This window comes from Panthera onca, chromosome B4 (genome assembly GCF_046562875.1).
Source record: "Panthera onca isolate mPanOnc1 chromosome B4, mPanOnc1 haplotype 2, whole genome shotgun sequence".
In the NCBI taxonomy this organism is placed as follows: Eukaryota; Metazoa; Chordata; class Mammalia; order Carnivora; family Felidae; genus Panthera; species Panthera onca.
In genome coordinates this window covers 43951904-44023184 of record NC_138345.1, presented here as the reverse complement: position 1 = coordinate 44023184, position 71281 = coordinate 43951904, and the positions used below count along the sequence as shown (strand labels likewise).

The following is a 71281-nucleotide window of genomic DNA, read 5'->3' as shown; positions in this document are numbered from 1 at the left end:
GATTCATACTGAAATTTTACAGATGGAATCATATGATACCTGGGACTTTAAACTCATCTGGACTAAAGAATTAATATCTGTTGAACCTGAGTGATGAGAGAACAAGGCAATTTACCAAACTATTGTCTCTGCACAGCTTAACATTTAAATTGTTTTCCACAACAGAAAGTTAAAGAATACAAAAACACGTTCCTCTCCATTGGTCACTGGGTACAGAGAACATGTCTGAAGGACTGATCTACTGAGCAAATCATAGTAAATAATAGGATCATGACGTGAATCTGACCAATACACGTGGTGGGTGGGAAAGACATTCAGAAAGCAGAGGTGAGTGTCCTAGAACATCTTGAAGGGTCACCCTTGATCATTTTCTTCTAAAGCAAATTACAGCGGTGAACCTATGCAAAGAAATTTAGCATTAGGCAGAACAGTTTACGAAAGAGAAGACATAGCAAAAGGGCCCAATTAAAAGTGGGCCCCATTAAAATATATTTAGTGGGGCGCCTGGGTGGCTCAGTTAGTTAGGCGACCGATTTCGGCTCAGGTCATGATCTCACAGTTTGTGAGTTCAAGCCCCGTGTTGGGCTCTGTGCTGACAGCTCAGAGCCTGGAGCCTGCTTCGGATTCTGTTCTCCCCTCTCTCTACCCCTCCCCTGCTCACTCTCTGTATCTCTCTGTCTCTCAATAATAATAAATAAATGTTAAAAATTTTTTTTGAAATATATTTATTGTGTATTTTCCAAGTGCCACTTTTCATGTAGTAAAACATTTAACACCCACAACTGCTCTATGAAGTAGATGCTGTAGTTATCCGCATTTGTCAAATGGCACCCTAAATGCAGGGAGCATGTTTATTTTGCCCAAAGTTTTACAGCCAGCAGGTGTAGGAGCTGGGATTTGAACACAAGCAGCCTGCCTTTGGAACCTATCTACATAACCTCAACTCTACCAGTCAGTGGCCATCACAGTAGAGGGTGGGTCCAGCTGGCAGATCCTTCAATACTTGAACACTCCTCTCTGACTATGTGATTACTATTCCAGAGCCTTGGATCAGGGTGTCTAATTGCACGTACATACTTTTTTTTCCCAAAAAATTTTTTTAATGTTTATTTATTTTTGAGAGAGGAGAGAGAGAGAGAAAGAGCACGAGCAAGGGAGGGGCAGAGAAGGAGACACAGAATCCAAAGCAGGCTCCAGGCTCCGAGCTGTCAGCACAGAGCCCGACGCCAGGGCTCGAACCCACGAACTAGGAGATCATGACCTGAGGCGAAGTCTGACACTCAACTGACTGAGCCACTCAGGTGCCCCGCATGTACATACTTGATGTTAAATCACAGAGCCTCCATGGTCACTTTCCGGGATGGATAAATGATGCACAAGAAACACCTCCAGCATATTGCATACATGACTGTGATTTCATAATTTTAGAGGAAGCAAATTAATTCACTTAAAACTGACAAAATTAAAATACAAGTTTTACAGAGAAGGAGGGAGGCAAACCACAAGAGACTCTTAAATACAGAGAACAAACTGAGGCTAGATGGCGGGGTGGTGGGGGAGAGGGGAAAATGGGTGATGGGCATTGAGGAGGGCAGTTGTTGGGATGAGCACTGGGTGTTGTATGTAAGCCAATTCGACAATAAATTATATTCATTAAAAAAATAAAACAGGGGCGCCTGGGTGGCTCAGTCGGTTAAGCGTCCGACTTCAGCTCAGGTCATCATCTTGCTGTTTGTGAGTTCGAGCCCCGCGTCAGCCTCTGTGCTGACAGTTCAGAGCCTGGAGCCTGCTTTGGATTCTGTGTCTCTCCATCTCTCGGCCCCTCCTCTGCTCCTGCACTATGTCCCCCTGTCTCTCAATAATGAATAAAAAAAATGTTAAAAAATCTATTAAAAAAATTAGTCATTAGAAATAAACATAAATAAATAAACAGTAAATAAAATAGAAGTTTTATTAAAGAAGCTGCATTACAATAATGCTAGAAGGATGGAGAGACAGCGAGTCAGCTGTGAAGGTCCGAACCCATGATCACACTACCAAATAGACCAGAAATGGTGGAGCTGAACTGCTATCACCCCCAGAGAGCGGGTTATACCTTCAGAATCTTTTGCCTGGACAGAGAAAGCCATTTTCCCATTATGTTCATAGTCCCTGGGGTTCTTAGAACTCATACGCCTAGAGATTAGTTATATAGGTGCCTCTGTTTAGTCCCAAGCTTGCCTGCTATACAATAGATGCTCTTTGAATATTTAGCTGTCCTGTATTCCCCTGCCTATCCTTGGCCATTGGCCCGGTAGGAGTCTACTTTAGGCGCATGATACTGACTACACATCTTTGGATCTTGTTAAATTATGCTAAAACAGTCAAGGGACTAGCTACAGCAGAAACAACAGGAGTAAGGTAACAGGAAAGGCTTTGGCAGAGGCTAGTCTCCCTAGTTAGGCATTCCAGAAGTCCTGAGCTTCTTAGACAACTCAGCAATACTTAGGTGAGGACCCAAGACTCGCTTTCAAAGTTTTGAAGGCCTACGCAGGTGAATGAACCGGAAAAATCTTAGGCCCAGAGACCACAAATGTGATTTTCAAACTGCTCATTGTTATCCTTTTGTCAGGTCAGATTCTCGCCACTGTAATGACAGGAAAGATCACTATTATCACATGTTCAGATTGGAAAATCCCCCTAATTTAGATCCCAAATGGACTGACTCTGTCTCATCTCACCAAATTTCAATTCATCACTGTATTTGTTAAACAAACATTGTATGCTAGATTATTTCGGTTCTAGGCTAGGATGTTTCCAGTTCTGCGGTATTTGCTCCACAAACATAAATCATTAGGTCAATTAATTGTTCTCTTTTTTTTTCATATATACTGCTTATTTAATAGGCATATCTATCAAATTTTAGATTTTTCTTTTTTTAATAGAATCTTCTTAAGTTTATTTATTCTTGAAAGAGAGAGCATGCACAGTGGGGGAGGGGCAGAGAAAGAGAGGGAGACACAGAATCTGAAGCAGGCCCCAGGCTCTGAGCTGTCAGCACAGAGCCCGATGTGGGGCTTGAACCGGTGAACTGTGGAGATCTTGACCGGAGTGGAAGTCGGATGCTTAACTGACTGAGCCACCAGGCACCCCTCAAATTTCTTTCCCATTGAGCTTCAAGTGAAATTATCTGCTTAGGTTAAATTCAAGAGTGTCAACTCTTTTTTTTAAATTTTTTTTTTAATGTTTCTTTATTTTTGAGACAGAGAGAGACAGAGCATGAATGGGGGAGGGTCAGAGAAAGAAGGAGACACAGAATCCAAAACAGGCTCCAGGCTCTGAGCTGTCAGAACAGAGCCCGATGCAGGGCTCGAACCCATGAACCGTGAGATAATGACCTGAGCCAAAGTCGGACGCTTAACCGACTGAGCCACCCAGGCACCGCAAGAGTGTCAACTCTTACTATTTACTTCTCAATTCATAGAAAGAAAATTTTACAAGAGGGAATTCCTTCTAAAGAGATGCTGTTACTTTTTAATAAATATTTACTGCTTGGTTAATGGCATAATATGCAACACTTCATACGTAAAAATTAAATAGTCAAGTGGCAAAATGTATGAATGAAAGACAGACGTGATCTCTGTCTTCATGAAGACTATATTCTTCCAAACAAAAGAAATTACAAAATTTAAGTAAAAAAGCAAATTAAAAAAAAGAAATACAAGTTCCAAATAGTGTCATAAATGAAATAAAAAAAGGGCTTGGGATTCAGAGAAGCAGTGGAGGGAACAATCACTAATTGGGTGATCAGAGATTGCAGCATTAAGCTAAGACAAAGTGTAAGAATGAGCACAACATACAGAGAGCTGAGGGGCAGTTTAGCAAACCATACCAGCATGTGAAGAGCCCTGAGGCAGGAAATTGCTTAGCATAGTTCCAGAAACAGATGCAAGACCAGTGTGGTTCAAGATGAATTAGTGAGAGGCAATTGACATACGATGCATGTGGTTAGAGAGATAAGCAGAGGGCTACTCTTGTATATATGCAATCTCTTTAGATCTGGACATTATAAACGTTACTTAGGTATATATTTTATGGCTTCAGAGGATTTTTTTTATTAAAAATTTTTTTTTTACATTTATTTATTTTTTGAGAGACATAGAGAGACAGAGCACAAGTTGGGGAGGGGCAGAGAGAGAAGGAGACACAGAATCAGCAGCAGGCTCCAGGGTCTGAGCCGGCAGCGCAGAGCCCGATGCGGATCTCGAACTCACAAACTGTGAGATCATGACCTGAGCCGAAGTCGGACGCCCAACCGACTGAGCCACCCAGGCGCCCCTTTATGTTTTAATTTTTATTTTGCTTCCCTTTTTTCTTTTCTTTCTTTCTTTCTTTCTTTCTTTCTGACAAAAACACTGGACATATTTTAATTACTGAGAGCTCTTTTACAGGTTTCTTTTTTTAAAAAATATAATTTATTGTCAAATTGGCTAACATACAGTGTGTAAAGTGTGCTCTTGGTTTCGGGGGTAGATTCCCATGGTTCGTCACTTACATACAACACCCAGTGCTCCCATTTCCCCCTCCCCCCCATAAACCCTCAGTTTGTTATCAGTATTTAAGAGTCTCTTAGGGTTTGCCTCCCTCTCTCTCTGTTTGTAACTATTTTTTTACCCTTCCCTTCCCCCCATGGTCTTCTGGTAAGTTTCTTAAGATCCACATAGGAGTGAAAACGTATGTTATCTGTCTTTCTCTTGACTACGGAAAGAGCCTTTTATTTTATTTTTTTTCTATTTTAAGGCAATACCAAGATGTGGTTTTGGTCCTCGTATCCTTATACAAGAGCTTAATCTCTAAACAAAGGAGTAGAGCACATTTGGGAAAAAGATGCTGAAAATGTTTATTTCTTTTTCTTTGCCCTTCTTTCTCTGTCTCACCCTCTGCTAGCCACCTTAGCCTAAGGGTGTTCCTCATTATTAACCTCTAAGCCTGCATAGGTGGAAGAAATGAGAGCAAAATCAGTTTGGGAAACATTTCTGAGAATTTATCACTGGTACCTGCTTTTTGAATTGCCACAATAGGCCACGAATAAAACTTTGCCTCTTACAGAGGGAAATATTTTCAGAGGTGCAAAAGTCAGAGAGGAAACAAAGCATTTTAATTTTTATAAATCTTTGGTCTTCCGCTTTTTTTCCCTACCTTTTAAGAGCTTAAACAAAACAAATGAGGGAACAGATTTATGTTACATTGTTTCCTCTTATCTAGACCTCTATTTCCTTCAGCAACTGAGTTCTTAGATATACATCACTGTTAATTTTTTCCAGAAGAAACGTTTCCATGCGTTTGAGATAAGAATGTTAGCATTTATCTAGATTCTGAAAGAGACACCAGAATTGGAATAGCAATTAAAAATGTGTAATGCATCTCCCCTTTGGGAAAAGATTTTTTAAAAAAAAGAAAGTTGACAGTAAATAAACAAGATGATCTCTCCTATTTCTTTTGATGCTCATATAAGATTATGTGGTCTTTGGTTACAGATAGGCCACACACTCTTCTATTAGTGACAAATGGGAAAATGATAGCTACAACCTTTGGCGATTGACTGACGGCCCTGAGTTACTAAGTGGATCTGGCCCGCCACCTTGTGGCCACAAGTGTAATAAACATAATTGTTTCAGAAACGTGGCCCCCTTAGCTGTGACAGAGCTGGGCACCGGGATGCCTTGCAACTTAGTCCCTCAGTCTTTCAGTCAGATGAAAATAGCATCAAAGGCACTGCTGACAGAAGAGGGGTGGCTTATTTCCTTAAAGATTTGCAAGAAGCGTCAGGCTATATACTCCCTACTTGTCTGTAGCAGAAATCGAATTCACGGACTAGGGTGGTCTTAGGGTCTGCAGCGCAGTAAGACTTGATGGAGAAGGAAATGTGGATCTGGCAAGAATTATCCCATGCCTGCCACACAGAAGGAAAAATTAAGCAAATTCAAGAGAGACGATCCTCGTTCCAGACCTGATACGGATGTGTTGTTCAACAGCAGCAGCCAAATGAATTGTTCACAACCCTGGTTACACACAAATCCCTTGAAGGGATGGTAAAAAGTAAAGATGCTTAAGCCCTTCCCCTGTCCTTCCCAGGAGTGACACTGAAGTGGGACTCGGGTATTAGTGGTTTTTAAAAACTCCTCATTTATGTGCAGCCAGGAATGAACATACTGTATCCCTTCACCCCATTCGGTAGGATGGATGGTGATTTTACTTCAACGTGGTAACAAAGCCCCAGGTTATTTTGCTCAGTGATGTACAAACAAATCCCCCTACGTGACGGCAGATTACAACACTCCAATAGTATCTAAGTTTTAAAAGATGATTAGGAGGGGTGCCTGGGTGGCTAGTTCGGTTGAGCACCTGACTCTTGATTTTGGCTCAGGTCATGATCTCATGGTTTGGGAGATCGAGCTCTGTGTTGGGATTCTCTCTCTCTGCTCCTCCCCCCTCTCAACATAAAGATATAAAAAATAATATTAAAAGACTAGGAGAAACCTAAAATAGAAGTTTTAAAAATTCCCTTGGACAGGTTCCAATAAATCTGATCTAAAAAAAAAAATAAAAAAATAACAAAAAAACAAAAAGACATCCCAAATGAGTCTCGTGGTCTTCATTTTCCTTTTAGGGTCTAGATACATTACTATACTAATTGTGAATTCCTCTCATACTCTGGCAAGGATGACACTTTACCTAGTGTTTCTCGAGATTCCAGCTGCATACATAAAACCTGGCTTAAAATGCAGTTTTCGGTATTTGCCCCTCAGAAAGTCACACTGGTAAGTTTGGAGTAATGAGTAGTAATCTCCCAATTCAACACGTAGCCCAGACAAATCTGATGCAGGTAGTTTCACGCATCTCAGAGAAGCATTGTTTAGCCATATTGCAACTTGCTAATTCACGGAGGGTTGGGCGTGTGCTTTGTGTAAGGGATGGTCTCATATTTGATTTCTGCTACAGTAGTTTCCAAAGTGCGGCCCTTGGACCCGTTGCATCAGCATCCTCTGAGAACTTCTTACAGAAATGCAAATTCTAGCCCCTCTCTAGACTTACAGAATCAGAAACTCGTGATGGGGCCCCCAAGAGTATTTTAACGAACCTTCTAGGTGATTCTGATGCGCTCTTAAACTTGAGAACCACTAGTCAAACCATTCCATCCTCCTTGATGACTTTTTGGTGTAGCTTCTCCTTAGAATTTTTTTCTCATCCTCCTAACACATCTTTAGGAAGGAAGCATGCCCTATGCCTATATATCAATAAAAGGGAAAATGCACGGTATTTGAAAATACAAGCTCTGGATGGGAATCCCTCCTCTTGTCAATTACTAGGACTAAAACCATGCATAAATCGTTTTACTCTCTTGAGATGTCCCCATTAGACATTAGAAATTAAGTGGATCCGTCCTGCCACCTTGTGGTCGGAAGTGTAATTAACATCGCTTGAAGCTGTACTTCTGGATCAACCACAGCTGCAGCCGACGCGACTCCTAATTGATAGATGACAAAACAGAGACACAGAAGATTCAGAAAGGTGAGCATGCTTGCCTGTCCCAGACCCATGGGACACAAACCCTTTGACAGTGTTTCCTTATCTGCAAAATGTGGAATGCGGACTCCGTGAGTTTGTTGCAAGGGTTAAATAAGGCCCCGGGATTGTAAAAGATTTGTCAAAGGCGAACATTATGTGTGTGTTTATCAGTGGAGAAAAATCAATAGCTAAATAAACAGAGGGCGAAGCCAGAGACTCCATCCAGGTGAGTCGGTGATTTGATGGCTCAGGACTCGGGCGTCGCAGGGGGCCCGGAGTGGAACAGGTGCAGCTCTGCCAGTCAAAGGGGGAGGGTAGAGACCCTGCCCGGACAGGAGCACAGAGACGCCGTTCCTGTCTTTCGCCGGGAAGGGCCTAGAGCAACCGATAGTTACAAAGAACGGCCTTCAATTTTTCAGATGAGCCTTGCTCATGAGAATCTTGCAGCTATTTTCAGGAGTTGTGCAAAAAAAAAAAAAAAAAAAATCTCTGCCTGCTGCTCTCTCTGCTGAATGTCATGCTCTACCAAAGCGGAGGAGTGCTAAGACAGTAGACAGGCCGGCCCTGCCTGCGGGACGTGTGACATCTGTGTCCCCGGGGGCTGCGGTTGAGTGCATTGGATCCCGGCGAGACATGCTTGCAGATGTGGCTCAGCAGAAAACGCCAAGCGTCTTCTCTAAGAGGAAATGCAGATCAGCACAAACTTCTGCCTTCGCTACTGCAGACGCTTTTTTTTCCCCCTTTTTCCTCCTGTTGGGTGTTCCCCAATATACCTCTCTTGCCAAATAACTGCATTTTTAATGTTAGGCTTCAAGCAGAAGACAATGCATAAAAACTGAAGATAGAACCCCGATTACTATTTCGACTGTTCACGTTTGTTCCAGGGACAGGTTATGAAGAACAAGAGGGATCAGGGTAGCTACTTCTGTATCCTGTAAGGAAACATTGTCTCTCTCTCGATAATCCAACTAGGTCCGCTTCTCTGGGGAACCTTGGCTACTATACAGGGACAAATACTCTAGATAAATCTTCAGAAGGTCTTGACATCGTGGGACCCTTGGTGAGTGTGAGGAACTAAAGCCATGGAAGCTACAGCATAGGCTGCGAGGGGCAGAGTGACATGAGCTGGAGCTGGAGTGAGAAGCAAGGAGGAAGTAAGGAGGAAGTAACTTACCGAGGTACCCTTGGTTCTGGTTGGCTCTGAAGATGTAATTTTGCTTCCAAGGAAGCCTTACCCGCTAGCTAGAGAATTCTGCGATGTGTATTTAATATTGAGGATATGAAAAAAAGCCCAATCTGCTTCAGTCTGTATTGCTGAAGTCTGCCACCATTCCAGGTACAACAAAAAGGCACTCCGAGCCAGGTACTGAGATCCAAAGATGAATTCAACCTAATCCAGGTCTTAAGGAGGGAGAGGAACCATTAAAGAAAAAGTGACGGGATTTGGGGAACGTTATAGAATTGTGTGATTCTGAGAGGCAGGCATCATTGGTTCTAATTTTCTAATGAGGAAATTGAAATTCACAGAGGTTAAAGTCACTAGCATATTTCTGCAGATTTGCAGGTAGGGCAGGAAAATCTAATCTTTATTTTGCATGGCCATGTTCCCAAGACACCTGTCACTAGGGAAGAAGAGGAAATGGATTCTGGGGGACCACAGCTGTCTCGGCCACATCTCTCAAAACTCAACTCTTGGGGCACCTGGGTGGCTCAGTAGGTTAAGCGTCCGATTCCTGGTTTCGGTTCAGGTCATGATCTCGAACCCCTGCGTAGAGCTCAGCGCCAACAATGTAGGGCTACTTTGGATCCTGCCTCCCTCTCCCTCGGCCTTTCTCTCTCTTTCTCTCAAAATAAATAAACACTGTTTTTTAAAAAAACTCAACTCTTAAGATTATATATACTTTTAAAATTCTTTCAAACTTAAGATTCTTTCTAACACTTTACTCTTTAGTTACTTGTGCTAGTCCCTGTGGTAGGTTTAAATATATAGTTGCATTTAAAAAAAAATTACACAGGGGCGCCTGGGTGGCTCAGTCGGTTGAGCGTCCGACTTTGCCTCAGGTCATGATCTCGGGGTCCGTGAGTTCCATCCAGCCCCACGTGGGGGTCTGTGCTGGCAGCTCAGAGCCTGGAGCCTGTTTCAGATTCTGTGTCTTCCTCTCTCTCTGACCCTCCCCCATTCATGCTCTGTCTCTCTCTGTCTCAAAAATAAATAAACATTAAAAAGGAATTTTTTTAAAGAAAAAAAATTATACAAATATGCACACAAAGTATAAATGACTTTCCAAAACAGGTTGGAAATTATTAACACAGGGAACACTGAAATCACTTAACCTCTGTCTCAAATTCCTTATAAACAAAAGAAAGGATCAAGACAAAGATTCAAAGTACTAATCTTAATACCTACCCACCACTAAGTCCATGGCTTTTTTAGTCAAGGTAGAAAAAAAGAAAGTGGGGTATTAACTTTATGTTCATGAAAATAACTCAATCTTTATTATGCTACTAATAAAATGGACTCTGGGAATTTAAGAATGTTAATGCTTTTTTATTACTATGTAGTTATTAAACACATTCATTAATTCTTAATTACATCACAATGATACATTTTAAATTTATCTTATAGTATGTCTCCCATATAATTTTACTGAAAATCATGTCATTAATGAGATAAAAGGATTCCTAGTTTGACTGGTTAAACAATTAATGCCAGAAGTGTCTACATTAAATGGAACAGCTCAGATGGGTATGCTTTAAGAGTTAATAGGTAAATCTTCATTTTCTTGGTATAAGCATCCATATGCTTATGTATTCATTCTTTCATTTAACAATCATTAACTCCTAGTCAGTTGTTGGTTACCAGGTACAAAAGCCAAGTACAAAGGTATGATTCCAGCCCTTGAGGGACCAAAAATACAACCTGGGAAGCAAGATATGTTTAAAACAAAATACAGGCAAAACTAATACAATAAAATATATGGATGTTTTAACAAAAGTACAGCAATAAAGGATACAGTAACTGCACCAAGAATCACAGTGGAGGACACCCGGGTGGCTTAGCCGGTTGAGGGTCTGACTTCGGCTCAGGTCACGATCTCAGGGTTTTTTGAGTTCGAGTCCCGCATCAGGCTCGCTACTGTCTGCCCAGAGCCTGCTTTGGATGGTTTGTGCCCCACGCTCTCTGCCCCTCCCCCACTTGTGGGTGCTCTCTCTCAAAAATAAACAAACCTTAAAAAAAAATACTTATGCTGCCAAATTTTCCAAGAGAATGTTGAAGGTATTACTAGGAGCTGGTTCAGAGAGGAGTATACATTGTGTTTTCTTCAATAGTAATAAAATTTTGAGCCAGGCAGATGGTCACCTAGGATAAAGACTGAATTTTCCAATTCCATTTGCAAGTAGGTGTGACCAGGCTGCTAAGCTACTGGGCCCTGGCCAGTAGAATTAAGTGGATCTTCCTTAATATCTTCAGGGAACCTTCCTTGATAGCTGACCTGCATGTTATGGCCTCTTCTGGATATTGACTTCCACCCGATTGCAGAGATGTTGCTTCTGACTTTAATGATGAGTAGCACACCCAACTAATACGGAACACAGGGTTTAGGAAAGCCTGGGCCTCAGGAGACAGCACCAGTATCCCAAACCTGGACTTTTTTCACAAGAGAATGGAAGAATATCTTGTTTACACCGTTAGTTTAGTTTTAGGATTACTTGTCTTTGTACCTAATCTAATCTTCACATAGGTACTACTCCTGGACAGAGCTCAGGAGGCAGATAGGACAGGAGGAATGTAAGGAGAGAGCCTGAGGTGTAAAATTACCTGGTGTGTTTGTAAAAATGCAAGCAGAAACAATTCAGTTATAGGACAGGGGACCATCACAGAAAGAAACTGAAATGCTTTATAGCTTCAGTCTTTAATCTGTTCAAACTTCACATGAAATTACTCTAATCTCTAGCTTGAATCTACTTTATTATAGCTACTTGAATCTAGCTATATAGCTCCACATTAGCTATTGGATCTTGGAAAAATTAACCTTTCTTCCTCCTATCGGGCAGTCCAGTTGAATTAAAATATTCACCCTAGAGTTTTCTTTCTTTCATAGATTCAGTGGGAAAACCTGAAGTATGTGGCACTGTGATTCATGCATAATTACTGGCTGCTAAAGGTTTGTTCTCTTTCCCTCCTCCTCTCCTTCAACTCTCCTTCTTGGTCACTTACATTTAAGAAGTGTGGGTGCTGCAGGGACGTTCCATTTGGGGATTATAAAGTTAACTAAAAGAAAACCAAGACAAAAGACACGTCACGTGCCACCCCCCGGAACTAGTTGTGCGGGGCAGCGGGTCGCACTCGGAAGGGAGGAAGCGCTTCTGGTGCACCCCACAGCACTTCCGGCTGCCAGACCCGGGAGCCAAGAGCCTCCTTGGAAGACCGACGTTTAAAATTCTGCGTTAGGTGGCCCAAAAACTAATGAATGGGAGTTTGTTAACTTGTGTAGACCGTGATGGATTTTTGTCTGGACATTTCATAATTGTGTAGCAAAAAAATAAATATTCATACACACACACACACACACACACACACACACACACACACACAATGATATTGGTTCCAGCCTGATAAAGCTGAAAAACGGTCTAGCTATTCTGTCCCACGTCTTGATTTTAGTGGCTACCGAGGAGAAGGAGACCAACATTACTGAGGATAAATGGTCAGTATACCATTTACAAATAAAACAATGAAAACCTACACTGTTCTCCCAGCTAGCCTGCTATTGTCACTTTCAATGAAACTTACTCCTCATAGGCAATAATGCCACTGAATGGTTTGCCAAGGATTGAACAGTCACCACAACCTAAGATCCAATTGTTACTCTGAGAGGAAAGGGAATCAGAATTTCATTTGAACAGGAGACAAACTGGCCTGTGTCACAGAGCTAGTGAAGTGACAGCAGGGAGACTGGAGCCCTATTTCCTGCCTCGAGATCCAGTAAGCTCCAAGGGGTTCCCAGAGTTCCCCAAGGGGCCCTTTTCTAATCTGCGCTTTTAGGGATAATTCAGTTCTTAACAGAATTACCTAGTCCTTGAACCGAAACCCTCTGTCCTATCAGAGCCTTTCGCTATTTTTGGGCACAAACTATGTCAGGCACGGTTCTGACCGGTCTGTGTAAATCAGCGAACGACACGAAGTTTCTGCCTTTGTGGAACTTACTCTCTGGTGAGAAGACTTGAGAAGGCGTGAGAAGGTGATCCGTGGTAAGCGGAAAAGACAGGTGTGGTAGGAACGAGTGGGAAAGCAGTGAGCGGGTGCAGGTTGTTGAAACACCGAAGAGGGTGTGCAGGGTGGTTCTGAGACGCAGCAAAGCAACGACTTGGGAGGGCGGTAGCCAAGCCGGCACCTAAAATAGGGCTTCGTGTTACTCTTGGTCTTTAAATACCAAGCAAGAGGCAATCAGCGCGCTTCCTCTGAACCATGTGAGGGAACTTTGAACCTACTCGGAAGTGCAAAAATAAGCAAATGCATTTCATCCCTCCGCCCAAGAGCTCAACATCACTTCATGCAAGTTTTAGGTGCTTACGTACCTCTCAAGCAAAATCCTAAAGGTCCGAAACGAACAGCCTTACCATGTCAAAAAGCAGAACTGTCAAAACAAACGGTCCAACACATCGTTGGACATACACCAGAACGACTGAGGCCTTTCGTTAGCCACTGTTGAAATATATGCACACCTACACGATGGCATATTGAAATGTCACCTACTGCTAGCGGGGATCACCTCCTGCTACTTCGAACTATGAAAAGAATCTGCACGTCTATATTTATAAAGTACCCAAGGGCCCGTAGTGTAAGAATAATCATTTTAAAAGGTGGGCAAAAAAATGGTCCTGGGACCTAACAGGGTAATTAGGCTGACAGGAACCACAGTCTCTCACAGCTTTTGAGACAGGGACGCCTATGTTTGTGTTTCTGGGGTTTGTTTTTTTTTTTTTTTTTTTTTTGAAGCATGTATCCAAAGAGCTGAGAAAGTTCCAGAGCGCTGAGTCAGCCACAAGGGAGCGTGCTACAGGCTAGAGGTGACCAAACTGCAGACCTAATACAGTAATCTCCAGGTAAGACAGCAAGGCGGGTGAGGAGGTGGGTAGCACACAAGGGCTAGGCACAGCTGAGTTACTCAGGGTTACACTGAAGTGACAACCAGGGGCTCAGAGCCACCTGAGGCCAGTTTTGGAAAATAATTTGTGGTTTCATGCAGGAGAAGGGGGAAAAAAAAAAAAAGAGGAAGGCTTGGAGCCTGCGCAGAACTGTCAGAGTAATAAATATTCAAAAGAAAACACGAATAGTGTATTAAGTTTCGTAGCATCGAGGCGCCTGGGTGGCTCAGTCGGTTGAGCGTCCGGCTCCGGCTCAGGTCCTGATCTTGAGGTTCGCGTGTTCAAGCCCCACCCTGGGCTCTCTGCTGTTAGCTCCAAGCCCACTTCAGATCCTCTGTCTCCCTCTCTCTCTCTGCCCCTCCCCCACTCGCACTCTCTCTCCCGCTCTCAAAAATAAACACTAAAAAAAATAATAAATTTTATTGAAAAACAAAAAAAAAAACAAAAACAAGTTTCGCGAACACTGGATGGCATCAACTGCTCGACTGGTTTATTTTCCAGAAGTGAAGAATCTGTTCACTACAGCAAAGGGAAAAAAAAACAATTCTGCCCTACGGGGGGGAAAAAATGCTATGAAGCAGTGCAGTCCGCTACTCAGAAGTGGTGTTTTTTGTTTTTTTTTTTCTAGTTGCTACCCACACAGGGTAAGAGCTATACTGGGTCATGCTGTACCTGGATGGCACAGACATTATCTGGTGATGGGGGGAATAAACCTCCATTTTTTTTTTCTTTCTTTTTCTTTTTTTTTTTTTTTTACTTTGTATAAGGAGAATTGACTGTATATTTTGTCCACTGGGAAACCTGCAACAGTGAAGTAAGAAACCATTAATAAATCAGGACGATGCACGTAAATCAGGGCTATCCTTGCGAAACCCACGGCGCGGCTCACCGGACATGCTAGGATTTGAGATCTTCCAAAATACAGGGCAAAAGCAAAGGACTCCCTTATCTCTGATGCTAACGCCATCCTGGTCTCCAAGGGAAGAATGGGCTTTTTGACACACCATTCAACGTTGGTCTCCAGAAAAAAAGCATCAGGGTAAGTCAATCTTACCTGGGACAGGAGGCCAAGGGTAATGAGAAGACATTTCCTGAACTGTTTTCAGTTCAAGACCGACAGGACAGCCTGAGGGCCCAGAGCAGCTTTAAAGCTTTGCTGGCAGGGAAACACTGGAGGCACGCTTGAGAGATACTCTTCGGGAAACAGCATCACACCCAATCACGGCACTGCAACGCCTCTGAACCTAGCTACGATTCAACTTTACGGAACTATAAAATCAGAGGGTTGGTCTAAAATGGTATGTAATGGGGGCGCCTGGGTGGCTCAGTCAGTTAAGCGTCCGATTTCAGCTCAGGTCACGATCTCGCGGTTCGGGAGTTCGAGCCCCATGTGGGGCTCTGTGCTGACAGCTTGGAGCCTGGAGCCTGTTTCGGATTTTGTGTCTCCCTCTCTCTCTGACCCTCACCTGCTTGCACTCTCTCTCAAAAATAAACATTAAAAAAAAATTTTTTTTTTTAATGGTATGTAATGTCCCAAATTTCTTCCACCAGGCACATCCAGGTAAACAGACTGAACTAAAAGGCCACCTCCGGAAGAACCTCCAAACTTAACTACTACTTTGGTTTAGCAATGGCCCGAGTCTCCTGCAGTACAGGAACTATTCCCAATGGACTATTCCCAATGCGTATGGGGAACTGGGGTCTGACACGTATTTCCTTGCTTTTAAGCATTCACTTTAGGGGCGCCTGGGTGGCTCAGTCGGTTAAGTGTCTGACTTTGGCTCAGGTCATGATCTCACGGTTTGTTCCAGCACCCCGTCAGGCTCTGTGCTGACAGCACGAGTTCTGCTTCTCTCTCTCTCCAATCCTCCCTCGCTCATGCTCTATTTCTCTATCTCAAAAATAAACGTTAAAAAAATGTTTTTGAACACTCACCTAATCTCATTCCTAGATAGTGGGTTCAGTCTATTAATTTCAAAATACAGGTTGTGTGTTAAATCAAGTATTAGCCGCCATTTGACTTGATCACAAACACCACCCTGATATTTTTCTGTCAGTAGTGACAGGTGTCCATTTTTAAGGCTCCGATGTCAAAATCAAAATTCCTTAGAGCTTTCCTTAATTCCCTACATAACTGTGCTTGCTGGGTTGGCCTTCTTCGTTGCCTGTCAATCCAGACTTAACTTTCTCAATCAGTACACCAGGTATGGCTTGGGGGTGGGTGGGATCCTGCCATGGATCTTTTGTAACCACCTACTTCCATTTCCTTTCTGGTGGTTGCAGTATAGCCCATAAAAGTCTACAGGTGTAGGGGCGCCTGGGTGGCTCAGTCGGTTACGCATCCGACTTCGGCTCAGGTCACGATCTCAAGGTTTATGAGTTCAAGCCCCGCGTCGGGCTGTGTGCTGACAGCTCAGAGCCTGGAGCCTGCTTGATTCTGGGTTTCCTTCTCTCTCTCTCTCTCTGCCCCTCTCCCACTCGGTCACTATCTCAAAAATAAACATTAAAAAAAATTTTTTTTTTAAGTCAACAGAGGTAGACACGACTTGGAGACAGAGAGAGAACGGGTTTGGTTGGGACTTAGAACAAAACGAGGTACAGAGAGCAAGCCTCTCCATCAGTGTGCCGCAGAATCACGAGGGGCTGATTAACAACACAGACGCCTACGCAGAGCTTCTGAGTCAGCGAAATCTGGGACAAGGCCTAGACATCTGCATTTTTAACAAGCACACCCCGACCGCCTCTATTCTCACGCAGGCGGCATGCCAGCATCAGCTTTGGGAAACACGTAAAGCACTAACACCGCAGTTATCTGCAGGGGAGAAAATCATGCACACGGTCACCAATGCAGCCTGCATCGCTGCCCCACCACAACTGCCGTGGAACAGTAACTCACGGTCCCTGGAAAGCTGAGCAAACCTGTCTATGCATGGCCCTATGTGAGCACTCATTTTTTTTTTAATGTTTTTAACGTTTATTCATTTTGAGACAGAAAGAGAGAAAGCGAGTGGAGGAGGGGCAGAGAGAGAGCGAAACCCAGAATCTGCAACAGGCTCTAGGCTCTGAGCTGTCAGCGCAGAGCGTGATGTGGGGCTCGAACCCACGAACCGGGAGATCATGAGCTGAGCGGAAGTCAGAAGCTCAACCGACGGACCCATGCAAGCGCCCCTGGGAGCATTCGTTTCCAGCAGCCGCCCTCACTCAGACTTTCCTGCTCACAGACCACACGCCATCTATTCTAATACACACTCAATAAAAGCAACATTTCTGAACTCGTGGTTGGTTTTCAAGGTATGCAATTATTTTATTTCCTTGGCCTGACAGCATAAACTTCATTACACAAGAATCTGCAGCTGACAGAACTGATACAGATTTCACCCACAGGAAGGACCCTTTGCATTAGCAGAGATGAACTGAAATGTCATGACTGGGTGCCACTCCTGCTCCCCACCCCCACCCATATAATCCCCAAAGTGAAAATACTCAGAATCAATAGAATCCCCATGAATTACTAAATCATCCCCTCAAACTTTCCTAACTAGCAGCTGCAGTCAATGAAAACCAAAGTAAGGAAGCAGCTGGCCATCACTTAGCGTTTCGGTGTGCATGGGACTAAAGGGACAGCAACAAGGGAGCAAGAATCCTGGCTGAGTGGGAGGTGTGGCCCATCGGTCTCACCTCATACCTGCCCCTTCCATCCTAAAGACAACTCTGTCCCCTATACGTGGAGCCAAGTTTGGGAGACGCTGAAGAAGTGGTTCTAGCCCGTAACTGGAAATGGTTGTGGCTCATTAATGTCCAAGGTAGGTATGGGATAAGGGGCACCAGAGAGAGAGCAGGTTAGACAGAGATGCCCAACTTCGTCAATTCCAGTTTAATGCTATCGAAACCATATTCATAACCATAACGTCCCTCATGGCTGGCCCCCGTTTTCCAGTGGTGAGAACGTGCCATCTAAATGTCTGCCCCATGTCTATCAGCACCCTGTGGGATAACGACTGGGATGGGGGAGGTGTGGAGACGGGAGATCAGGGTCACAATGTTTTAACTACAACGGGTCTCTTTTGGTCCCTAGGAATGGTCTACTACCAGAAGTCCTAAAACATCCGCAGCCCCTTTCTCTACCTATCTTGTGCAAGTGTCAAAAATAGAACCTCTGCCCAAAGAGGAGGGAGAGCAGGAAGTCACTGGTGGTCCCCAATCATCTCTGGCCCCAACTTGCCCGCCTCCTGCCTCTTCTGCGAGGTGACACGAAAGTTTATTCCGAAATGTGAAAATTAAATCATCTCCGTTCTTCTATCCAAGCCAAGCCAACAGCTCTGTCCTGACATGCTTTCCCCCTGGGCCGAGGAAGCAGCGAAAAAATATCAATTGGGCATGTGAAAATACGATGACGGTGTGCGCAGTGTAGTGTTTCCAGAGGTCTTCCCCTTCTGTCTCCTCCACCGTGGGAGCCCTCCCTCTCCTTCCCCAAGTCCCACACACGCCCCTCCCCCTACCCCCGAGTCCGCGTGCTCCCATCTGCCGGCTTCCGCCACTCACTTCCCATAGACACTCTCGTCACTGTAGGCCACGTACAGAAAATAGTCTTCCTCATGGTTGTCCTGAGGGAAGAGACAAGAGGACTGTTGGAAAACATCATGTTCGTTACTTAGGATTCTGAGCCTCACCCACCCTGGTAAGGGAGGTACGGGAGGCGTCGTCAGACTCCACGAAAAGAAGAATAAAGAACAAACAAAAGTGACTGGAATTCGGCTTCTGAGTTCACAAAAAGCCTTCAGGGAGAGCATCGACACGTAGAAGTATCGGGAGAAGAACACGACCCTTAAGAAAGCTTACTCTAGCAAGGGAAACACAGATACAAAAATATACATACACCAGAATATACGCTAACGGGGAATATATGCTCCGGGATAAAAATGAGATTAAGAGATTGTTGGAGAAGTTGACACAACTCGCTAACCGAGCACAGAAAGAAGGCAGTACCACATGAAATCATTTAAGGAATACAGGTACATAACTGGGTGATACAGCAGGACAAAGTGTTTTTCTACAGGTTTCTCATTAGATTCTGACACTTTACCAATTCAAGCAAACAGAATCACATAAATTGTTCCCTCCAACCGAGTTTGTCTGTTAAGACGAATGAATTGATTTAAAGGCTTGGCCTTAGAATTTTGAATTTCACTTGGAATTTGCAATCAGAAACCATTGCTTGTGGTTTCAATCGAGACGATCCAAGACGACCACACCAGAATAAGGCAAAACTGAGAATTCAAAGACAATGAATCTAGTAGGCTGCTCAATCCCTAAAGGACAAGTGACATCGAATCTCCCAGTGCCTTACACCGCTGTGTGTAAGGCGATACAGGTAAGTAACACCTCTTGCCCCACTTCCCAGGTGTGTTATCAGCAGACACTGGAACAAAGGCTAGAAAACAGCAGACTGCACAGTATTGTTGTGACCGGGACGCTTACCTCATACAGCTGGCCCATGGTGGCGCTGGTGGGAGGGATAGTGTTGTTGACAAAGAAGAATAAGGCGTCCTCAGGCCTCAGGTGGATCCTCTTCCGGATTAAGAAGTAGAACTGGCCAACTAGATAAAGGAAGAAGGAAAGAAGGCAATTAGGGAAAATAAGGGATTATGAGAAGAGTAATTCCCAGGGGAAAAAAAAAAAAAAATTCTGCATCGGTTCCCTTTAAGTACCAGCTTTAGATCAAATCTCAGCAGAACCAAATACTGTCCTACAGCTTTAGAAATAGAAAGCGCAACTCGAAGGAGCCTCCATATTCCCTGACAGGTCACAGAGAAGCTTATTCAACCCTTCCCCTCTTTACTCAATTCCAGATGCTTTACTTGATTTCAGACGTAATGTCAGCATCTTCCTTCAAAGCCGGAGGATGACTTTCAGGGAATGCTATGTACATCTAGACTGAAATAGTCTATCATTGTCTAAACGGAATCTGGAACACACTTCCATCCCAGTTGCACCCTATGACAAACCAGTGCTGGGGGAGAGGTCTACTGGACTCCAGTAATCTCAGTATGATCACTCATCCCAAAGTTGGGGTAACAAGTGGGGTTCAATGCTGTACCTTCTATTAAACATACCGAAAAAGTTCTAGAAGGCTGGCAAACGCACCTACAAAATCTTCCCAGTGTTTCCCGGATTCACTGGTTCTTCCATTAAGGATCATTAGGGTGAAGAATTAATACATTCTTTGTAATCCCAAACAGTGTCTACAAAACGTATTGCCAAAAACCGTAGCTGGAAGAGACCAAGTCTTCAGCTGAGACTCTCTAAAATGTGATCTTCCCTCTGATTTTCCTTTTGGAATAAATGGAATAGCACAAGAACAAAGCTGGCTATAAGTGGTTTAAGTGAGAGGCATCTGGTCTTTGCTTTCAATGTCGTGCCTTCTGCTGTGTCTAAATCACACAAGACACGTGACGGGACATGCGTAAGGGAACCAGCAATGACTCCTGTTTGAGTTCCCCAACTATCTGGAGAATCCCACCCGCCTTCTTCAACTCTACCCTCTCTCAACCCCACAATCTCAGGCATGCAGGCGGGACCAAAAAGGCCATGGGAAAGGAGCATGTGGAGAGGGAAAAGGCATTACCGGTGAGGTCAGAGGGCACTAGGTACTTCCTCTTGTCCAGATCGGGCACCCTGGCCTTAGGAGCCTTCTCCACAATCACCTGGTGGGGAGGAGAGAAGAAAGAACAGAATCTAGTCTTTTTTCTTCCACATCCTACAGTTCTCCTATTTGAAGTGAGTTTGTCTAGACCCATTAAAACGTTCCCATTTCTTATTCCCCCTTACCTCTTACAAAAACCTGTGGGGGCGTGGGCTTCCTCAGTGAGGTTATAGTTCATTTTACTACATTAAGAAGAGAATAGAGGCACGTGATGGAAAGTAAAGAGAACCTTGATTTTAAGTGATTACACATTACCTGTCAGGCGCAGGATCTATACTTCCTGGTATTTAATAAGAGCAGTGAGAGGACTGCTCATTCCTCAGATGGCCCTGAGTAACTATTAGTTTTATTCTTTCCTATGAATGCCATTTATTCAAGGTATAGGTAATGTGCTTTAAGTGTTATACTTTGTCAAAATTTTCAAGAAGGACTGCCAAAAACCACGTTCGAGGCATGGTTTTATTCTATCAAAGAAGTACTAAATAGTTCTTATAGTAAGATATCCTGTAATATGAAGTCACTACAATAACCCATTTATCAATATTGATTGTTTATTTTATGGGATTTTTCAACGTCCACATCAAATATTTCTAGAGTACTTCAAATTTTATAAAGATCACATGGTCCTGTAATGAAGAGAAAAAAATGAAGATATATAAAAATTAAAGACTCTATGCATAAAATTTTAAATAGCAATTTAAATAATATATTTAAGTTTATGTAATTACAAGTATTTATAATTTTTTAATGCTTATTTATTTATTTTGAGAGAGAGAGAGCACACACACGCGGGCTCATGAGCAGGTGAAGGGCAGAGAGAGAGGGAGAGAATCCCAGGGCAGAACCCAACACGGCCCAATCTCCACGACCTCAAGATCACGACCTGAGCCGCTATCAAGAGTTGGACACCTAACCGACTAAGCCACCCAGGCACCCCTATTTAGTATTTACATCTGTTGTATGATTTAATTGACATTACAAATATTTAAAATCTATTGTAGAGCCATCGCTTTAGATTTTTACTTTAGAAAATACCATCATTCCTGACTAAAGATATGGCAAGTACGGAAAAGTTCTAGAAGCAGAAGTAACAGAATCCCTATGAACTGTGTGATCAAAGGTCACTCCTCTCAGCCACAGTATTCCAGTGACTTTTAAAGGAAGAGAACTTTCCAACACCTCTTTTACAGTCGTGGTACTGATACAATAAACTTCAGTAATCCATCAAATATGTGAAGATTTGTTTCTAAATACAAGGATGGACTTAAAGGGAGGGACTTGGTGCCTGAAGCTACTAAATGAAAGGGAACACATTAAAATAGTGAAAAACACCTGGGTGGCTCAGTCAGTTGAGTCTCTGACTCTTGGTTTTGGCTTGGGTCATGATCTCAAGGCCATGGGTTTGAGCCCCACATGGGCCTCTGCACTGATGGGGCAGAGCCTACTTGGGATTTTCTTTCTCTCTCTCTCTCTCTCTCTCTCTCTCTCTCTGTCCTTCCACTGCTGGTACTCAAAATTAATAAACTTTTAAAAAAAATAGTGAAAAACAGGGGCGCCTGGGTGGCTCGGTCAGTTAAGCGTCCAACTTCCGCTCAGGTCATGATCTCACTGCTCTTGAGTTCAAGCCCTGTGTCCGGTTCTGGGCTGACAGCTTAGAGCTTGGAGCCTGCTTCGGATTCTGTGACTCCCTCTCTCTCTCTGCCCCTCCCCTGCTCATGCTTTCTGTCTCTCAAAAACTGAATAAAGGTTAAAAAAATAGTGAAAAACATCATTCTGTGTTTCTGGAGAAAAAGAATCTTGTAGTACCAGGAAGACCAGAAGGATACAGTTCCACTAAAAAATTTAAAAATAAAAACCGGAGGAAAGAAAAATACATGAATCAGAAATTTTAAAGAAAAAGTAGCAAGAGGTTCAGGGAGAGACCGGTGAAGGCCCAACAATGAGGACAGACAGGAGGCAAGACAAGGCTAAGGAAATCAAAGGGAAAGAGACGGAGCCTAGCACTGTCTCTCCAAGGAACCCTGAGACCTGTCAGCTCCCATCAGTAAGAAGCAATGGAAAGCACGAGAGCAGAAAAAGAGGACAATAAAATAGACTGCAAATAAGACATCGGGACAGGAGGCTGGGATCTGGAGAGGAAAAAGAGGGGTAATCGCTAAGGCCAGAGCTTACCAGAAAAGATTCTAGGTTTCCAAGAATCCCAACCCTACTCATGGGCCCTGGGCTAGATGCTTTTCCTCTCTGGTTGTCAGTTTCTTTTTTTCTTCTTCTGTGCAACCTGCCTGATATTCCACAGGGCCCTTCACAAATTTTTAAAAAACAGACCTGTTTTTTAAACTGTTCCCAAAGATTTTTAATCTATTCCCAAAGATTTCCTACAATGTTGCAGGTTTTCGATACACTGTAGCTATGAAGATAATTTAAGATCTCCAGAAACCCTGCCCTCTCAAGGCATGAGCTCATCTATGATGGTAGCTAAGAAATAAGGCCGGACCTTATTTGAGTTATGTGAGCAGTCAGGGTACGTGATTGCTTTGGTAACACCAACAGTTCAGTGAGAAGGGGCTTTAGAAATCACTTACCCTAACCCTCTTTTCTGTAAACAGCAAGATTAAGGGTTCTGCCCAGAACCAGAATCGAATCTCACAACTCAGAAAGCAGAGCTTGTCTTCCTGCATCACAACTGCAAAGACAGTCACAGCCTGGGCACCTAAGGAGCAGCTGGGAGGCCTATAAACTGGTGAAAACCCAACTGGAGGAGCCATGAGATCTGAGTAATGGTTCTAAGAGCTTACAAATTATCAGAGGTGAAACATTTCACACCAAACAATGAGCTGGAGAAGAACAGGGAGGATTAGTCGAAATATTCTGGGTGAATGCACGTAAATGATTGAAATGGGAAGTGCTCACTTTGGAAGAAATACATGGGAATTTTAACTAGAGGTAGGAACAGGGCCATTTCAGAGTCTGTCCCTGTCCCTCTTAGGCAGAGCTACTGGAACAGAGCTTCGTAAGAGAGTTCTGAATGAAACGGTAGTCATTTTGCTCCACGGGTTACCTTTCTGGCATCATTAGGACTCTGACTGTGAGGGCCACAATGTTTTTTTTTCTTGATTTCCAACACCTAACAGTGCGAGGCACACAGGGCACGCTTGCTTAATTCTGTTGACTAGAACTGTACGAGTTGAGAAACCAGAGATAGAATCTCAGCTTTGCCACACACGAGCCACAGGAAACCTTCGGGAATACTTAATCTCTGGGTGCTTCAGATCTTTCCTCTGTAGAATGCGATCGCAACCGTGTGAGGATTAAGAGAATAAAGTCAGAGCGTGTAACACATTGCCAGATACAGAGTACCTGACCAGTCAATGAGAGTCAGTTGTCATTTGAAAATATTATAAGAGAGTAGGATCACTATGACCACAAAATTGGGGGGAACTTTTAAAGCAGTCATCCAAGGTCCAGGGAGCATAACAAATAATTTGTGAAGGATCCTTTACTGGGTGGGTGATAGGGCTAGCTTCCCCTTTGAGCCAAAAACTCTTGTGTGCAATTCCTGGGGGAATGGAATAGCCCTAATGTCTTGCTTCCTCGTAAGAAAAGGACCGTAAGGGGTTTCTACTGCTGACATAAGGCCCAAGTTGCTTCCAGAAGCTGTAACGCGACGAAAGTTAGGGAAGGTTTGGAGAAGAGTCCCAAAGAGTACCTGCAGGTCAAGAAGGCATATCAGATTATCACAATCACTTTACCTGTACATAGCATGTAATATTTATCCCGATGTCCCTGCCTGAAATTAAAAAGTATAATGCGCCTCCATCTCCCAAACCCAACGGGGGTTGCTCTATCACACTCCAAAGTCTTCTGCCTTGCAATCAGGCTGCGCAGCCCACACTGGAGAAAAACCAGGCAAGTGGCGGGGGAGGGGATGATAGAAAAAACGCCCGGATGCAGAAAGCTACCTCAATGTTTCTTCTGTTCCTCCCCACTGCCTGCGCTAATTTTAGCCACATAAATCAGCTTCCAAAACCGAAAAAAAAAAAAAAAAGCCAAACAAACAAAAAAACCGGCCTCAGTCCTTCCGCATTGTATCCAGGTACAATCTGATCGAATAAGCACCGGGGGGGAGGCTGGCTGCCCCCACACATGCCCCTGGAGCCAAGAACTATGAGGCAATCGGGCCGTGGCGCAGAGAACGTGACCTTGTTTTCTGGGCCAGGCCTGTCTTGTGGTGCGCACCCCACCCCCCGCCGCTTTCTAATTCTTACGGAATAAAAGGAAGAATCCACTGGCTTCCGAACCTTTCCCTCCCAAACCCAATGTTATGAGGGCCAAAGCCAAGTTAAGGGAGAAGCATCTAAGGCCAGAAATCGAGGGGCGCAGACCTCACTGCATCAAATGATTTCCAGAACGACTTCCCTGCGATCTCAAAGGGAGATGTGTGGTCCCAACCCGATCCTTCTCTCACAAAAGGGCCGCATTTTGAACACATCCCAATCTGAACATCTCTGAATCCTGCTGAGTCACTCAAACGTAGACTCCGCTCTAAAGATGCGGTCAGCTCTAAAGATGACGGGCCCCGGGGAGATGGGTTTCAAAAGCTCCGCAACCAGGTCCATTCCACCGGCTCTCCTTGCAGTGAAGGGCGTTCAGGGCTCAGTAACCGTAGGGGCCACCCTTCTTCTGTGCCTGAGGGCTGCCATCACACTCCCTCGTCCCCACGATCCCGGCTAATCGCCTTCCCCTCCCCCTCCCCGTTCCCATTACACTCACAGGGACCCTGTCCGGATATTTCTTCCGGATCTTTTCCCCTTCCTTTTTCCGATACTCAAAGGGATGGTCCTCCTTATATTGGAACTTCATGATGGACCGCAGTGTTTCCAAGATCCCCGGACGGGGCCTGCCGCCGTCGCTGATGGTTGCGTCCCTCCGGTCGCGCTTCCCTCTGCCCAACTCCGATAGGTATCAGAACTGCCTCAGAAATGTCAGCTCCCGTCGCTGCGCAGCTTGGCAGAGCTTTCAGAAGGGATGTCGGGTCCCCTCGGACGCAGGTAGGGACCGTCCAGGTAGAGAAATCCCAGCCGCTTTTCCCGAGAGCTGGGAACACAAAAACAACTCGGCAGCTCTTTGGTATTGTGACGTCATGACGTCCCGCCTCCCCGCCCCGCCCCCCCGGCGTTCGGACCGCGCGGGGAAGGGGGGAGTGGAGGGAGAAACGCGGCAGATTGCCCAGTGTTCTTTCCAAGCCAGACTCTCCTGAGCAGTTCTTTGCAACCATGAAAATCCTGTACTTCGAATTTTATTGGGATTGTTACATTAAGAATGGCTTGAAGGGGGGAAAAATGTTCTAGAGATCCGTTCTTCCCTCTTTGTCGCTGTTTCTTGGTTTGGTCCAAAAACAAACACAGAGGGCAAAAATCCAGCTTTTTCCACCTGATCCGGGATCTGGAGTCTAGGGAAAGGAAGAACGGGGTTCCTGGGTTCCTTTGGCCACTGCAGAAGTGCGCGATCTTGCATGTTGCCCTTTGCGCCTTCAGCTGCTCCGCGGTCTAGGCTGGCTCCCTCCGACCGTGACCCTTCCTTCACCACGCTGGCGTCATTCATTTTGTTTGGGTCCTTGCCGCAATTTGCTCCTAGAGCAGCGGCATAAACAGAGCATGACTCAGGAATTTGAGGAGATGTATAAGGTGAAGGGCATGAGATGTAATCAAGGTCCAGAGAAGTGATGTCAGTCATGACTGCTAAGGGGCTTCACTCATGTTCCAATATAGAAATGATTCGCTTTCTCCTATTAACTCAGAAGTTGGGCCTGACTTCTGGAAAAGAAAATACGGAGCAAGTCAGGTGATTAGCTCAGTATTTCTCAAACATTTCTTTTTTTACTCGGCAAAAATTCACCAGAGGATAGTGCCGCTTGTTAAGCGTCCCTGAGGTGAAAAGAAAGTGCCACCCGAATAGGCAGGTGGAAGACTGGTGGACCAGGTGCCATTGCGCGCCCCTGTGCCCCTGCCCTTTCCCCACTAAGAATCAAAGGACGGGGGCGGCGGCGGCGGCGGGGGGGGGGGGGGGGGAGCCTTTCCAACCGCCTCTAAGGGCAGTGATTTCAGGGACCTGTATGGGGAGGGCAGCGAAAATGGTGAAAGATGCATAAGAGACAGGAAGGGCTGCTTTGCTGTGACCAAGCCCAGGGAGCTCTGACATATACAAGGGCAGTCCCTGTCGCCTATCTTTTATTAAGGTCTCAGTGTCTTTGGTTTAAAAAACCCCACAAAATAAAAGAAATTAAGTTTCATTGTTGAAAAAAGGAAAATGAAGAGCATAGTCTTACTTCTTGGTATTAATTATTTTTCTCCATGGCATCCTTCAGTCCTTTGTATAAATATCCAGGAATTATTTTATCACATTACATGTTTATAATTTTCAGTCTTTATTTTGAAAATGAAATTTTTAGCTCATTTTAGCTTTGACCCAATATAGCTAAGATCTCTGAAAGGAAGTACTTTACAACCAGTTGAGAAAAGTAATCATGATGGAGATTAATATTTCAAGAGGGTTGTTGCCTGATCACATCATAGCTAGTTAAAATGCTGATTTTAACTTTTATTTTAAAAATACCTAAGCATAGTGGCAATTTATATATAAAAAAAATCTGAAGATAAAATCTCAGGTTAATATTTCTACCTCAAACCTTTTATAAAATCCACAATCTGTCGTGTTCCAAAATTTACTCTCTACCTTTATTCTCAGCATAACATTTAAAATATTATGCAGAGGGTAATTTTGTAAATTAACACATTTAATCAGATAAAATATCCAAAAAATTTTTTTCAATGTTTGCTTATTTGTGTGTGTGTGTGTGTGTGTGTGTGTGTGTGTGTGAGAGAGAGAGAGAGAGAGAGAGAGAGAGAGAGAGAGAGAGAAAGAGAGAGGAAATGCAGGTGGGAGAAGGGCAGAGACAGGGAGACAGAGAATCCCAAGCAGACTCCACAATGTCAGTACAGAGCCCAACATGGGATTGGGACCCATGTACCACGAGATCACGACCTGAGCTGAAAGCAAGAGTTGGACTCTTAACCAACTGAGCCACCCAGGTGCCCCCAAAATTCATTTTGTGCCAAAGACAAAATACTATATTAAAAAGCTCACATTTCAGGAATTCTCATGCATTACTGAGGGGAATGGAAATTGGCCTAGCCACTTTGGAAGACAGATTGGTGGTTTCTTAGAAAACTAAACATATTCTTACAATATGATCCAACAATCATCCTCCTTAGTATTTACCCAAAGAATCTTTGAAAGTCTGTCCACATAAAAACCTGCACATGGATGTTTATAGCAGCTTTATTCGTAATTGCCAAAACTTGGAAGCAATCAAGATGTCTTTTCGTAGGCCAATGGATAAATTGTGGTTCATCCAGACAATAGAATATGGTCAGTGCTAAAAGGAAATGAGCTGTCAAGCCATAGAAATACCTTAAATGCATATTAGTAAGTGAAAGAAACCAATCTAAAAGGCTAAACACCATATGATCCCAACTGTATAGGATATGACAAAAAAAAAAAGGCAAAACTATGGAGACAGTAAAAATTCGGTAGTTGCCAGGGTTTGGGGGTGGGAGGGGGGAATAACTAGGTGGAGGATAGTGAAAATTCTCTGTATGATAGTATAATGATGGATACATACCAGTAAACATTTGTCCAAACCAGTAAACTGTATCACACCGAAACTGAACCCTAACATAAACTATGGATTCCTGATGATTATGATGTGTCAGTATAAGGTTCCCCAGTTGTCACAAATGTACCACTCTGGTGGGGAATACTGATAATGGTGGAGGCTATGCATATATGGAGGGCAGTAGGTATATGGGAAATCTCTGTACCTAAAACTGCCCCCAAAATAATGTCTTAAGAAAAAAAAGAAAAAGGCTTACGTTTTGTAAAATATACATTTCAAAATTTTCTTGTAATCTTCTAATTTTTTTTATGTTCTCAAGGGTTAGAATGTTTTCAACCTGTTGTGAACATTTTCAAATATGTAAAAAATTTCAAAAAATAGTATGATGAACATGTATACACCCACCACCTGGATTTCTTTCATTTGGAAGTAAATACAGGGGTGTCTGGGTGGCTAGATCTCTCTGCCCCTCCCCAGTTCACGCTCTCCCCCTTGAAATAAAAAAAATAAACATTAAAAAAGGAAAGTAAATCCAAACATCATGACACTTCACCCCTAAATACTCCATATACCCCTGCTGAGAATAACAACATGCTCCTACATAATCATGATACTGCTATTTCACCTAAAAAATTACCCATATTTTCAACATTATATTTTCTCAATTGCTTTTAAAGTACCTTTTATAAGTTTCCCCCCCGAGTCAATCATTAAAATAGGAAAACAGCTGTAATTGACCATATAGACAGGTCTGGCTTCTTTTTTATTCAGGATATTTTTATGTTATCACATTCGAATTAATATGTAACAACAAACACATGAAAAGATTCTCAACATCACTCATCATCAGGGAAATGCAAATCAAAACCACAGTGACATGGCATCTTACACCTGTCAGAAGGGCTAGTAACCAAAAGACAAGAAATAACAAGTGCTCGTGAGGATGTGGAGAAAAGGGACCCTCGTGCATCACTGGTGGGAATGTCAATTGGTGCAGCCACTGTGGAAAACAGTATTGAGTTTTCTCCAAAAATGAAATATAGCAATACCATATGATCCGATAATTCAACTACTGGCTATCTACCCCAAGAAAATGAAAACAATAATTCAAAAAGATATATACACCCCACTATTTTTTGCAGCATTATTTACAATAGACAAGTAATGGAAGCAACTTAAGCGTTGCTTAAGTATACATACATATACACATATACATACAATGGAATGCTACTCGGTCGTAAGAAAGAATGAGATTTTGCCATTTATGATGACGTGGGTAGACCTAGAAAGTATTATGCTAAATGGATTAAGTCAGGCAGAGAAAGACAAATATCATGTTATTGCACTTATATATGGAATCTAAAAAATAAAACAAACAAACAAACAAATAAGAACAGAAACAGAATTATAAATACAGAGAACAAACTAGCAGTTGCCAGAGGGGAAGGATCAAGGGCATGGACAAAACACGTGAAAGGGATTAAGAGGTACAAACTTCCAGTTGTAAAATAACTAAGTCACAGGGATGAGAAGTATAGCATAGGGAATATGGGCAAAAATATCGTAATAATGCTATGTGGTGACAGGTGGTGACTATACCTACTGTGACGAGTATAGCATAATGGAAAGAATTGTCAAATCACTATGTTGAACACCTGAAACTAATAGAACATTGTATGTCAACTATAATTTAATAAAAAATAATGTGTAAAACCAGAATATCAATGTATTGATCTCCAGTGAGAAATGTATCAATGAGGTTCAGCTACTTACAGCCATTTGCTAAACTCACTTGATAAGCTTGAGATTTAAACAAAGGAGTTAGTTGATTCAAATATGCCAACTACCAGGAGCATGAGACTGACAGACTCTAGGACCAGGAATCTTCCTTGCCCTGGGACCGTGCATTGGTAGATCTTCCTTCGTAATAGTTTGAATGTGCCCACTCTGCTCTGTCCCAACTGTCACTATCTTAGTTTAGTTTTATTAAAAAACAAAACTCAACCGAGTACATTTAAAGATCTTATTGCCTTTATTCAATGCTCTATGAATTGGGCACCTAACAGACGTAAAGGCACTCTGAAAGGCTGGACAAAATGGAAGACAGAAGGTGGAAGGGGAAGGGGCAAAAAAGTTACTAGCCACCAGTGGATTGTTTGTGGCCAAGTCACTTTCCTTTAGGGGCCGTGTATGAACCAGACTAAAGCTATCTTGGACAAATCTGCCATGATGATGTTCTGCGATCTGCAGCCTTCTTGAACCTGCCCCCTCCTTCTTCCTTTTTGTTTAACCACACTCTTAAGGACATCCCGGGGGCATAACATCTGCTTTATCTGCTTTGGGGATTCGCAAGACTTTTCCTCCAGGATGGCCTCCCCGCACATACTCCCCAGCCTCTTGGGTTATAAAACAGGTTCCCTGTCACGGCATCCACTCTCTTGGGCCTGTCTAGTTTGATCTGCCTTCTTGTGGAGTGCTGCCAGGACAGGCCTCTCACTTTCCTGATAGCTGGCCATGGCTTCCACTATGCTGGCCTCTAGGTACTCGGTTAGAACCAAACTGCTTACTCTAACATTACTTATGGTTATGTCCTGAGTGCTTGGATACAAAATAATGACCAAAAAATGCGCAGTATGTCATAGTCATAGACATGCGCATTTGTCATAGTCAAAAGAACAAAGGGATTTTTAAACTTAAGTTGGTAGATTAAAAGAAGATGTATTTGTTTTCCACTAAAACGACTGTGTCATAGATTGAATTGTATCCTCCCAAAAGGTATTGAATTTCTAACCCACAGTATCCGTGAATGTAACTTTGGAAATAGGGTCTTTGTGGATGACCAAATTAAGATGAGGCCATTAGGGTGGGCCTTACTCCAATATGACTGGTGTCCTAAAAAGAGAGAAATTTGAATATAGGGACAGACATGCATCAAGGAAAAAGTATGTGAAGTCAGAGAAATAATGCCACCTGCAAGCCAAAATGCAGGAAACTACCAGAAGGTAGGAGAGAGGCATGCAACATTTTCTCGTACAGCCCTCGAAAGGAACCAACTGTGTCAATACCTTGATTTCAGATGTCTGGCCCCCAGAACTGAGGGACAATACCTTTCTGTTGCTTAAGCCATCCAGTCTATGGTACTTAGTTATGGCAGTCTGTGATATTGTGATTTATCATGATAAGTATATGTTTGGTCTTTTAACCAGTTCCTGGCAGAGCTCCTAAAAGCCTTGGAACTTCCTAAGTGATGAAAACAATAAAGGTATATTTTGTTGTGTTAATAAGTGACTTTTGGAATGCCCCAACATAACCTAAGGATGGGGGCTGGTCACCAGAGGAGACAATCAAGTTGTTAGAGAATTGGAACTTTTTGTTCCACCCTACCCTCGACTTCCAAGGAGGGGAAAGGGGCTGGAAACTGAGTTCAGTCACCAGTGGCCAATGACTTCATCAGTCATGCTTATGTAATGAAGATTCCATAAAAACCTAAAACGATGGGATTCTCAGAGCCTCTGGACTGATAGAGCTTCTGGAGGTTCTGGATGAGTGGTATGTTTGGAAAGGGCACAGAAGCTCTGCGTCCCTTCCCATATATATTTTGCCCTATGCATCAATTCTACAAGTAAAATGTTTCTCTGAGCTGTAGGAGCCAGTGGAGCAAATTAACCACCCAAGGAGGTCTTCAGAACGTCTGAACTATAGAAGCTCAAATGACAATCTGTTTTTTTTTTTTTTAAGTTAGTTTGTTTGCTTGTTTATAGACAGGGAGAGAGAGGGAATCCCAAGCAGGATCTGCACTATCAGCACAGAGCCCGATGTGGGACTAGATCTCAGGAACCGTGAGATCATGACCTGAGCCGAGATCAAGAGCTGGAGGCTTAATCAACAGAGCCACCCAGGGGCACTGGTGACAATCTGGATTTGTAATTGTCATCTGAAGTAGGGGGTGGGAGAGCAATCCTGTGGAACTGAGCTCTTAACCTGTGGGATCCGACATCATCTCCAGGTAGAGAAAAGAAACTTGTATGAAACTTGGGGACATGAGACACTCCATTTTGAGAAAAAGCTCCATTCCCCTCTCTAAAACAAATGGCTAATGAACTCTTGAACTGGGCAAAAAGACTCTTGAACTGGGCCAGAAGCAACAATTCTTTTACAAGCAATCTTTCTCAGAAGTCAACAGGACAAGAGGTATCTTGATCATAAGACTTGATTCTAGACTTTCTGAAGAGAAGCTACTTAGCTAATGCATACCAGGAATAATTGCTTTTGTTAACACCAGTAGAATAGTCAATCGTTGTGTAACCAAAAGCAGCTCAGCCTATTAGTACAATTTGACTTTTCTTTTTCTTTTTTTACCCAGGTCATATAATTGTTCCCTTTCATCTTTCTCATAAACCCCCCTTGCTTTTGTAACCAGACTAACGTGAGTTTCCTTCTTGGTGAGCCACAGATCCGCCAGATGAGTTGTTGCATAGAGTAAGCTTTATTTGCAGCAAATAAGGAGATCCCAAGGAATAACTTCCAAAGTCATGACTCCCTAAGGAAAGGTGAATGGGTTCCTTTTATTGAAGGTTAGGATGAATATTTAGATGGGGAAGCCTTGTCACCTTTTGTAGAAGGCATAAGTTTGTGCAGGTGCCGTAAGGAAAAAATACTTACACATACATTGTATGCTATGTACGTGAGGCTGAGGCTCCTCTTTGGGTGGAGATTTTATTTTATTTTTTTCATTTTTTATCTTATGTTGTTATTATTATTATTATTGGCAGTGGTAGTAATAGTATAATCAGGTCAAGGTAATTGTCAGTCATTCCAAGGATTACTCCATCATCCATCTACACAGCGGGGGAGTCAGATTTAGCTCTAAAGGTCCGGTGGTCTGGGCTGAGAGAAGTCTTGTTGGGGTAGTTGACATCACCTGAGGGGTGGTTTCCAGTTTCATTCACCTGAGTTAGGCGATAAGCCAGAAAGAGGAGCTCAAGGAAAAATGGAAGACAAAGGTCATTGAAAGTCAGATCTTGGGATGGAGCTGGTGACACTTTCACCCCATGAGTGGGACACTATTTGGGTTTCTATCTGAATCTGTGCTCTCCAAATTGCAATTTTGAGACTCCAAATGAAGGCTTTTGTTCTTGGGGCGCCTGGGTATCTCAGTTGGTTGAGCGTCCAACTTCAGCTCAGGTCATGCATGATCTCATGGTTAGTGAGTTCAACCCCCGTGTTAGGCTCTGTGCTAACAGCTCAGAGCCTGGAGCCTGCTTCAGATTCTGTGTCTCTCTCACTCTCTGCACTCCCCCCAGTCCTCATCCCTACCCCCCACCCCATCCTCTCATTCTCTCTCTCTTTCTCTCTCAAAAATAAACATTAAGAAAAAAAAGGGCCGTTGTTCTTTTCCCGTCTTGTCTCTCTTCTCAGATGACAATAATGTCAGAATTGAGTTGAACTGCAGTATGCCCAGTTGGTGTCAGAGAATTGCTTGGTGTGGGGAAAAAAAAATCCACGTGTGAGAACGGGTGCCTGAATCCTACAGCCCAAGGAAACAAACACCGACTGTAAAAGGAAAAAAGGAAGTCAAGAAACTCACAAAGTCAAAAAGAAGAAGAAGAAGAAGAAGAAGAAGAAGAAGAAGAAGAAGGAGAAGGAGAGAAAACAGAAAACTGAAAAGAAGTCTGAAAAGAAGAGATGACAAATGACAAATACCTGACAGGGGAGACTTGAGAAAGAGAATCCTGAACTGACAGAAGGGAAAATCTAAAGTGGCCCATTATTCATTATAGAACTTGGAGAGAAAGGTTCAGGCATTTTTGCCCCAAGTGTACCTCCTTTGCCTCAAACAGCCATGTGATTGTCTCTCCCCATTCTTATACAGAGAGGAGATTTATCCCTTGTATGGGATAGACAAGGTCTATGAACTGCGGCAGATAGAGGAAGCAGGTTCAGTCAAAGATGACACATTGAGAACAGGGAGATTGAGAATTTACACACAGTCTCTTGAATCCCCAACCTTTTTCCTCCTAAATCTGTGCCCAGAATTCTGGTAGCCCAGCTGGGTTTGCATGCATACAGAATGCAAATGAGCCTTTTAGTGCTCTGTTCTTAAACAGGAGCAGACAGTAAGGAGTCAGGATTTGAAAGGAAAATCTGATATGAAACAAACAATGAACAACTACTTCAAGAAAAAAAAAAAGACTACTTAGGGAGATTAGAACCTCAAAAAAGTATCATTAATATCCTCAGAAACAAGAGAAAATATTGCGTCCATGAAACAAAAATAGTTACAACCAAAGAATATTCAGGCCCAAATACATATATTTAGACAGAGAGAGAGAGAGCGAGAGAGAGAGAGAGAGAGAATGAGAAAGGTAAAATTTAGAAGACAGTTGAGATTTTTTTAGAAAGTAAAGTAACAGGACAAAAAGCTGAGGAAGGGGGCCAGGATAGGTAAATTAGAGGTCCAACATTCAAAACTAGGAGACTCAGAGAATACAGAAAATGTGGGAGGGAGGTCAGATTTTATTTAAAGCTAGTTATGCCTTTAAAATCCTAAGGGAGGGGTGCCTGGGTGGCTCAATCAGTTGAGTGCCGTACTCTTGGTTTCAGCTCAGGTCATGATCCCAGGGTCATGGGATGGAGCCCCGTGCCATTCTTAAGATTCTCCCTCTCTCCCTCTGCCCCTCTCCCACAGTCACACACACACACACACACACACACACACACACACACACACACACTCTTTCTCTCTCTCTCATAAATAAATGAATACATAAATAAATAAGTATTCCTAAGGGAAATTATTTTCTTCCTAGAATTTTATGTAAAACTACTATTTAAGTATGAGGGTAGCACAAGACATCACTTAGACACAGAAGCTCTCCAAAAATTTACTTCTTATGTATCTGTTTTCGGAAAGCACTCCCCAAAGGAGGAAGTAAACCAAGAAGGGAAAAGACGTGGGATGTAGGAAACTGTATTTAACATGAGAGAGATAATCTACAAGATAGTAAAAGTGCTTAATGTATAACATACGTGTTTTATATATAGGATATAAGTGTGTATTAACCCTCACAATCCTCACATAATAATATAATGTATATGTACTCATTTTATCATCATTTTACAGGTGAGGAAATTGAAGCATAGAATGATGAAGTGACTATAACAAGATTGGTCAGGGAGTAAAGAACAGAACCGGAATTTTAACCTATGAAAGCCTGATTTCAGGCTCTTAGTCATTAATAGTCTTTTTCCTGCTCCCCGATATACGCATTTAATCAAAATTATGATATACCTATATTTGGAAGATGGGGGAGGGCAACGAGAAATGTTCCAATGTGTTTCGGTAGCCAAGGTGGAGCTGGTGGTGATGAAAAACAGCTACGCTTTCCTCTTCCTTAACGGCAAGTCAGTGCGTGATACACCAAACTGAAAATAAAAATCAAGAATAGCAACATATGCATAAGTATTTGGAGAAATGTAGGTTTCAAAAGATGAGCTACCAAGTAGGGAGTAGAAAAAGTGTGCATGGTAAGGAGGTACTGTTTCTCTTCATGAGTCTTGCAGAGCCGTTTGACTTTTTAATCTGCATGAAAGTCTACATTTGATTAAAAGGAATAAAGCTTAAATGTTAAAAATAAGAGCAAAAGCGTTTTCAGGTTGGAGTCTGAGGCCCAAAGAAGTTGAGTCCAAGGTCCAGCTCAGTCACTCACTCCCTGCAGAGTATATTCTCTTCAGAGAACTTCTCTGAAGTTCAGCCTCCAAAGCTGATCATTAATGGAGAATTAAATGACTATGATTGCTTATCACTTTTTTGACTCCTGAGGGACTTCTGTCCCCGATGAATTGAATTTCCATGAGCCACTTTGGTATTTATTGAGTTGCATTTATGGCCCTTTTGGAAGAGGGAGAGGGCAATATTCAACTTGGCCCCCTACGGTGATTAGTATTAACATTGTGGAGTGGGGGAAAGCAGGTTCTAACTTCAGTGCAAGAAGAAAGTACAGGAGAGATCCTATATAAGGCAACTCTGACATATAAACTGGGACTCAAGAAAGGTCTAGACACTTGGAACACTGCTAACATTTGTCAAATAAGGACAGCAATAACCAAAGGGCAACAGAAACAATTAAAAAATAAGTATCGAGAAGCTGAAATATAGAAAAGAGACATTATACTTAAATTGGCTTTCTTTTATAACTTTGTTGACAAGTAAGCTTTTATGAGAGACACGGAAGAAATATTGTCTTCGGAGTAGCTCAGTACAATAATGGTCTCCTTGTATTCCAGATCTCACCTCTTACTCATGCTCTGGTAACGGCCAAAGCATCTTCCAAGTGACATGACCTCTTTTCTCTCTTCAGAACTTTACCGTGGCTTTGATAGAATGCAGGATAAAGATCAATCTGCAAAGATCGCATGCAAAGATGCTAACCTGTCTTTCCAGATTCATTCCTATTATATCACTCTTGGAATGTTTAGCATTCTCCGTGATTCATATTCTCAGCTTTTCTCAACTCACAGACAAGAAAAAAGAATGCTCTTATACTGTGTATTTGACGTTTAAAATTCTATCATCCTTTAGAGTTCAACTCAAGTGTTACCATGTTCATGATACTCTTTCCAAACTCTTCAAATTATGAGGAATTCGGAGATGGGAAATAGCGCAATTATAGGTTAACTAAGGTAAAGGTGCCAAGAGGGACACTGGCCAACATTATTCAGAGACAGCATGTAAAATATTTCCCATAATTGAAGTCTCAGTGTATCTTGGGCAATCCATATATCACTGTAATTGTCTTCCCAGTCAGTCTGCCAGCTCAAGGGCAAACTTCCCATCCTGGCCTCCTTATTGCCTTCCAGACAATCTGCTTACCCAAGGAAAAGAAAATAAGACTTGCCATTTTGAGACTTCGCAATTTTTCTCCTCAGCCTCCTAAATTCGTTACGTAAATCCCATTTTTGCTTTATTTCCATACTCTCGTATACAAGTTTACCCTTAATGTATAAGCTAATCAGACCCTCTAATAAAGGTCTTAGAGACCACACCTATAAGGCCAACTCAATAAGATTCAATACTGTACTTCATGGTCTAGATGTGGACTGGAAGCAGGTGAAAGGTGGTAGAATTGCCACCTCAAAATATGTCTCTTTGGCATAAGGATTGTCCTAAGCCAGTTGCTTTTAAGAAACAGCAGACACAGTATAACTCTGAAAACTGAGTAAAAGTTTTGTAAGAGACATTTTCATGTATAAGGTAAACGTACAGGTGTACCGGTGTTTTTCCCTTTCCGTATCAGGAAGAGGCAGATGACTAAATCTTGAGAGATTCTCATCAGTGGAGAAGACAGTGACATAAATCTGCTTAACAACCATACTTTTGTTTAACTGGGCTTTTCCTGGTGACTTCTCATACCACCCCCCCACCCCACCCAGTCTTCTTTTGTCTTTAGCTGGAGATGATATTTAAGGTGGTGGTTGGGCCATTTCAGGGAGTTACTCAATCTTCCTGGGTCTCTTTCATGTATACAGGAGGTATACATGTTATTAGGTTTCTACCTTTGCCTTCGTTAATTTCTCTTTTTAATACTGAGGTGTCTCAGCCAAGAACCTAGAAAGGTGAAGGGACAATTGTTTGTCCTCTCCTACACAGTCATCCTGTACTGTTTTATTTGCCTCCAAACCACAGATAAAACTAGTCATCGTTGCCCAGTCAATCTTTCTCCGACCCATCTTCCCCCAGGAAGGAGAGCCTGTATGGTCCTTGTGTCCTTGTGCAAATCAATATACGCCCGCCTTTCAGGTCTCCCTCTTGGATTAAGAGCTTTGCGCTGTCAGAGTCAACTCCTCCTCCCACTATGTAGGGACAGACACCTCCTTTCAGATACTGATATCCCACTAGACACTGTCCCTTGTATAAGTTTCAGCTGGGGCAAGTGAAAAGCGATGGAAAAAGTTGGGGAGGGGAGGGGTTGTGGAGTGTAATCACTCCAAGAAACCTAAAGTAAGCTGTAGCGGACGGACAGTTGCAGCTTTATTGCAGGGTGTAGAAGGTTTATAAATCTTGTGTCATTTGGGCTAAAAAGGGGGTGGGAGAGAATCTCTACTGTTTGAAGTCAGAAGGACGATCTAGAGAAAGACCGAAAGAACCTGGAATTCTGCTGACAAGAAGATAAAACTATAGTCCCTTTCATCACCACCCCCAGTGTTCCTTTTCAGACTCTGACCACCTTTCACTGGGATTTTTATAATACGTTCCTGGCTGAAATGAAGACCTGACTTGCTTATGTTTCAGCTAAGACCTCAAACTTTCACTGAGATATGTTTCTAAATGTTGATCACATTATGGAACTCTCCTGCTAATAAAACATTAAGTAACCCTCATTGTCTTCAAGTTCAGTATCTGAATTACTTAGTGTAAGCCTTAACCCTGTGACATTTTTCTTCAAACCTAGGCCCTCCTCATTTTAAAATGTATGATTCATATTCAAGTATTACAATGAAGGAAAGAAACCAGTAAAAAGTAAGACCAAGAAAGAGGAAGAAGAAGGAAGACGGTACGAAGGGGGAGTTAATTATCTCATTTATACCCATATACAGTAGACCCTTGAACAGTGTGGGGGGTGGGGGAGGGGTTAGCGGTGCTGACCCCCACGCAGTCAAAAATCCACACATAACTTTTCATTTGCCCGAAATGTAATTACTGATAGCCTACTATTGACTGGAAGCCTTATCAGTAACATAAACAGTTGATTAACACATATTTCCCATGCTACATATATACATTATATATATGCTATATATATTATATATATACTTTATTTCTACAATAAAGCACGCTAGAGAAAAAAAATGTTATTGAGGAAATCATAAGGAAGCAAAATACATTCATTGTATTGTATTGTATTGTATTGTATTGTATTGTATTGAAACAAATCCGTGTATAAGTGGATCCACACAACTCCAGTTGGGGTTTAAGGGTCAACCATATATTATTAACTTTAAACATAGCAGAGAGAATTTTATTTAAGTAAAAAACTGAGTTTATTTGGGTACAGAGGAGGAATTGCAGTTCAGAACAGGAAGCTATGGTGAATCACAGGTAAATCCAAAGAGACAAAAGGAAGGTCAGCTTTTATTAGATTTTAGGAGGAGACTGGGAATGGTTGTTGGAACAAAAGTTTATTGGGAGGATAAGAGTTTGAGGTTGTAGCAGTTTCTCATCTGCAAGCGATGGTTAGTGGGTTTTTGTTTGTTTGTTTCTTGCAGGGGTAGGCAGGGGTCTCCCTTCTTTTTCTAAAAATCAGGAGCTATAATGTCCTATTTGTTAAAATAATCCTCATCTTCCTTTTTCCTGCTGGTTATGTAGGCTACAATGAGGGGTACACACAGGAGAGCTCCCCTTCCAAGACTTCCCGATTCCATTTGGAATTATTTCCACAATATAAATAGACATTTTAACTGGATGGGTTCTGAACTTTTATCTTCCTATTCAGACCCCTCTGTCCCAGATAGGCATATCCAAAAATCTCTGCCGTTTACAGTGGATTATCTTACAAATACTGCAAATTATAAAGGCCTCATATGGAATTTCTTTTTCTCTTCTTGTTTTACAAATTAAGACTTTCCTCAGTCAATCTCAAGGAAAACTTTTGATTTTTCTCATTGGCACATCTGTGCTTTTTCGTTGCTTTAGTGAAGTAGGCATTGCCTTAGATTAACTTGGGATATATTTTGTCAATAAAATGCCTCTTCCCCATTTTAGAAATCACTAACTTGAGTTTTCCCCTAAACCTGGTTTTGCCCAATCTTTCCCATCCTAATAAACAGCTACACCTTCCATGTATTGGCTCAGGTCAATGATCTAGGAATTATTTTTCACTCTTTTCCCTTACTACATTTCCCTATTCAATCCAGCAGCAAGTATTGATGATCTTATCTCCAACATGTCTTTCAAATCCCTATGTTTATCTCTATTTCCACCTCCAACATCACCATGTTAGTCCACAGTCATGGACTATCCACAATCACAATCCCTAGCCACAGTCACATCTTGTCTACTCTTCTTCAATACCTCCCATCTAGTCTTCACACTTTCATACTTGTCCTCCTCCAGTCCATTCTCCTATAGCGTCAAGAGTCATTGTCTTAAAATTCAAATTGCATCAAGTGACTCACTGTTTAAAATTTTCAATGGTTTCTCAATGCATGCAAAATACAGTCTAGACTCCTTGCCCCCAAGACTCCTTTTCCCTCTCAGACTCCGTTTTCTGCTTACTATAATCAGTTACTCTTTTTTCAGTTCCTCACACGTATCAAACTTTTCACCATCTTTGAAAATGTTCTTCCCTCATTCTGCCTTTTCATGCAGGTTCTCTGCACTATTCTTGCTTGCTACCATTGTATTTTTGACTTTTTCTTAAGCTCTGTGAGCTTAAGTCAAGTCAGAGTCAAGGTCAGATTCAAGCTTCAGTCAAGGGAGGGGAAGGTGGGTGATGGGCATTGAGGAAGTCACCTGTTGGGATGAGCACTGGGTGTTGTATGGAAACCAATTTGACAACAAATTTCACATTAAAAAAATAAAAATAAAGAAATAAAATAAAGAAACTCTAGAAGAAACGGTAGATGACTCAAGTGGTGTTGGAGACCATGACCTTATCATGACCTCTCTCACTAGTGTTGAGTTTTCTGCAGCACTGCTCGGCAGTGTGGGTTTTGGGAAGAAATCGGCTCCCTTCCTTGAACCAATGTTTAAAGTTTGAAGGATAGGTGCGAGAAAAGTAAGAAGGGGTTTAAACAAAACTGAGAATCAGTGATTACACTGATCAACAGGTAGATTGAGTAGAGAAGGAAGTAGAGCCAAGCGGGTGTTAATATTCTGACAAAATGGGAGGGTTACAGGAATGGAAGATTCCCCCTGTCTGAGGAGAGGGGAGAGGGGAGAGGGAGAGGGAAGAGGGAGAGGGGAGAGGTAGGGCTGAGAGATCTCTTTAGAATAAGATACTTATAGGCAGGATTTCTGCCAAGATTTTTTTCTACCGGATGATATTTTAATTTCTTCAAGACTGGTATCTTGAAGGAGGAAGGAGCCTAGAATATTTTATGGAATGTGTGATAATGAAGTGATGCCTTTGGCAGTAGCAAAACAAGGCCACCTAGGGGTCTATTAACAATTCATGCATTTTAACAATTTCCAGAGGCAATGTGATAAATGACTCAGGATAAATTCAGATCTCCAGCAGGTTATACTCAATTAGAACAGTTTTCCCCTTGGGCTGAGTGAACATTCCAAGGGTGTATTTAATGAGGTGCTATCCTAATCAGCTCTTCCCTGGTTATGACTTCCCCCCAGTGATGAAACTAATTGCCAAATAAATGAGTTTTCTCAAACATCCCTTCCCTCTACACAGACTATTTTAAAAGGAATCACATATCATTGGTCGTTAACCTCAATCGACAGATATTTATTGACGAATAAAAGTGACTTCCAGCGTGACTTAGCGGTAACCTAACAAGCTGGGTGGCCAAAGAACAAACGAGAGCACAATTCTCAGAATCATAGTAGCCAGGTGAAAATTAGATGTCAATATTAAGAGCGACAAATCCATGTACATAATACTTTACAAATCTTGTCATTTGTATCTAGCTTATTTGAGCCTCGCAACAATCCTTGGAGGTGTTATTATCCCCTATTTTACAGATGAGGAAACTCCTTTAAAGATTTTCAATGATTTATCTAAGGTCACTGGCAAGTAATTTTTCCCCAATACACTTTACTTTCTCAGCTGTCCAGTAACAATACATCATATCCCCAATTGTCCAGTAGTATTTCAGGCGGACAGCTTAGCACGACACGGCAGGATGCCATCCGGGCTGAGTTCAGTTAGTTACTCCAAGAACTGGAGAGGGGTGCAGATCGGCTCAAATGGGAGACGACATTTTCTACCATGGCCACGAGGTGGCAGTGAAGGCCACTCCTAGAGACTAGTGTGGGTCACTACAGATAACCTGGCTTTAAGGGGTCGGCCAGAAAGAGAAAAGAAGCCAAACAATGCCATTCTTTGAGAAAAGACTGCGTGTGTCTGTGCAGGCGTGCACGCGCGCGCGCGTGTGCGTGCATGTGTTTGCAAGGCAGAAACACTGAGAAATTAATAGAAAGTGTTACTGCACTCCATGAAGTTTCTCATATTGCTAGAGAGTAGGACCAGGGTGAAGGAAAGACCTTGATATTCGGCACTTGGGTACCGTATGTACTCTGTTCCCTTAGCCCGTGTCTGCAGTCCTACCCCTGGATCCTGAATGTCCACTTAGGTATTACGATTACCTGGGTCCACTTAGGTATTAGGTATTATGATGCCAAGAGTGTCACTGGCATTCAGTAGAAAAGTGAATGTTCTCTCAAGAGGAAGAATTCACGGCTTCAGTGCATTCATGTCTATGGCTGTGCCTACACTCTTGTCTTTCTCCTCAAATGTACCACAATCTACTCTTGCGTTACAGCTGGCAGAAAGAAAAACCACCTGCAGTATCCCATAGGCAAAGGAACTCAATAGCTATAGGCATTCAAGGTACTTTTGATGCTTTCTTGGTTCAGGAGTAGTCAGCATTGCTAGAGGTTAGTTGCAAATTCTGGCCACTGGATAAAGAATTAGAGTTCCCAGTTAGAGCATTCCGTGTTAGAAAATACATGTGGCTGGAAACGAAGAGTGGGAAGCCATCCTTTCCACTGAATAGTGTATAGTCGTCATCCTAAATCTTCCAAAAGTTAGGGGGAAAAAATGTCCCATTTGTCTGTCTGTGGCTATGCTGGGGATCCCCCCACCCCATTTATAAAATCAGAATTCCCATCAGTTGGAAGAGGGTCCTGCCCGAGGAGACTCGTCCACTGGAGACAGCTGCTTTTCTTCTGGCACTGGGGGTAGGTCAGGTGTTTTTGGCCAACACCTTGCAACGGTGAAGCGACTCATGTGAAGAGCTTCTTCATACCCTGGGAGGGTGTCCAAAGAGGGAGGCAGTTGGCCCAGGGGGCTGTGGGAGTGAGCCACAGCCAGGATTCTTCGAGCTGCAGGGCCAAATACCGACTGCAAGGCTAGTGAGAAAAGAAGGAATAGAGCTAAAGAAAATGCGGCATCCTCAGAAATCAGGGACTTACAACACACTTAATTTCCCTTCGTTTTTAGCAAGTGTCCAAACTCATTGTCACTCTCGGCCACAGATGTTATGAAAATCCCGCGAGGGCTGTTTAGAAACCAACTTCACTCTGCTAGGAGAGCCTGTCTTCTCTGGGGTCCTCGGCTCATCTAAATTGTGTTCCCATATCTCACAGCCCCGTCTTTTCCCTTTTATAGACTTTACACCAATGCACTGATAATGCAGACTCCTTAGAAATATTTATTTCTGTCTTATTTCTCTCTTCTCTAAAATGACCATAAGAAAAGCAGGAAAGGTGAACAGCAAACATATTTTTTTTTTCAAAATAAATACCACAATGTTGGGCCACCGGCTCTTATATAAATATAATATAAAGAAGAGAACCGAAGGAGATAAAGGAAAGTGTTTTATGATCCTCAAGGGAATGGTAAGCTACTCCTTAAGTATATCCATAGATACGCTACAGAACAAAGGGTTGAAAGTACGCGTGGCTAATTTCTCCAGAGAGATAAAATAATATATATTAGTAATAGAAGATACAAGTTCTCACAAAATCCAAGACATTTTTGAAAAAAGGGATACACTCATGGTTTAAAATTGCTTCATCAAAATAAGTTTATAGACTGGGTAACTCTTCCTATGAAACATTCCCAATGTTTTCTCCAACGTTCTACTTCTTCACTCTATCATGAGTCCGACTACTACGGGAGAAGACAGCATCAGCATGAGGCCAGGTCACCACACCATCAGGCTCCCTGAAATTAGAATGACCCTGAATTCTAGAATCTTCAGTACTCTTCAGGGGTGCCTGAGTGGCTCAGCCGGCTAAGCATCTGACTTTGGCTCAGGTCAGGGTCTCATGGCTCAAGTTATGATCTCGCAGTTTGTGAGTTGGAGCCCTACGTCAGGCTCTGTGCTGACAGTGCGGAGCCTGTTTCGTACTCTCTCTCTCTTTTTCTCTCTCTCTCTCTGCCCCTCCCTGGCTCATGCTCTCTCTGTCTCTCGAATATATATATATATATATATATATATATATATATATATTTTTTTTTTTTTTTTTTTTTTTTTTTTTTAATTTCAAACAGTTTCTAAAAAATACGATTCAGTCCTTGTTTCTATATCCGTTGCTCTGTCCTGATGGTTCTTTTAATCCCAGTGCAGTGTTATAATGTCACAGTACTCACAAGTGATAGTGCTCTGGAGAGTGCTGTCATGATCAAAAGCGAGGACTGTCACTTCATAGGGAGGCCGGCCCTCCTCTTCCCCGTTTTGCTGGCGACTCAGACAGCAGCGGAAGCACACAGAAGTCAGGCCACACAGAAGCAGCAGCCCGCCAATGACCACCAGCAACCTGCAAGATGACCACGGGGCAGTGACCGCCCTGGGGTCTGGTGTGTTTCCCAGCCCCGGCAATAATCAGCCTTCAGTGTCTGCACTCTGACTTTGTTTGAATATTTTATGGAATGACCATAATACTTCTTTATACACATATACTTATTCGTCAGCAAGACTGAATCGGTTCATTAAAACAATAAGAGATTTAATGCGGTGTGGAGGGTCTGTTTCTACCATAGAAAGTATTCTCCTTCCTGTAGAAATTTCTGGAGCTAACACTGAGAAAATACACAATAACCTTTCGATGTTGGTGGAGGAGAAGGTATTGAAATAGGAAATCCTGGCATATTGTCACATAGTTAACAATGAGGTAAAGAAACTTGACTTCGTGGGATGCAAGGTTAAGTACACTGGGTGTCTCATACATTTTTTTTTTCCCTGCCATCAGTATATTTAAAAACTAAAAAATAAATAGATAAAAAAACACAAATGCCCTTGAGAAAAAGAAAGTTCCTTTGAGATGTCTTTCTGGGTATTAGAGTTGAAACTTACCATATATACCAGAGATGTACCCAATCTGTGGTCAGGCAACTATGGAGAAAGAATAAAGGTGTTTGGAGTTTTTTTTTTTTTTTTTTTTTCTGTAATAAAAATATAGTCAATGCCTATTGTAGTTCCAGAATCAGAAATATGAGTTACAATGTGATAATGCTACCTTGTTATAATAAAAGCATCACAACATATATGTGTGTGTGTGTGTGTGTGTGTGTATACTTTTTTTTTAAGTTTGTGTTTTAATTCCAGTTAGTTAACATACAAGTTATAGTGACTTCAGTATAACCAGCGGAACATATTACAAAATGGGATGCCTTAAGAAGCATTTTATACTACAGATGTCATGGTGTAAATATTTTTGTATAGCACTATAAGACCGACTTGAGTAGTGATTATGAAAACAGCGTTTATAGAAAGGGTAGTCGTGACCACTGTAAACTGTTACGAGGACAATTATCAGGGAAGAGCCTGGAATGTAAGTTTACCAAGTTTGAAAATGGATATGAAAGTTGACGTTTGGATACATTAGCGATCAGTAAAATTTAAACAGAAAGAAAATTTTAGTTATAAGACGAAAGCAATGCAGTGAAGTTTGTAATTTACATGCTGTCAATTGTCGCAAGGGCCACCAGAAAAACTCTCACCATAAAAGAAAAAAACCTGAACTTTCACATCCAGGATCAAAACTGATATGCACACCCACTGAAGCCAAACGGGAAGGGACAAAACTGTCAAGCCCAACTTCGCTGTGTCGGAAGTTAATTAAATTAACTGAAGTAATAATGGCAATTATAAATTTTCTCTCTAGGGATGAAAAATATATGGATTGCGGGAGAGAAGGAATTGTGGGGTAAGCTCAGGAGTACAAAGGGGAAAGAGGAACTATTTATCTTTGAAGAGGAACAATTTTTTTTTTTTGAAGATAAATTTAATTATACTTTCTGATACACTGAGCTATTGAAACCCGTTGAAATTCACTTCAACCTCCTCTTTTCGGTTGTACATTTGTAACATATAGTTTGCTTTTTCAGTAAATAGTGTCTCCTGTAGGTTTTCTCACATTCCCCATTTATTTAAAGCCTCTTCTTGCTCTACAGTGTTACAATTCTCACTCTGTTAAAAATTATTCTGCCATGTGGTATTATATATATATATATATATATATATATATATATATATATACACATATACATACATACAGTGGAGTATTACTCGGCAATCAAAAAGAATGAAATCTTGCCATTCACAACTATGTGGATGGAATTAGAGGGTATAATGCTAAGCGAAAGTAGTCAGTTAGAGAAAGACAAATATTGTATAACTTCACTCTTATGAGGACTTCAAGAGACAAAACAGATGAACATAAGGGAAGGGAAGCAAAAATCATATAAAAACAGGGAGGGGGGCAAAACATAAGAGACTCTTAAATATGGAGAACAAACAGAGGGTTACTGGAGGGGTGGTGGGAGGGGGGGATGGGCTCAATGGGTAAAGGGCATTAAGGAATCTACTCCTGAAATCGTTGTTGCACTCTGTGCTAACTAACTTGGATGCAAATTTAAAAAAGAAATTAAATAAAAATGGAAAAAATAATAATAAAGAACATAACAGCTAAAAACAAAAACGGACTCTTCCCATATTGGTAGGTGTCTAAAACCTCAGACAGTGTGACAAGCAGTCAAGGCCACCACCATTTCCCCTGGGTTTAACAGACTTAGCTATTGAGAAACCCTTCCCATGTCTAAATATGTGTTTTCCTTCACTCTGAGCAACTGTTTTGTTCCAACTGGCCCTGCTTTTTTTTTTTTTTTTTTTTTAAAGTAATTTACCTCCAAGTGAAATGAATCTCTTCCCCTTGTGTGTCCTCTGTGTCTATGTAAGACCTAATCGTGATAGGTTTAGATTAAGGGATAATGACCTCAAAGTCATAGCTAAAGGACATGTGCATTAAATAGTGATATGCCCCGGGGCGCCTGGGTGGCTCAGTCGGTTGAGCGTCAGACTTTGGCTCAGGTCATGATCTCACGGTTCGTGAGTTCAGGGCCCGCATCGGGCTCTGGGCTGACAGCTCAGAGCCTGGAGCCTGCTTTGGATTCTGTGTCTCCCTCTCTCTCTGCCCCCCTGCCCCACACACACTCTGTCTCTCTCTGCCTCTCAAAAATAAAGAAAACTAATAAAAAAAAAATCTAGAAAAAAAAATAGTGATATGCCCTAAAATACGGAAAATGCTTTTCATACCTCAGGTGGTGATGCTACTTTGGAATTACCCAAACTTATCTGCCCAGGATGAGATTTTTGAACCTAGTCTGTCTTGATGAGTCACGAAGAAGCATGAGCGAGAAAACCTTTTGCAAATCTCTGTGACTATATAAACGGAGGTTAATTCCGATGTTTTAAGGGGAAGATTGGCCATGGGGGGAAAAAATGCTGTCAGTGATTTTAAGTACGTAGGATGACACCGTGGTGAGTGTCTTTATTTTTGGATAACCCTGTCTGTGATTAGTGGGCTGATGGTCGTGTAAGTAAAGATAAAGGGAAGTCACAGATATCTGATGACCCTTTGACCCTGTTTTGGGTACTAATGTTTTTGTCTGTTTCTCCTGCTTCCCAGTCGGGTCTCAGATACTTACTGTTCAGGACTCACACAGTTCTCCTCACATCTTGCCCGAGGAAGCTGTAGGAAGGGAAATAGTCTCAGACAGGGAAATGTCTCATTGCTCTGCTCAGCAGCCTATCGACTGTTCCTCATGACTCTGCGTTGTTAGACTGCATGGAGACAGCCGGGAAAATATGAGGACGAGGTCAGAGGGTCAGGCAGGTTGAGGATTGTTGGTTTTCATTGCTCCCATGCCCGCTGATTATTATATTTGAAATGGGAGAACCTGGAGGAACAAATATCTTGGCTTTGGGGGGGAGGTTATGGTTTTGTTTTGTTTTTTGGAGGTGGGTGAGCATTACACCTTAGGCAGCATTTAAATCAATTTGTTTGTCCTAGAAATTTCCTGATCTGTCCCTCAGGATATTGTTATTGTCTTCCTAATTCTCTCCCAGTTACAAATTGCATTCTAGACCACTCCTCTTTTTTATTCCCTTAGTGCATCAATAACACACTATATGAAAAAAGAGAAGGGGACAAAGGAAGGGAACAATTTTATTTATTCAGTGGCTACGATACGCCAGTCAGCTAAGAATTTTCACTATGTCTTAACATTTCATTGCAATAATCATGTAGGTGGGTATACTTAACCTTATTTTGAAAGATTAAGTGATGGAGGCAAAGGAATTTAAGTTAACATGACCAACTGTGTGCTCCCACTGAGGTAGCCAGAATTCAGATCAGCCTTTATCCTATACATGCGTTGAATGAATTAATAGAACAAGGGATAAATCTGCTCTAACGACTCCTCGGTATTGCTAGCAAGTCCCTTCTGCTAATAATAATGAAAGCTTCTACTCCTTTTTTACCTTGTATTTCAGTTGACTTTCTCCCCAAATAGAGAAACTTGCATTCAGAGACTGTGTCTCTCTTCCAGTAACTTGAATGACTTAATATTTCCAGGAAATCAACAACAAAAACCACAAAGGCCCTCAACAGGGAACAGAGAGTTGTGCTCATTGCGAGTTTATGGAAACGAGAGGGGACACACACTATCACGATACATCAGGCAAAAAGGGTTTGTAAAAGGACTAACCAGGTGTCTTCTGCAGACAACATTTGAGAATCTCTCTCTCTCTCTCTCTCTTTTTTTTTTTTTTTTATTTTAAAATGGTTGGTCACTAAGGGTGACAAAGTGTATTTTCTCAGCCCAGCCCTGGTTCTGTGTTTCTTTTTCCTGACTAAAGGTAAGAAAAGCTTAATGTGCCAAACAGCTAAAATACTTCGTTTGGGTATTATTGCAAGAAGGAGAAGGAGGAGAAGGAGAAGGAAGAGGAGGAGGAAGAAGAGGAGGAGAAAAAGGAGGAGGAGAAGGAGAAGAAGAAGGAGGAGGAGGAGAAGGAGAAGGGGAAGAGGAAGAAGAAGGAGGAGGAGAAGGAGAAGAAGAAAGAAGGGGAAAGAAGAAGAGGAAAGAAAAAGAAGAGAAAAAAAGAAGAGGCAAGAAGGAAAGGGAAAAGCAAGGAAATGAAGAGGAAGCAAAAGGAAAATACAAGAAGAAAGAAATGGATTTGCAGACATTATTTTAACGAGGACATAGAAATCAAAACAGACAGTCCATCCCTTGCTAGCTATGCAAACTTCCCCTTGACAGTTGTCCAGGATCATCAGTCTAATGACCCTTTTCTCAGCTAATGAGTTACTTAGGGCCTTCTGATTTTTAGTGGCGAGAAATAAAAAGTCCAAAGTATTTCAAAAGAATTTTTCCTCTGTTAACTTATTTCTGATCCGGAGGCACCTAGGCTGTTAGAACTGTACCAGTGCTGATGTGGAAACTCCATTCAGGGAAACTGTGTCATTCTTTTTGATAATACATTTGGGATTTTGAGGGACGGGTGATACGATGCTAAAAGAAATATTGATAAGTGGCCCTTCCGAATTACCATAGCTACCCTGCATGTATCTCCGGTTGCCCTAATTTCTGCCACCCCCCCCCTCCCCATTTCACTGATGTCATTAGCCACTCATGGACCGCGAAACACTATAACACTAAGGAAACATTCCAGTCATTCTTTCCCCACGACCCCTTTGGTCCAATATGTGTCTTTCCTCTCATCCATTTCCCCCAAGGGTCTTCTGAGAGTTGATTTATCTGAGAAACAAACAAACAAACAAACAAACAAAGGTTTGCTTTTGTGTTTTCACACTCACCTGGATGAAATACACCAGGGCAGAGGCTGTCACGGCCTGGGCTTGCATCACCATGGGGGCTGAACCGCTTCTCCAGGATCACGGACTGGGTGTCTGTTGCCTCCTTTCCATGCTCTGTGCTAGGTCAGACTTCTGGACCTAGAGGACTTAAGGAGACAAACTTTTCTCAGCAGTAAATCAGTTTTCTTCTTCTCGCGCGCTCGCTCTTTCTCACTCTCTTTTGTTCTGTCCTCTTATTCCTTTGGGCTTTTATTTTCTGTGGTCTTTCTCTCCCCTTTCATCCTGGCTTCTTTCTCTATTTCTACTCTGTTTTTATGTTATCCACATTCGCTTCCCCCTGCCTTCCTTCCTTCCCTATTAGTAATCCTTTCTGTAGGTCTTTAACTTTCTCCCACTGTCCCCAAAAAGAAGACATTCAAGGAGGACACATCAGTCCTCAGAATTACGTATTTCTCTAGGCAGTGGTGAGAAACTTAACTTTAGGAGGCTCAAAGGCAGATTGCTGGTGATCAAATAAGTTCTCGTCTCCATCAGAAAAAGAGTAATATTCTTGGTCCTTCACCAGCATATTTCAGGGCGACTGTTGAATAATTGCCAACCTCCATTCACTCCCCTTCTCCATGTGATTAGCCCTCCTCTCCTGCTCTCTGAAACCCTCCCCTTTACTATGTTGATAATCAACTCTCCTGGTTCTGGGTCATTTATTCTTAACCATTGCAGTAGGACTGAGAGGTTGACAAATGGACTGGAAAACTCTCCCATCTTTGAGGAAAGCAGGTTTGGAGATTAGAATGTTTGGGTGGTGACCACGAAATTCCCCTCTACCCTGACTTCAGTTCTCATTGAAACAGATAAGTCAGACAGACACATACAAAAAATGTTTTAGCTAGGTTCCAAGATCTATAGGTCTTTAGGTTTCTGTCTCTCTCTCTCTCTCTCTCTTAAATAAAATCTAAAGTCAGAATAAAAATAAGCACACATCGGGGCGTCTGGGTGGCTCAGTCGGTTAAGCATCTGACTTCAGCTCAGGTAATGATCTCGCAGTTTGTGAGTTCAAGCCCTGCGTCGGACTCTGTGCTGTCAGCTCGAGGCCTGGAGCCTGTTTCAGATTCTGTGTCTCCTTCTCTCTCTCTGCCCCTCCACTGCTCACGCTCTATGTCTCTCTCTCTCTCAAAAACAAATAAACATAAAAAATTTAAAAATGAGCAAACATGGCAAGGGAATAGTTGTAAAGAAACATATCTATAGGAACAAATGAATGCTGTATAAGTGATTTATACTTAAGTCAGAAATCATTTACTTCATAAAGTATTTCAAAAAAACTTCAATATGCAAAGTATTTCATAAGAAAATTAGACATTAGTTTACACACATATATCTGTCTCATAAGAATTGAATAAAACCACCTTTTAGATCATATCTAATTTTACTGAGTGATTGTTGAGGGCAACTGTGGGGTGGGATTGATTCAAAGAGTCCCCACACAGCATTAAATGAGCATGGAGAACATAACTTTTTTTTTCCTCTTTCTCTCTTAGCTAAGGAAATCAAATAGTGACAGAAAAGCCTGGTGATTAGATAACATTAAGTTCCAAAACTAAATGATCATTGCTTTATTTTCTAAAAAGTAAGGAAGATGGAGCTAAGATGAAGAGTATTTTTCAAATCTCAGCAGAAAACTTGGCAAGGTGGGAAGTATTTCATAGGACCGGGAGACCAGAAAATCCCTGGCTCTCTACTAAATTATTATGTCGTTTCTCCAAGCCTTAATTTTCCCTTTTACAAAACAGGAGAGGAATGCTCACTTGACTTGTTGTTTCATAGAGAAAATACCACCAAAGACATGAAGGATTTTTATTAGAATATTTCTATTTCTATTTAGAGTGTCCTGCACATGATAACATCACTAATCTTTCCCTTCTCTCTCTCTTGTCAGAGATGCAATAGAGTATCATGGCTAAGAGCCTAGCTAGGTTATCTGGGATTAAATACCTGCTGTCTCACTTAATAGCTGTGTGATCTTGGGCAAGTTATTATATCCCTGTTGGGTCAGCTTCATTCTATTCAAAGTGGGGTAATAGTAATAATGTTACTTCATAGACTTATAGAGATTCAATAAGGTAATGTGTGTGAAATGCACATAATTGTCCTGATGTAACGAGTATTTTAGAAGTGTTAACAAGGATTCTCTTGATTTCCATTCAGTTTTACCAGTGACCTTCACCTTCAGTATGCTGAATAACTGATGTCCTGTCAGTATATTATTACCATGGCCATGTTTTAGCTTTCCTGGTATTCCAATTTTGAATATTTCCCCTTGCTGTTCTGGCCATCTCTTCCCCAATCATCCCAGCCAAACCTGAGTGAACAGGTTTTCCCATTACTATGATCTTTGCCCCCACTGCACTTTCCTGCATGTGATTGCCATCACCTTTTTGCCCTCCAGCTTTCTAACAGGTTTGAACAAAACACGATTCTTTTAATGACCTCCTTGTTAATATTCTTTCTTAGAATAACTACTGCATTTTTTTTTTTCCTCACTGGATTATTCTTCAGAGAAGTAGAACTTCTTGTTTATCCTAATGAGAGTGATTATGTCTTGTGGCAATTTTAACCCCCAGTTCTGTCCCTGTCAAAACCTCTACATCCCGAATGTTGAGAGAGGAGAGAGGATCCATGTAGGAAGACGAAACAGGGTACAGACTGGAAGGGAAAGTGGCTGAGATGGAGGGGAACGACCTCATTTCAATCCTACACAATTTTGTAGTTCTATTAAGTTTGTGAATCATTAGCTTTTGACCAGGTTGTTAAAGACTTGGAGTGGAACCAATGGAGGGTACATGTACATAGAGGTCTTTCACTTATGCCTAAGGAAATTGTTATACAAAACTTGTAACAAGTGGAGCTAAAAAATTACTTGTTTCTGGCCCCTTTGATTATTCTCCTTTTGACCTTGCCTATGTCAGATGACCAACCATGAATTCCCTTCCTTTCTGTGCCTCAGTGAAATAGAGTCCAGGACTATCTTTACTGTGAGTCACCAAGCACGAGTTATAAAGTGTTGAGCAGTGAGTTGGGCCGCACCCATAGCTTCAAAAATAGATAATAAAGCAGAAGACATCAGTTTCATCTTGCAACGACTCCACCAGGAAGTGCTCTATCTTATGAATCAAGATTGCAATGTAAGCATTGAGTGACAACCTCAGAGGCATTGACACTCAGGATTCGATTTAAGGAAATTTAACAAAATAGAAGGGATTAAGTTTATCAAAGTATTATTAGTTTTATATACCATAAAACACATTACCACAAATTTTATGAGCACACATTATATATATATATATATATATATATATATATATATGTATATATATATATATATATATATATATATATATATATATATATATCACAGTGCCTGTGGATCAGAAGTATGAGCACAGATTGGTTGGGTCTTCTACTTAGGGTCTCACAGGCTGAGGTCAAGATGTCTTCTGGGTTGTATTCTCATCAGAAGACTCAACTGGGGAAGGATATGCTTCCAAGCTACCTCAGGCGGGAATTCATTTCTTTGTTTTTTAATGTTTCATGTATTTGTTTTGAAAAGGGGAGAGAGAAAGAATGGGAGGGGCAGAGAGAGAAGGAGAGAGAGAGAATCCCAGGCAGGCTCCTTGCTGCCAGTACAGAGGGCGCTGAGCTCGATGTGGGGCTCAAACTCACAAACTGAGATCCTGACCTGAGCCAAAATCAAGAGTCAGATGCTTAACTGACTGAGCCACCCAGGCACCCCAGGAATTCATTTCTTTGTGGTTATAGGATTTCTGTAAGCTTGCTTCTTTAAATCTGGCCAAGAGGAGGGAGAGAAACTTTAGCAAAATAAACACTATAACTTATGTAATCACAAATACATAATCATATACATTCTATCACTTTGGCACATCCAAACCATGGATACCACCCACACTGAAGGGGAGAAGATTACACAAGGGCATGAACAACATCAGGGGGCAGGAAATGAGAACTAGTTAAAGTCTGTGAATTTCGTCCAGCTATCTGCCACGAAAGGATTGTAGAAATTATCCCACAGGTTTTGAAACCCAAACGTCCATCAATGGATGAACGGATAAACAAAATGTGGTATATACATACAATGGGATATTATTCAGCCTTAAAGAAAATTCATGGGGCGCCTGGGTTGCTCGGTCGGTAAAGCATCCAACTTCGGCTCAGGTCATGAACTCACAGCTCGTGGGTTCCAGCCCCACGTCGGGCTCTGTGCTGACAGCTCAGAGCCTGGAGCCTGCTTCGGATTCTGTGTCTCCCTCTCTCTTTGGCCCTCCTCTGCTGGTGCTCTGTGTCTCTGTCTCTCAAAAATAAATGAACATTAGAAAAAATAAAAAGAAACTTCTGAGACGTACTACAGCACGGACAGATCGTGAAGCCCTAATCTAAGTGAAATAAGCCAGACACAAAAGGACAGATATTGTATGTTTCCACTTATATGAGGTACCTGGAGTAGTCAAGTTCATAGAAAGAGAAAATAGAATGGTGGTTTCCAGGAACCGGGAGAAGGAAGAAATGAGGAGTTATGTTAGTCACGGTCCTCTAGAGAAACAGGACCAATAAGAGGGTGCATATTTATAGAGAAAGATGTATGGTAAGAAACTGACTCATGCAATTATGGAGACCGGCAAGCCCAAATCTGTAATGTGGAGCAGCAGGCTTGAGACCCAAGAGAGCCAAGGTGAAGTTCCAACCCAAAGGCTGGCTGCTGGAGAATATTTTCTTATTTGGAGGAAGATTAGTGTCTTTGTTCTATGCAGGCCTTCAACAGATTGAACGAGGCCATGCACATTAAGGAGGGAAATCTTTACCCCATTGACTAAAATGGGAATCTCATCCAAAAACATTCTCAGGGAAGCTCAGAAAAATGTTTGACCAGATATCTTGGCACCCTGTGGCCCAGACAAGTTGACACATATTACTCACCATCACTGGAGTCACTGTTCGAAGATTACAGAGTTTGGGGCACCTGGGTGGCTCAGTTGGTCAAAGGTTAAGCGTCTGACATGGGCTCTATGATCTCAGGCTCTGTGCTGACAGCTCGGAGCCTGGAGCCTAGATTCTGTGTCTTCCTCTCTCTCTCTCTGCCCTCCCCCACTCACACTCTTCTCTCTTTAAAAAATAAATAAACATTAAAAAATGAAAGAAAAAAGTAAAATTACAGAGTTTCCGGGCACCTGGGTGACTCAGTCGGTTAAGTGTCTGACTTCGGCTCAGGTCATGATCTCATATAGTTTGTGAGTTCGAGCCTCGCATCTGTCAGCACACAACCTGCTTGGGATTCTCTCTCCTTCTCTCTCTGTTCCTCCCCTGCTCTCACTCTCTCTCTCTCTCTCTCAAAATAAATAAATAAACTTAAACAAAATTTTTTAAAATTAAAAAAATGAAAATTACAGAGTATTAAGTTGGAGAAGAAGAATAGTGAGCTGAGTTCTTGTCTGGCTTCAGGTAGAAAAGAGACGTTTAGTAAATCTCTTACATTTTCTGGGCATTAGCTCCACTTTCTCAAAATAAAGAATGAAGACATATTTTCCTTAAATGCCTTTGTATTTTTAAAATCCAGCTTATGCTGGTGATGTTTTAGTAGCTAAGAATCTCAAGTATTAACTGCCTACTGTTTGCAGAATATTATAACCTATATGGTATTCCAGGGCGATAGGAAAGAATAAGCTTTTCTTAATAGAAGGGGATCCAACTTTACTCATAAAGAGCTTGTAATTTGTTGGAGAGAGGGAATAACTTTAATGGAATGGAAAATCAATAGAGTGCTCTATTAGAGTATATAAAATGAGGGGGTGGGAAACTGATGATGTAGCAGGATTCTTGCACAGAGAATCGTGACACAGAGGCTTTTCTTTCCAGGAAGCAATTTTATTCCCGTGGGCACCCCTCAGTTGGGTTTGCACCCGAAGAACCGAGCCCCGAACACCACGTGGTATAGTTTTTAAAATATATTTTCTACTTCCTTGTCTCCCATAAACGGTAACACACAAATATGTAGTCTGATTAAGTGGTCTTATGTTACAAGATCAAAAGGATGTTGTCATATATAGCCCGGTTGCCTTGAGGTTTTTGTTTTTGTTTTCTTTCCTTAGGAAGGGGACTCTACCACAGTGATGGCAATCCTACCTATAGATATTAAGTGCAGAGGATTTTTTAAGAAAATAAAATGTATTTGAAGGGAGTACAGGATTTGTAGAGCTCATCACCAGGTCCCAGACTGCTTAGGGAGCATCTTATGAGTATTGACCCCAAGCACAATGGATGATTATTTGGTCCTTGGTTTCGTGGGTGGGATGTGAAGGTGAACATCTGAAGTCTGAGAAATCTAGCTCAATCTTAGGCCTCCTTCAAAGAATGTTGTTCTTTCTAGTCCTGGGTGTATCTTTGGGTGTTTTAGCTACATGGACACATATGTCTTTCCAAGACACTTCTTCCTAGGACAATCCATAAAAGGTAACTAGCTCACAAGAAAAATGTGCTATGTCCAGATGCCTGGGTGGCTTAGTTCGTTAAGCGTCCGACTTCCGTCTAGGTCATGATCTCACAATCTGTGGGTTCGAAGCCCGCATCGGGCTCTGGGCTGACAGCTCAGAGCCTGGAGCCTGCCTCAGATTCTGTGTCTCCCTCTCTCTCTGCCCCTCCCCCCCTCAAAAATAAAAAAACATTAAAAAAGGAAAAATGTGCCATGTCAACAAGTATACATCTGTATCTCATCTTAATCCACTAGAATATTGATGGCATACAAAATAATTGAGTCACTGTGGGGAATGATAAGGTGCCCTCTTCCTTGAGATGTAATTTCAGCATTTATTAATTCATTATCAAAAACACTTTCCTGAGATTCTATTTATGCGAAAGTCGCCATGGTGAATTCAGGCAGCAATCTTGTTTTCTGGCACTTACAGTCAAAGGACGTTGCATAGCGCTTGAGTGATAAAGGTAAGTAGCATTGATTTGTTACAAGCTGATTTGACCAGGATATATTTGCTACATGCTGAGCTTTTCTGGTGAACTGTATCACAGAGCAAAACTTTAAGTGACAGATGAACTATGTTCAGTTTGGTGTCAGATACCTGGCACAGAAAAAGGGAAAATAAAAAATCCAGGAAGGAGGAGGGAAAAGGAATCCTAATTAGGCTGTCAATATCAGTGATTTTTCTTCATAGTTTCCTAGGTATTTTATTTATGTATGCATATTTTTTCAATGTTCTTTTATGTATCCCCTCCTTTTATTTTTTTCCCTGGCATAGTTTAAGGCAAATTCCAGATATCCCATCATTCTGCCCATAAATACTTCAGAAAATATCTCTAGTAAATAAGAACTTTTAAAAAAGCATGTAGAGGCGTCTGGTTGGCTCAGTCAGTTGAGCGTCCGACTTCAGTTCAGGTCATGATCTCATGAATTCAAGCCCCGCGTCAGGCTCGCGACTGTCATCTCAGAGCCCACTTCGATCCTCTGTCCCCCTCTCTCTTTGCCCCTCCCTCATTCATGCTTTCTCTCTCTCAAAAATGAAAAATGTTTTTAAAAGTATGCATAACTGCAGTAAGACATTTCTTCTCTGGTTAGGAGGTTGTAAAGAAAAAATAGGTGAGAATTCTATCAATGAATTCATATAGTCATCCTTACAGCGAGATCAATGAAGAGTCTTGTGACTCCAATTATGTGTAAAATGTATTCTTTTCTGGGTAATTCAACTATGCTAAATATTACTACTACTAATATTATAACTATAATTTATTGAGTTCTTATGTTTGAAGTACAGTACTTAGCATTTTCAGCCAATATTTCACATGAATCCTTATAGCAACATTATCAACATTATCCAGTGGACATTCCAATGTCCCAATTTATAGACAAAGACATAGATCCAGGGGCTCCTGGTTGGCTGAGTCACTTAAGTGTCTGACTTTGGCTCAGATCAAGATCTCATGGTTCAAGAGTTCAAGCCCCGCCTCGGGCTCTGTGCTGACAGCTCAGAGCCTGGAGCCAGATTCAGATTCTGTGTCTCCCTCTCTCTCTGCCCTTCCCTGGCTCACACTCTGCCTGTCTCTCTCTCCTTTGGAAAAAAAATAAATAAACATTAAAAAGAAGAAGAAAAAAGACAATTCTCTAAAAAACAAAAAAAACAAAAACAAAAAAAAAACCACATAGGTTCAGAATGTTAAGTAATTCTCCAAGATTATAGATCAAGGGCTTAGCAAAGGAAAGATTTGAAACTAGCTCCCTCTGGCTCCAGTGTTCTCACTGGTGCGATGTTACACTGCCACTGTATGAAATAGTGCTTCGAATTAAGTTCTAAAATTATCATGGTCATCATGGCTAGAGATGAATCCTGTGATTACCTCAAAAATTTCTGATCTATTGCTGATTGAAACAGTCAGGATTAAAAGAGATTTATGAAAGTTACAATATAGAGAAAGTCTGCTACAGTGAAATAAACAAATAGGGACACTGGAATTATGGACAGAGGAAACTGGCTCTCCTCTAATGCTCACGGAAAATACAGTTTTCCCTTTCATAAATTACCTAGTGAAACATCCTGAAATACTTAGCAGAATCACCACTTTCCCCACTTGCAATAGACATAACCCAAGAATTTGCGTCAGCCGACTTCCCAGTGTGAAGCAAAGCCTCTTCTTCCTCCTACCAATGATTGAGTCATTCTTCAATTAGATAGTAGTAGCTATTTAAGCACTCCAGCAGGAGCTCACCAATTTTTACTTTATGCAGAAGTCCTTGACTGCTTCACTCTCTCATTCTTGGAGTGAATTTGGAAATGATTTTTGATGACCTTAAGAGTACGACTATGAAAGACCAACCCGACCAGAAGCCAAATGGAGAGAAAGCTAAAGGTACTAGGGGTGGGTAAATGTACATAGGGACAGAATCCCAGGATTAGCTCAACATGTAAAGGAACTGAATAGAGGATTAGACAGCTTAAACACCAGAGTGTGGAAAAACAGTATAGAATTAGTAACACTTACTTAAAAGAAAGAAAAATTAGATGTGAATGAACTAACTTGCTTTGAATGATGATGTAGCAGATACTAATAATTTTTATGGAACATTTATCATAGGCTGTGTTCTCTGATATCCTCTCTACGTGCATTACTTCTCTGAATCTTTACATCTTGAAATTAGGACTATTGTAATCCCCCTTTTACAGAGGACTAATTGGGGATCAGGGGAATTAACAAAACCACTCATTTTCAGGCAGCTAGAATTGTATCACAACCTCCCCTTTATCAAGAATCCAATCCATCAGAAGGTTAAGGAAATGTTGAATTCACCCAGTGTATACAATGATACTTTTTATAATAAGTCTTCTTGAGCATTGCAAAAACAGGATATCTTTTTATGAATTATCCAAAGCAGATGAAATGGTATTCAGTATAGTTGAGGGCAAATCACGTCTTATTGTGTACCACTGCCTTGAAAATTGTAATTTTTTGATATATACGGTAAGTTAAACTCCTTAAATGTAAATTAATTCATAATCCCAATTCCACAGACAGTCTGAGTAAATTGCCTTTTATCTTATACCCATTCCCAGAGAAAGGAATAAAATACAAATAGGGGAAGTTGTATTTGTACAATACAAGTGTTGTCAGGAATTTGGATAAAGACGTTCCAAGTCATGTTCCCATAAACAAGATAGAAATTTCCCTCAACAGGGAAAATAAGTTTGAACATGGAATGATTGAATATTTGAGTTGCTGAACTTAACTTGGTATGAAAACAGTGCTGTCATTTACAGGTAAACCTACAAGTCAACAATAGTCATTTGTTCATTCATTCATTCATTCATTCACTCATTCTTCATGTAGTAAATAGGCCTGAATTTTATTACCATTATGAAGCTAAATCTTCTCTCAGAACCTGATTAGATCAATCACCTACTACAAAGAATCCAATTGCTTTCTGATCAGAAAATCACTACCGGGAGCCGAGATTGGGTTAATGGTCTCTACCTACCCAGGAAATGGGACAAAGGGTGACCTGTAGAAAATGGGAGTATGTGCCTTCCCCACACAGGTGTGGATCCTGTGATTTCTTCTAAAAATTCGGGAGTTTCATCGCTCAAGAGTGGTAGACATATTTGGTCTTCTATAGTATAGAATGAATACGGACCAAAGGGAAATATTGGTTGAAAGATTTACACAGATATCTACCCCCAAGCTAGGATTAGGCAATTATTTGCAAGAGACACAACTATCTCCTACTTCTCTGCCAATTTGCCATATACACTCTAGGAGCTTAACAACTTTTGAACCAGTGAATGAACTGTATTTCTTCCTGTTACAATTTCTATTGTGTCTGTCTCATCTCTAAAGTCTAACAGAAGTGCTTTTGACATAATGAGAACTCTGTGAATATATTCGACCATTAATTGATTTGGATCATTGCACATTCACACTGGAAATTTGTGATGCAGTGTTCTATGCTGCATAGCGGCTAACAGATTAAAGGCCTATGTTTGGATCTTAACATCTGTGTGATCTTGTACAATTCACTGAAACTTTGGGTTTCCTTGTCTACGTATAAAGGATAACATGACCAGTGCCTTATTTGTGTATTGTACAGGGTGAGAAGTCCAGATGCGTTATGTGAGATATTTTCCTGCTGAACCAAAATATCTGTGCTTTTTTTAGTGATGGAACACATAATTAGGCATTCATATACCTGGGAGCTACATGATTTATTTTTATCTATAATAATGATGAACTTTCCTCTTGTAACTACAGGGCCACAGCTGGTGTGAGTATAGGACATGACATTAATATGAGTCAGGGTAGTATTGAAGTTTCATTCCTATTTTTGTTTGGTCAATACCTCAGTTCCAAGATGTAATTTCAGTAGAATAAAAATTGAAAGCACAAAAACAATTCTTTGAGGCAGTCTGTTGATTAACTGACTAAAGCTTATTTGCTTGGTATCTGACCTTCTTTTATGGTATGCTACTTATAAAACACACTGTATGTGAGGTGTGTGTGTGTGTGTGTGTGTACATGCGCACACACGATCTATATTAAAAATATAAAGTTGATCGAACAAAGTTGGACTGAGGGTTTCTTGGAAAGTCATTGTAGGGAGAAGAGATGAGTATAAGCTTTAGAATCGGATACCTAACATCACATACCTGGTGTTGAATCCTGGCTCTTAAACAGCGTCAAATGTGTGACCATGGGTAAATTACTTATATTATCTGTATTTTTCATCTATAAATATGGGTAATGAACTATTGGCAGAGTCCTTGGGAGGACTAGAGGTAAGGAGTGCAAAGTACCAGGTACAGACTGTTTCCAAAGAATTGCTTGACGTCTTGCTTCCATCGTTTATGTCCTTCTGATTCAATCCTCTATCATTCTAGGTCTTTATTTTCTTTCTTCTCGGTGGTGGTGCCCTGCCGCTGTGCTTCTAGGGGTCCTTTGCTTGGGATTACTGGTGACTCTTATCATGCTGATAATGCAAGGTAAGTACTAGCACAGGGAAGTGATGGAGGACAAAGTGAGAACTTGCAAACGTGGTTAATTCATTGGTTTCATAACAACTACAAACATCCTTGATTTGGATGCGTTTTAGGCAAACTGTTTTTAGAATGAGCTGGAAGATGAGTAAGTGTATTGTGCTTATCCCTCAAGTTGACTGGGACGTGGAATGAAGATTATGAATGGTGGGTTTTTGTTTTGTTTTGTTTTTATAACTTCATGGGTAAAGTCTGTTTAAATCCTGGAATGATGAGAAAGAAAATAATTGGAAGCAATTAAGCCACGAGATCCCCTAAGAGACCCAGAAGGAAAAGAAATGTCATACAGTTCACACTGAGTTTTAATAGAGGTGATTAAATACCAATTTAAAGTTAAGAATCAGAGGGGCATCTGGGTGGCTCAGTCAGTTACGCATCTGTCTCTTGATTTCGGCTCAGGTCATGATCTCATGATTGGTTTGTGAGTTTGAACTCTGCATCGGGCTTCGTGATTCATTCTCTCTCTCTCTCTCTCTCTCTCAAAAATAAATAAATAAAGTTAAAAAAATAAATTTAAGAATCAGAAACACCCTCTTAATAAATGAAACACTTAAAATAAATGTAATTCGAATTTATAATATGGCCATTCAGAAAAGAGGATGTTGACAGGAAAAGAAGGGATAAGAAGAATGAGAATGCCCAAGAAGGAAAAATGGTACAGATCACCTGCCTTATCTGCCTGTGTATTTAAGTTGTAGATCTAGGTTATTTCATCTATCTAGAATCTAGATCATTACAGCCTTTAAGTGCTATTTGTCTCTCAGTTGTTGGTTAAGATCACAAACTATTTTTTTCGATCTGTTAACACTTAAGGCCTTCCCTAATGACTAGAAGAAGTGCCCTTGACTCAGTGGTGGTGACTGGATGAGTCTTCCTGTGAGAAGAATCACTTTACAACAGAGTCAGATCTGGCCTTCAAGCCAAGGGGTCTGTTTTGTACCGAACCATCAAGCTTCCAGAACTGAGACATTTGACCCTTAATATTAGTTGCCTGTTAGACTTCACAAACTTTATGCTCTCCTCACCCTTCCTAAAATGTGCTGAAGAAAAGGCAAAAAAAAAAAAAAAAATCCTAAGAAACAAAAAATGTTTGAAACTGTTTTGACATAGCAACTTAAAATCTGTGTCTCCAATAAAAGGGTGTCACAGTTTTTAAATAAAATTAGGAAGTTCAAAAGGGTAGTGAGTTAGCAGAAGAATAAAGAAACAAACAGAGTAGATCATTAATGACAATTGCTCTTGATAATGTGTCTGGTTAGCATCTATTTCAGACTGTATTTTATTTATGTCACTGATATACCACTTATCTTATGATTGCTTTTAAACTTTTAAACTTGTGTATTTAAGTTGTAGATCTGGGTTATTTCATCTATCTAGAATCTAGATCATTACAGCCTTTAAACTTGTTAGTAACCATCAATAATAAGTAAAATCCTATTTTGTTTTGTTTGATCAAAAGTGCTTGTGACAGTTCCTGATATTTAGACAAAATGCTGCAGAAATACCCAATAACTTTTTAATCCATAATTTCTGAGTAAATTTGGGTCATTTTCCAGCAGTTTCTCTGCTGTCAAAATAGATCATTTGATTTGATTCTTTGGTTTCCTCAAAATCCAGTGGAGGGATTTTTACTGGAGATTGGTAATGGAGTTCTTATTTCAGCTCTGATTTAGTATCACAGGTGTCTGGTCTCCTAAAGCAACATCAAGCAAACCTTACCCACCAGGAAATTATACTGGAGGGACAGATTTTAGCACAGCGGCAGGCAGAAAAAGCTTCCCAGGAGTCAGAAAAGGAACTCAAGGAGATGATAAAAAACCTTACACAGAAGCTGGATGAAAAATCAAAGAAACAGATGGAACTTCATCACCAGAACCTGAATCTCCAAGAAGCTTTGAGGAAAGCAGCAAACTTTTCAGGTATGGAGGGTGGAGAGGGATCTCTTCTTTACTTAAAAAAAAATTTTTTTTTAAGTATTTATTTTTGGGAAAGCGCAAGCAGGGGAGGGGCAGAGGGAGGGTTAGAGGATCTGAAGCCGACTCTGTGCTGACAGGCTGCAACAGGGAGCCCATTGTGGGGCTCCCGCTCAGGAACCCGGGAGATCATGACCTGAGCCCAAGTCAGGTGCTCAACCGATTGAGCCACCCAGGTGCCCCGAACTCTTCTCAATTTTTAAAATTCTAGTTTTGAGACTTCTCTGGAAGAATGCTCCCACCCCTACCCTTTGCCACAGATTCTTACTTCTTTCCATTCTAATGTATCTTAATCATTGATTTCTTTTCCTATGGGGTTTCCTTTGTCCCTGGGTAGCTCTACATTAACTTTATGCTATAACACTATTTCTTAAAATATGCTACATCTGTTTAAATTAAATCATCGGAGGCAGGCTGACCTGAAGTGTTGGGTAGGTACTTTAGATAAAAAAAAAAAAAAATACGAAGGGCCCAGAAAGTCAGTTTATCTGAGAAGAATTGATTTAATCTCAGAATCTAGGAGGCAGGTGGAAACAGCATCTATAAGAAGGGGATGATGATGTGAATTCTGCTGTTATTACAGAGTTATCTGTGTCATTTAGTCTTTCTACAACACGCAATTAAATCAGGCATATGCTTTTCATCATAGGGAGATTTAAGGGACGTGAGACGGAGATCCTTTCAGAGATGCATTGCTTCCTTGAAGGTGTATGAAGGAGTGCCCTATTCTCAGCATTAGTAACTAACTGCCACTAATAAACAAAGATTTCTCCAGTTTCTTGCTTGCACATGTCCGTGGATCTCAACGATGTAATTTATTTGAAAAAGGATTATGTGATAACAGTTCGCAAATACCCACAGATCGCTTTGGTTTAAGGATGAGAAAAATTGATAGCCAGATGAGTTAAATGATAATAATAATGATACACAGTTTTTTATAAAGTTTTGGAGTTAATAAAGCCCTTCAATATGTAGAGGGTTATTTAACTTTCCAAAAGAAGAGAGATTTTTAGATAAATTGATCTTTAGCAAGTGTCAGACATGTTATCTCATCTTTTTGTTTTTTTAAGTAATTTTTTAAAGTTTATTTTCATTTGAGAGAGAGCTAGAGAGCAAGCAGAGGAGGAACAGAGAGAGAGGGAGACAGAATCCCAAACCCAATGCGGGGCTCGAACCCACGAACCGTGAGATCATGACCTGAGCTGAAGTCGAGTCAGACGTTTAACCAGCCGAGCCACCCAGGCGCCCCTCAACTCTTTATTGAAGAGGGAGCTATCGAGGAAACGAAAGACTACATCATCTCTAATAAGGTGTAAGGAAGGAGACTAATATATCAAGGACAGGAATGTTTACATAAGCAGACATAGCCACATACCAACCAAATGATTTATTCCCCAGGTAGGGCTGTGAAACCATTTTTTTTAATCAGTTGTGTGAGATTAAATCTACATCACGGCCATCCGGAACCATCTCCCAGAGATTCCAGGCATGGGCAACCAATCAAAAATAATAAGCAATGTGTTTTTCACTGGTAGATAGCCCAGGTAAAACATTCCATTCCTTGACCGCGTCAGATAAAGGCCAATTAGTAGAGATGGCAGATAAAGTACCGCTTTTCACCAAGCAGAAGATTCTCAAAAACATTAATAGTAAAATACCACATGCAAACAACCAACCAGCTTTCTCAAGTTTGAGACAAGTTTTGAGTACGAAATTAGCGGTGGCTGTCAACCTTTGGTGTGCAACATTGTCACTCCAGTAGCTCTTAAGAAATGGCCATTTCCACGTTTACCCCAAGATTCTGTATCAAAATGTCTCGAAGGGCACCAAGAAATATTTCTTCAATTGATTCAAACTCAGGAGTTTGAGAGGTAGTGCCATGTAGCGATTCAACACGCGGTTCCTCGAGGGACCTGCCAAGTTTCCCATTCCCATACATTCCCATTTCCTCCGTGTGCCCAACGAAGAACAGGAATGAAAACTATTTGGCCATGTTGTCATGAGGATGAAACGAGTTAACATGTGGAAAGAACTGCCAACATTTTGGGGCCCATAGTGATATTCCTTTGTTAAATAAAACAAAAAGCTTTTTTTAATTAAACGAGGGGTGCTTGGCTGGCTCAGGTGGTGGAGCGTGTGACTCTTGACCTTGGAGTTGTGAGCTGAAGTCCCACCTTGGAGGTAGGATTTACTTTAAAAAAAATAAAAGAAATACAGGTGGTTCGAATGCCACATATGGCTATGTATTGAACAGCACGTGTCTAGAAACAGGAAGCTCAGTAATTTTTTTCACGTTTATTTATTTTGAGGGAGAGAATGCACAGGCACCCCGTGTGCGAAGAGTTGGGGGAGGGGAAGAGAGAGAGGGAAAGAAAGAATCCCGAGCAGGCTCCATGCTGAACATGGAGGGCCTCAATCACACAAAGGTGAGATCATGACTGTGAGATCATGACCTAAGCCGAAATCAGTCGGACGCTTAACTGACTGATGCCCCCAGTAAGCACAGTATTGAAGCCTAAATTCATTATTTGAAAAACCGAAGTTTTTAAATACATAAGCATACTTTTTTTATATAAAGATTTTATTTCTAGATTATCTCTACGATCAGCCTGGGGTTCAAACCCACAACCCTGAGATCAGGAGTTATGCCTTCCACCAACTGAGCCAGCGTGGTGTCCCCAGTGTATCTTTTTAATAGCAGAATTGCTATTATGTATCCATTCCCCAAACTTTTACTTCCATTACTCCAAACAGAACTTTAAAAAATAGATCAGAGGGGCACCTGGGTGGCTCAGTCGGTTGGGAGACCGACTTCGGCTCAGGTCATAATCTCGCGGTCCGTGAGTTCAAGCCCCGCGTCAGGCTCTGTGCTGACAGTTCAGAGACTGGAGCCTGCTTTGGGTTCTGTGTCTCCCTCTCTCTCTGCCCCTCCCCTGTTCATGCTCTGTCTCTCTCTGTCTCAAAAATAAATAAACGTCAAAAAAAAAAAAATTAAAAAAAAATAGATCAGATTCTCAAGTTACATGTCAGCTCAGTTTTGCTTTTCGACAGCCTTGCTTTTAATTTAGTGTACTAAAATCAGAATACTTTAAGAGAAATAAAGACTCTGAGTCTCTTGAGGGATTTGCAGAGTCTGGGTATAATTCTAATTAAGAAGAGATGATAGGTGGTGTGCCTGGATGGCTCAGTTGGTTAAGCATCCAACTCTTGATTTCGGCTCAGATCATGATCTCGTGGTTTGTGAGTTCGAGCCCTGTGTCAGGCTCTGTGCTGACAGTGCGCAACCTGCATGAGATTCTCTCTCTCTGTCTCTCTCTGCCTCCCCTCCCTCTCTCTCTCAAAAGAAATAAGTAAAACTTAAGAGAAGAAGAAGAAGAGGAGGAGGAAATGATATACATGTGACTGTCCTGAGGGAAGACTTGATTTAAGAATTGTAGACATATTTTTACTCAGGCATCACTCACTGATTAGATGTGCTATCTTTCTAGCTCCTTGTCCCCAAGACTGGATCTGGCATGAAGCAAACTGTTACCTATACTCCTCTGGCCCATTTAATTGGGAAAAAAGCCAGAACCATTGCTTGTCTTTGGATGCCCACATGCTGAAAATTAACAGCACAGATGATCTGGTGAGTTTTTATGGTTGTATGTTGGGCTGGAGTATTGCCTCATGGGAAACAAACCTGGTTTACACCCTTGGGGGAGGAGCACTTGTTTGAGTATCAGAATACTTATTTTCTGGCCTCATCTGGCCACTAAGTACACACATGACCTGGGATAGAGAGGTTACATAGTATCTTCAGCTTCCCAAACATTCCTGTAAAACTACAGTAAGGACGTCAAAGATCTCTTTTGGTTCTGCAGTTTTGTGACTCTAATCTAAAACGACCACACTGACTTTATCATCAATTTCGATCACTATCACTCCCCACAGGAATTCATCCAGCGAGCAAGCGCCCATTCCAGTTTCCCGTTCTGGATGGGGTTGTCTCTGAGGAAGCCGAGCAGCTCATGGCTCTGGGAGGATGGCTCTCCTTTGATGCCCCACTTGTAAGTTTCCTGTTCTTTGCTGACCCTGTGAGTGAAGCGGCTTCCACATTCCATACACTGTCTTCTTCTTGCCAGGGAGAAGCTGGGGGGATTTCTGAACCCCTCCTTCCCCACCTCTGCCAGACAGAGACTTACCCATTTAATCATTCCGACCTTCTCTTGAGTTTTCCTTCCCGCATTTTGCTTCAAGGCAAGGTTAGGGGCACCTGAGTGGCTGAGCTGGTTACGCATCCGACTCTTGATCTCAGTTCAGGTAGTGAGTTCAAGCCCCGCATTGGGTTCCGTGCTGACAGTGTAAAGCCTGTTTGGCGTTCTCTCTCTCTCTCTCTCTCTCTCTCTCTCTCTCTCTCTCTCTTTCTCTCCACCCATTCCCCACTCCTGCTCGCTCTCACTCTCTTTCAAAATAAATAAATTAAAAAAAAAAAAAAAGGTTAAATTTATGACCACAAGGTGGCAGTAAATCTACTTTTTTTGTTCTTTCTTCCCGATCTGCAGTTTTCGATTCCAGGGATCTCTTTCCCAGAGGTATCCTTCAGGCACTTGTGCCTATATACAAAGGGGAGCTGTTTTTGCTGACAACTGCATTTTAACTGCATTTACTATATGTCAGAAGAAGGCGAATCTAGTGAGAGCACGGTGAATTTGAAGGCTCTGGAAGCAAAGGAGAAGAATTTTCTTCTGGAATTGAAGCTGTACTTTATCATTTAGGCGTGAACCGAGAGAGCCCTGCGAACTGCCTGTTATTAGCTGACTGCAGAATTCCTTAGGAGAGACTAGGTCTGCAGATGCCTGGCTGGAGACATCCAAAATGTTGATTCTGTGTCTCTATTTTTCGCCTGGTTTCCCCAATTCCCCTGCCAGCCTTCAAACCTTCTCCCCTTTTTATGTTTTAAAGTTTTACTCCTCTTCAAGTCTTGGCAGCCCTCTGTACTCAGTCCTCTACCTCAGTGCCATCTGCCCCCTCACCCTCCTAAACCGCATAGAAAATGGAAAATGGAGAACTTGACCCCCTGCAAGCAGAAGGCGGAAAAAGGGGAAATCTGCATGGGAACAGAGCCGGTGAAGAAACAGAAAAGAGGAAAAGCCCATAATGGAATCAAGGAACTTGAGTTCTCGACCTTAAAAGCTGCCACTTGTTCGTCTTTTAAGTTGCGATCTGTCTTCACACTCCACCACTTACGCACGTGCACACCCAAAACACACACACACACACACACCCACACACACACACACACACACACACACACACACACACACACCCAGAACATCACATTTTGGTGTGATTGAGATGTTCTGGGAGGTAACTATAAATAGAATCATCTTTTCAGTGAACCAAATACAATTCCTTATTGGTCTCTGAATCTGTTCTGACTTCTTCATCCTTTCTCTATCAAAGGACAGCTTAATATAGCTTTACTCCTTCAGGAGAGTATTTGTTAGAATCATGGTGCTGGGGGCAAAAATAGTTTTTGTGTTTTTTTTTTCTCCCTAAAGTACACACCATTTGTAGATGACCTCTTCTCAACTCTGTTATGCTGTGCTAATGTGGAAACATACCAGGCCAACCAGTGAAGACACTCAGTTAAGGAGCAAACTGAGCCAGCCGCGGAAACATTGCTGAACAGAAACAGACGGAATTTGAAGTATTCCTTCTATTTTCAGTGTTTCTAGTCCCCGGCTACCTCCCCTCCCAGGTTTTCCTACTTTAAAGGAAGCCTTTCCATTTCGTTGCACAGAATGTAGCACCAACTGTATCCAAAAAAGAAAAGCTGGACCATTCCTAGGAAGACAGATATTCATCTGCCTTGTTGTTTGCATCAATTTTTCCCCCTTTTAAAATATTCAATGTGATTCCCTTGCATGAGTATACCCCAATTTGTGGATAAATTACCTGTTGATGATCTTTTGAGTTGTTTTCGGTGTTTGTCTATCACAAAATAAGGTGCTATAAACATTTGTGTACAAGCCTTTGTATGCACATAGCATTTCTCTTCTCTTGAGTAAATGCGTAAGAGTTTAATGTCAGAACCATTCAGTAGGTGTATGTTCAGCTAGCTGAGAAATTGCCAAACGTTTCGCCCCAAACTTGTACCATTTGGTATTCCCACCAGCAGTGTATGAATGTTCCAATTCCACCTCATCCTTGCTGATGCTTGGTATGGTCAGTCTTGTCACTTTACCCATTCTGATAGGCGTATGGTTGTATATTACTCTGGTTTAATTTGCATTTCCTAAATGAAAAATAATCTTGAGATCTTTTTATTTACTTATTGCACTTATTTACTGTCTACATATTTTCTTTGATAAAGCGCTGTACCGATCTTCTGAGAAGTTTTGAGTTCTTTGTTTTTATACTGTTACATTTCGAGAGCCCTTTGTACATGCTGGGTAAAAGTCCTTTATCAGATGTCGTTTTGGTGATTTTTTTTTTCAGTTTATGACTTCTCAGTCTATGGAAAAGCAGAAAATTTTAATTTTTGATGAAGTCCATTTTCACGGTTCTACTGCTGTCTCTAAGAACTTGTTGCCAAACTCAAGGTCACAAAACTTTCTGCTGTTTTCTTCTAGACATTTTATAATTTCAGGCTTTACACAGAAACCTGTAATTTATTTTGAGTTAATTTGTGAACCAGGTACTAAAGCACTTTCTCTTTCTGTCTTATTTTTCTTTTTTCATAAGGATGTTCGCTTGTCTTAGCAACATTTGTTGAAAAGACTGTTCTTTTTTCACTACATTGCCTTTGCACTTTTGTCCACAGTTACCCATATGTGCATGGGTCTATTTCTGGCTCTCTGTTATGTTCCCTTGGTCTGCTTATATATTTTTACAACACCACCATGAATATTGCAGTTTCTTGAAATCTTGTAGTGGTCGTTCAATGTCGTTCTTTTCCAACGTTGTTTTGGCTAATCTATGTCTTTGTATTTCCATGTTAACTTTTGAATTGGCTTGTCAATTTCTAAAAAAACCAAGCAAATCCTATTGAAATTTTGAATGTGATTGCATTGAATCTATTAGCTACATTTAGGGGCAATTGAAATTTTAAAAATACTTATGTGTTTGAATCATAAACAAGGTATATCTCTCCATTTCTTCATGTGTTCCTTAATTTCTCTAAGCAATGTTTTGTAACTTTCTCTGTATAGATGTCCCACATATTTTCTTAGACTGTCATCATATATTTCATATTTTTGATGCTACTTGAAATGGTATTGTTGTCATTTGTAATTTTAATTTCCAAATGTCTTTTGCTAGTATATAGAATTATAATAAACTTTTTTATATTAACCTTAAATCCTGACCTGAAACATTTATTTTTTCTAGTAGTTTTGTTTGTGGATTCCATCGGAGTTTTACATAGATAATCACGTCGTCTGCAAATGAAAACACTTTTATTTCTACCTTTCTAGATGGTTTTTATTTCTTTCCCTTGCTAGATTTCGTAGACTAGACCTCTAGTACAGCACTGAATGAAAGTGGTGAGAATAAGCGTCCTTATTTTGTTCCTGATTTGGAAGAAATCATACAGTGTTAGTACCATTACGTAGGGTGTTAACTGTATATTTTGCACAGATGTTCTTTATTCGTTTGAACACGTTCCCTTGTATTTATTTATTATTTTTTTTTTTACCTTTATTTATTTTTGATAGAGGGAGACAGAGCACAAGTGGGGGAGGGGCAGAGAGAGAAGGAGACACAGCATCCGGAGCAGGCTCCAGGCTCCGAGAGGTCAGCACAGAGCCCGAC

At 41.5% G+C, this 71281-nt stretch overlaps 3 protein-coding genes across 5 annotated transcripts; 1 reads left to right on the top strand and 2 right to left on the bottom strand.

Moving 5' to 3' along the window:
• Positions 1 to 16977: 16977 nt before the first annotated feature.
• On the bottom strand, positions 16978 to 25541 carry GABARAPL1 (GABA type A receptor associated protein like 1). The gene is made up of 4 exons (XM_060658403.3): positions 25172 to 25541; positions 20324 to 20402; positions 19177 to 19295; positions 16978 to 18302 (listed from the first exon to the last, which is right to left on the bottom strand). Exons 1-4 carry the CDS (start codon positions 25259 to 25261, stop codon positions 18237 to 18239), a joined length of 354 nt encoding a protein of 117 aa, XP_060514386.1. The 5' UTR covers positions 25262 to 25541; the 3' UTR covers positions 16978 to 18236.
• Positions 25542 to 41719: 16178 nt separating this feature from the next.
• On the bottom strand, positions 41720 to 68033 carry TMEM52B (transmembrane protein 52B). 3 transcript variants are annotated; one of them, XM_078450098.2, is made up of 7 exons: positions 67669 to 68033; positions 54907 to 55092; positions 49918 to 50063; positions 47744 to 47787; positions 45111 to 45149; positions 44408 to 44574; positions 41720 to 43161 (listed from the first exon to the last, which is right to left on the bottom strand). In XM_078450098.2, exons 3-7 carry the CDS (start codon positions 49969 to 49971, stop codon positions 42920 to 42922), a joined length of 546 nt encoding a protein of 181 aa, XP_078306224.1. In that variant the 5' UTR covers positions 49972 to 50063; positions 54907 to 55092; positions 67669 to 68033; the 3' UTR covers positions 41720 to 42919. The 3 variants fall into 3 exon arrangements, with proteins under 3 accessions (XP_078306224.1, XP_078306223.1, XP_078306225.1); XM_078450097.2 differs by lacking the exon at positions 54907 to 55092; XM_078450099.2 differs by lacking the exons at positions 45111 to 45149; positions 54907 to 55092.
• On the top strand, positions 58638 to 68173 carry OLR1 (oxidized low density lipoprotein receptor 1). Its single transcript, XM_060658410.2, has 6 exons — positions 58638 to 58836; positions 61356 to 61457; positions 63185 to 63430; positions 66973 to 67112; positions 67418 to 67533; positions 68029 to 68173. Exons 1-6 carry the CDS (start codon positions 58761 to 58763, stop codon positions 68171 to 68173), a joined length of 825 nt encoding a protein of 274 aa, XP_060514393.1. The 5' UTR covers positions 58638 to 58760.
• Positions 68174 to 71281: the final 3108 nt, after the last annotated feature.

What these genes read in the sequence shown, in the direction of transcription:
- OLR1 (XM_060658410.2), top strand. Translation starts at nt 58,761, where the DNA reads ATGATTTTTGATGACCTTAAGAGTACGACTATGAAAGACCAACCCGAC. An exon ending in TATCATGCTGATAATGCAAG is followed by an intron (nt 61,458 to 63,184) that starts GTAAGTACTAGC and finishes GCTCTGATTTAG; the next exon opens with TATCACAGGTGTCTGGTCTC. An exon ending in TTAACAGCACAGATGATCTG is followed by an intron (nt 67,113 to 67,417) that starts GTGAGTTTTTAT and finishes CACTCCCCACAG; the next exon opens with GAATTCATCCAGCGAGCAAG.
- TMEM52B (XM_078450098.2), bottom strand. Translation starts at nt 49,971, where the DNA reads ATGGTGATGCAAGCCCAGGCCGTGACAGCCTCTGCCCTGGTGTATTTC. An exon ending in AACTGTGTGAGTCCTGAACA is followed by an intron (nt 45,150 to 47,743) that starts GTAAGTATCTGA and finishes CTTTCTCCATAG; the next exon opens with TTGCCTGACCACAGATTGGG. An exon ending in GTACATCTCTGGTATATATG is followed by an intron (nt 44,575 to 45,110) that starts GTAAGTTTCAAC and finishes GTCATCTTGCAG; the next exon opens with GTTGCTGGTGGTCATTGGCG.
- GABARAPL1 (XM_060658403.3), bottom strand. Translation starts at nt 25,261, where the DNA reads ATGAAGTTCCAATATAAGGAGGACCATCCCTTTGAGTATCGGAAAAAG. An exon ending in AATATCCGGACAGGGTCCCT is followed by an intron (nt 20,403 to 25,171) that starts GTGAGTGTAATG and finishes CCTCCCCACCAG; the next exon opens with GTGATTGTGGAGAAGGCTCC. An exon ending in CCATGGGCCAGCTGTATGAG is followed by an intron (nt 18,303 to 19,176) that starts GTAAGCGTCCCG and finishes CTCTTCCCTCAG; the next exon opens with GACAACCATGAGGAAGACTA.